Source organism: Capricornis sumatraensis, chromosome 4 (genome assembly GCF_032405125.1).
Source record: "Capricornis sumatraensis isolate serow.1 chromosome 4, serow.2, whole genome shotgun sequence".
Classification (NCBI taxonomy): Eukaryota; Metazoa; Chordata; class Mammalia; order Artiodactyla; family Bovidae; genus Capricornis; species Capricornis sumatraensis.
In genome coordinates, this window is record NC_091072.1 from 151,192,973 (window position 1) to 151,263,401 (window position 70,429).

The window sequence follows — 70,429 nt, forward strand, 5'->3', positions numbered from 1 at the left end:
TCATCCATGACGTCAGGGTTGGGACAAAGGCAGGATGGCAAATAGAGCTGCCAGGAGCTCTGTCTTCAGAAGGTCATGAGCTGGGGAATGTCTGTGCAGCGTGCAGGCTGTGCCACCTTGAGCCCCTGCCACCCCAGCGCTCTGTGCATTGAGGACAACACTGAAAGGCGGGCTGGAACTGGGGACGCCTTGAGAGCCTGTCTCCGGGAAAATGCCAGACAACAGTGGCTGTGTCTTTCTCTGGTTCCTCCCCGTGGACTCCAGGATGCTGAGCCAGGTGAGGGGTCCCCTCCAGCAGAACATCGGGATCCAGCGTGGGTGTCAGTGGTCACGTCTGACATGGCACTACCCTCTCCAAGCCCAGTGATGGCAAGAGGAAGTCCCCCACAGAGGACACTCCCCCCGTATACACTGCAGTTGTAATCAAACAGCAAGCTTCAGGAAGACCACTTCCTACTCAGATAAGATGCTGAGTTCCAACAGGCACGGCATGCTCCAGCCCCAGGAGGGGCTGCCCACGGACAGCACAGTTTCTCGGCAAGGCTGTGGGAGGGGGCAGAGGTGAAGCTGTCCGCTGGGGACACAAGAGCCACCTGGCTTCCGGGCACATCCTACAAGTGTGTCTCCTTCTCCCCAGCCATGAGGCCCTCCTTAAGTGGGGCGGGCCCGCAGTCCCGGCTGCTGCCACCATCCAGACACAGGTGTCTCTTGGGCTGCGGCAGGCTGGGATCAGGGGTGACGAGCTGCCGCAGGCGCTGTGGGGAGAAGAGGGCATCAGTGGTGTTGTGGGTGAGAGAGGCAAAGACAATATGTCCTCCTGTCTGTGTCCCCAGGGCCCAGCTCGGAGCCCGCCCGTGGGCAAGCTCAGTGTAGTGCGACTGAATGAATGAGCACAGATCTCGAGAAGAGAGAGAAGGCAGTAGCGTGGGGACAGCGTAGGAGCCACCTGGTTCCAGTCCTGACATCTGTGCAGCCATAGGCAACCCACTGAACCATCCACACCTCAGCACAGCGCCTGGCACAGGATCAGTGTTCAGTGTCTATTTTGTTATAACTATTCTTATTGCTACTGCTATCAAATACTTGGTAAATGTTATCGTTTTTCTTCCTAGTAGTATTACTACTATTACTATTGTTATTGATGCCATCTCCTTGCCTTGAATGCAGATGTGATGACTGGAATCATGACCACCTTCTTGTGACCATGAGGTGATAAGTATGATGATGAAAGGACGCCATGAGCAGGATGAAAGTGCAGGAACAGAGAAAGCGTCTGGTCCCTAATGGCTTCTTTAGGCAGCTGAAACAAATGCCAGAAGCCCTAACTCTGATCTTCTTCATGTGTAGGAAGACACTAAGCCTGTTTGTTTATTGCAGTTGGGTTTTCTGTGACTTGTAGGTGAGACAGATTCCCACATATGTAGCGTCTTTGTGGGACACCTGCTCTATGTCTTCCAGGAAGGCATGTCCTACCCCCTAAGCAGGGAGCCTTTTGCAAAGGGTTCACACAGGGATAAGAGAAGGAGAGAAGCTGGGAAGCTGTGTGAATGAACCGTGGCTGCTGGTCACCAGTTTCCAGGAGCAGAAATCTGTGCTCTGTGACCTCCTGTGTCTGGCACCTTTGAGGTCTTGTTTATAACTTAGTTTCCTAGTGGTGCTAGTGGTAAAGAACCTGCCTGCTAAAGCAGATAGATGTAAGAGATGCAGGTTCGATCCCTAGGAAGACCCCCTGGAGGAGGAAATGGCAACCCACTCCAGTATTCTTGCCCAGAGAATCCCCATGGACAGAGGAGCCTGGTGGGCTACAGTTCATAGGGTCACAAAGAGTCAGACACAACTGGAGCGACTTAACATGCACACACACCCCTTAACCCTTTGACAGGTGCTCTTGGTCAGCCTGCTCAGATGATCTGGAGGTCAGATTCTGAAGGTCTAGGACACTAGGACTCTTGACCATTTCTGAAAATGAAGCCACGGGTCTTCAAAGACCCTTCTCCTTAAGATTCTCTTAGACAGAAGGGCTCCCTGGCCTCAGAGCTGCCCCAGCCATGATACCCTGCCCATCATTCAACCTCTTCAGTGCCACTTTCCCAGCCCCTACCTTCTTGAAGGAACCCCGGGTCTTCAAGAGGGTGACGATGATGAAGAGAGGGACACAGCCCATGGAGGAACCAGCCAGGAACCAGCCGATGAAGTATCCCCAGGCCGGGTACACATAGACGTTGTTGTATTTGAGAGGTGTGTACTTGCTCAAGGAGAAGAAAAAAGTGGCCTAGAGAGACAGGCGGAGGGCAGACGCAGATGCAGGAGGGGCCGCGAACCCTCCCCTCGGGGACGGAGCACAGTTAGATACACTGGTGCTTCTGGAGGTGGAGCGCAGAAGCCACGGCAGACCATGGGCCAAGGCGTCAGGCACATCGAGAAGGAAGGCAGGGGAGACGGAGATGCTCCAAGCAGACAGGCAGAAGCAGACCAGCAGCTGGAACATCCGGCAGACCGACAGACCGACAGGGTTGCCAAAGGAAGGAATGGGGCAGGAACCAGCCCGGATGGTAGTGCTCCCGACAGGGTTGCCAAAGGAAGGGATGGGGCAGGAACCAGCCCGGGTGGTAGTGCTCCCGACAGGGTTGCCAAAGGAAGGGATGGGGCAGGAACCAGGCCGGATGGTAATGCTCCCGACAGGGTTGCCAAAGGAAGGGATGGGGCAGGAACCAGCCCGGATGGTAGTGCTCCCGACAGGGTTGCCAAAGGAAGGGATGGGGCAGAAACCAGGCCGGATGGTAGTGCTCCCAACAGGGTTGCCAAAGGAAGGGACGGAGCAGGAACCAGGCCGGATGGTAGTGCTCGTGAAACCAAGAGACAGTGAGAAAGGAGGGGCAGGGGAACCAGCACACAAGAGAGGGCACGGACCTGCCCCCCAAGGAGCCCCAGAACTCAGCCCCCTGCCCCTCATCTCCCAGAATCGACTGGAGAGGCAGAAGGGGATACAGGGGGCACTGACGGGCACATACCAGGCAGAGGCCAGGGGTCAGGAAGAGCCAGGAGATCTTCACCAGGGGCCACGGCCGGTAGCCAATCATGTCTTCCACGTTGTCATAGAAACGGTCGGCCCCTGCCCAGGTGGGTGTCGGGAGAGCGTGAGGAAGGGGGCGGGGGCGGGGGTCAGCGGATGGGTTTGGGGAAGGACTCAGCTGCCCCATCCTCCCCACCCCCCGCCGTGTGGGGGAAACTGGATCAGCACATAGGAGTGACACTCAGGGAAGGGGAGGCTGCCCCCAACAGGGACCCCTCACCCCCCAGGGCGTCTCTGGCCTCCCGTCTAGGGATGAGGACCCACGTCCTAACACGCAGGAGGGTGTGAGCCAGAGCGGGCTCAGTGGCCACGCAGATGCTTATTGCATCACAGAGACAGATTCAGCTTCAAGAAAAAGCAGCAGGACAGCAAAGGGCCCGCTGAGCCACGCGGGGCACTGGGCAGGGGCGGTGTATGCATCCCAGACTCCAGGTATTCATAATTATTCTCACTATCCAAGGAACCCAGGGTTGTCCCAAGCCCAGCTCCACCTGCCATAATGAGAAACGCCTGGGTTCCCAGCGATGGATAAACCTCAAGTAAAAAGAACCAGCCAGGGCAGAGACTCCCCTGAGGGGCCAGTGGCTAAGACTCTTGTGCTCCTGGGGCAGGGCACCTGGGTTTTGATCCCTGGTCAGGGAGCTAGATCCCACATGCCACAACTAAGAGTTCTCATGCCACAACTAAGACCCAGAGCAGGCAAATAAATAAATACAAAATAAATATTAAAAAAATTAAGAACCAGGACAGCAGCTCAAAGAGCCACAAAGACCAGAAGGCCAGCGTGCTGGTCCTTACCTGGGGCAGATCCAGCCCTTCCAGGGACCCCAAGGCTCCCCCCACCACTTACCATACACCCAGCCGACACAGATCACCTCAAACACGGAAAGGAAGAGCAGGCATGTGCCGCTGCAGGCGTAGTAATCAAACAGCTGAAACAGGTACATCCCGCCCTGCAGGCAGGGGATGGAGCTGAGGCTTTAACCTTCTCCTGGCGCGGTGGTGGGTGGCAGGGGACACACCCTGCCTCCCCAGATAAGACAGATGCCCACCTTGTGGGGTGCCACCCTGCTTGGCCCAATGAAGCCCTCCCTTGCAGCTAGAGTTTGCCCTGCCTGTTCCTGCCTCCCAGGCCTCACCTGACAACCATCTCTGACCTCAGCGAGGACCCCGGGGACTGTGGTGTAGATCAACTGTGTTGTCTGCCCAGAATCCCACCTTCCGCAAGGTGCTGTGTTGTGGCCATCTCACTGTGAGTTTGTGTGCCCCACTCCCCTGTTTCAGGCCTGAAGAGGAGCCACGGCTAACTCTCAGGAAAAGGGCCCTGTGTCCCCAGGGTTGACCGGTGGCACAAGAGAAGCCCAAAGCTGCCCCAGCCATCTGTTACATCCCAGGAGGAAAATCTGCCCAAGAATGACATCACCAGAGGAAAGAGGGGGACCGTCTCTGATGATGTCTTTGGGGCTGCTGGATCCAACCGTGCCTGAAACCAAACCTCTAGACTTATCCATTCCCTGACTCAGAAAGTTCATTCTCCTGCTTAAGCCAGCTTGTGTTTGGTTTCTGTCACCTGAAACCAAAGGAGAGGACACCAACCCAAGAAGGCTCGACCGTGTGGTCCCCCCAATCCCGCGGGGAGGCTCCGCCCCTGGCGCTCACCTCAGTGACCAGGAAGAGCCCGATCAGGCAGCATGTGACTGCGATGGCGAGGATCAGGAGCTCCCGCCGCCCGCTCCTCCGGAGCTGCCTGGGGAACATGTCCATGGAGGCCGTCACCAGGCACTCCATACAGACAAACTGTGGGCCGGAGGGGGCTGGTGAGAGGGGTCACTGCCCACGCCTGCTCCCTGCCCCCCACGCTGACCCGCAGAGTCAGGGGCACAGGGGTCAGAGCTGGGGTGAGGCCAGCCCACAACTCCACCATAGAGGGTCCCAGCTGGGAGGTGGAGGGGGAGGCTGGGTGGCCTGAGGGCACAGGAGGGATGTTTGGGAGGGCATGTCCATGTCTGCGAAGGGTCAGGCCTGGGGATGGGGGGAGCGGGGGTGGACAAAGGAGGCGGCCCCTCACAGAAGAGGGTCCCTAGGCCAGGGGTACCCGCCTCCCGCCAACCTCAAGGACAGGTCCTGGACGTGGGATGGAGGGGGAGCGACCTTGGGCTGGGGCCAGGGAGCTGGGGAAAGTCCTGGCAGGGAGCACAGAAGCTGGGAAGGGGCTGCGGGGCGGGGCAAACCTGGCTGTCCAGCCCGAGGAAGATAAGCATGATGAAGAAGAGGCAGGACCACAGCTGGGACAGGGGCATCATGGTCACGGCCTTGGGGAAGGCGATGAAGGCCAGGCCGGGGCCTGCCGGGCACACACAGCATCAGGGAGGCCTGTCCGCACACGCGTGTGCACGCGTGTGTCTGCCTGCGTGTGCTGGCTGAGCCCATCCGCTTCTCTAGGGAGCACACTTTCCACCCGTCCGCTCGCCTTTCCCTCTGCCCTCCCCTGGTTTTGGGGTCCTGCTCTGTGCCAAGCACTGCCCCCCAACGCTGAAAGTTTCCTATAATCCGGTTTCTGGGACACCCACCCCGACCCCACCCTCTGTCCCCTGCCCATCCTTCCCTCCAGGTCCCAGACAGCCAGGCAGCACCCACCTGACTCAGCCACTTCAGAGATGGGCACCCCCTGCTCCCGGGACATGAAGCCTAGGATGGAGAAGACCACAAACCCGGCCACGAAGCTGGTGCCGCTGTTGAGGAAGCAGAGCGCGATGCTGTCCCTGCGGGAAACGGGAAGGAAGAGGGAGAAAGAAGCCCAGCATGCAAGGAGATCCAGAGACAGTGAGCGGTGAAGGGCAGGGAGAAAAGGTGGGGGACGGAGACCAAGGCCAGGTATCGGGAGAAGAGCCCAGTCTGGAAAGCAGACCACCGGGTCGGATTTGTGCAGCTTGGGCCCCCACACCCACCCCTCCGTCTCCGATCACAAAGGAGGGAGGCCCCCCTCCACCCCCAGACCCCGCCCCCGCTCACCTGTAGCAGTTGTTGTGGTACTTGTTGTAGCTGCCCAGGGCTGTCAGGCACCCCTGGCAGATGGCAAAGGAGAAGAAGATCTGGGTGCCCGCGTCCATCCACACCTAAGGGAGAGAGACCCCGAGGAAGTAGTGAAAAGTTAGGGGGAGTCTGCAGGGAGCCTGGCGTGCGTGACCACACAGCCCGCCATGAAGAGCGGCCCCTCCGCCTCCCCGCAGAGCACCCCACGTCCACCAGCGTGTCCTCCTCCTCCTCTCCTGGGCGCGCGGCGGGTCTCACGTGTGTGCGTGCTGTCCAGCTCCCGGGCAGCTAGTGTGGACCATGGACTTCTGGAAGCATGGTCCATCCTGGCTGGACGAGGGAGCGGAGGGATGGTGGACGGAGGACACGTTACGCAAGTGGTGAGATGACATTCACAAATGGATGTGATAACACGCAAGATGCTTTCACTGTCGTTTACCTGAAAATGTATTTGCCTCCACATCACAACTATGCGAACACACACACACACCCCCAGCCAGAAAAAAAATGTTGCAAGAAAATGGACTAAAATGCTAACAGAGGTTATAACTGAGTGGTGGGATTAAAAGAGGTGTTTACTACACTTTTTGTAGCTTTCTTTATATTATCTCTCTTTTCTGTGGTGGGCATATTTTGCCTCTACACCAAGGGGAAAGCAATCCGAGGTTTTTAGAAGTCCGGATCTGGTTTGGGGCGGGAGACGCCTAGGATAAGGGTCCCCAGCAAGGTTCCTACCTGGGGGTCCTTGAGCCGAAGCAAATCTGGTTTCAGGTAGTAGATGATGCCCTCGTAGGCTCCGGGCAGGGTGACGCCTCGAACCAACAGGATGACCAGCATCAGGTAGGGAAATGTGGCTGTGAAGTAGACAACCTGCAGGGGGGAGGCCAAGGTCACCCCTCTCCAGCACGAGCCTCCTGCGGAGGGGTGAGCGCAGGAAGCTTGCCACCCCTCCCTCACACGTTCCAGGGGGTCTGGGGCTCCCCAGCACAGGGTGAGACACACATCAGCAGGCCAAATTGGGGCGGGCTTATCTCACCCTGCAGGTTGCTTGCTTATGTATACATGCCTTTGACAGTCATATCAAAAAAGAAAGACTTTCCCAGTGTTGAGCTAAACCCCTTTCCTGGGACGTCCCCTGTACTTAGCATGCCCTTCCCTTCACTACTTTCTCTTTCAGGCCTCCAGGGGGATGCCATGGTGGTGGTAGCGGGGGGCAGTCCCTCTCTGGGAGCCACAAAGAGCGTGCCCAGAGCCCGAGCCCCTGACCTCACCTTGCCCGTGATCTTGACGCCCTTCCAGATGCAGAAGTAGCAGATGATCCAGGTGAGCAGGAGACACAGGGCCAGCTCCCAGCGCACGCCGCCCAGGTGCTGGATGCCGGGGCTGATGCTGAGAACACGTCTCCTGCAGACGGGGCGGGGCGGGGGGGGGAAACCGCCAGGTGAGGCCGAGGAGACAGCAGGCCGCCTCCTCTGTCATCATCAGCTGTCCTGATCCTCAGAGCTGACCCCACGGATCTCAGCATCCAGGCCACCCCACCCCCTGCCCCGCCCCTGCCCCATGGACAGCACGTTCCCATCTGTGGTCTGTAAGCCCTTGGCCATCAGGAGACCAACTCACGCAATGCCACAGGTATGTCTGTCTTTCCGGCTTTCTCTGTTGCTCAGACAGAGACAGAGACAGGGAGAGCGGCACGTGCCTGAGGGGCCCGTGGTGGGGCACAGCTGATGAGCAGGTGGGTGAGCAGATGCCTGGAGCGGAGGGACTGGTGTGCATTGGGGTTGGCAGGTGACGGGTGCTAGGAATGTGTGAGCCAAGGGCTGGAGGGCGTGAGGGTGAGTCAGGGCTGGGCGGGTGCCCTTGGGACAGTATTGGCAGCTACGTGTACGCCGAGGTGAGTGTGTGTGTCGGGTGGTGGGGTAGACTCTGTAAGCGCAAAGATGGACATGTGTGGATGTGGGAGAGGGTGTAAGTGCTCGCGTGGAGGCTGCAGATGTGAGTGTGGATGAGTGTAGAAATTTGCCAATTTGTAAATACTCCCACTTCGGCCAAGTTCAAGCTACCGCCAGGACGTCAGGGCACCCAAAGCTGGAAAGGTGCGTAGAGCTGGTCTCCTGAGCTGCGAGGTGCAGGTGGATGAGTGGGTGCGGGTGGGGGAGGGTGAGCAGACTTGGGTGGGATGGGAGTCACATGGATACTCACATGGAGTCACTCACACAGTCACATGGGAGTCACTCACACCCATGTGAGTCTAGGAGGACACGGGGGTGGAGGGGTTAGCGTGAGGGCGTGGGTGGTAGGTATGCGAGGGTCCCTCATCTCTTGGTGATGGGAGGTGAGTGCCGGAAAGGTGTACACCTGCACCGCACATCCCGGGCCCTGGACACCCAAATTCCCTCCCCTGGCCCCCCCGGAGGCACATCCAGGCCTGCTACCTACTCCCAGAATTCCATAACGGGGGATGTGACGTTCTCAGACGGGCCCGTTGTGCTGGCTGTGGAGTGGTTCAGGAAGTCCATGCAGTGCTCTGTGGGGGACGAGGGGGCATCCGCAGTGGGCCAAGCGGGCAGAGATGCCCTCACATCCTGTCCCCCACCCTCTGGCCGGCTTGCCCCATCATTCCCAGCCCTCGGGAGCCCCCACTTTCCAGCGTCAGGAGTTCCCCCTTGGGAAGCCCAGGGAACCAGCCCCCTCTCCCAACCCCGCCACGTGCGCCGGTCCCGCCGAATCTGACTGCTCCTCTGGAGCCCCTGGTCTGCCTCTGCCCCTCTGGTCTCGGGGGTCTGGCGCACGGTAGGCCCACAGTAAACACTGGCTCAATGGGTGGACGGTGGGAGCAGTTAGCGCCTGGCAGCCAGTTATCACCCACAGTCCCACGGGGCTGTGGGCTGTCAGGGCAGTTGGCTGAGTGACCCACAGGGGGCTGGCCCGCAGAGTGGCCCCAGCAGCCCCCTCAGCTCGGCTTGGGGTGGGTTTGGCTGGGCGCCTGGTCACTGTTGGCCCCTCGCCCAACCCGACAGGTACCTGTGTTCCAGGAGTGGGCGCAGGTGGTCCAGGGCAGCTCGGAGGTGAAGGAGCTGAACAGGTAGAAGAGGGCCCAGGCCAGGATGATGATGTAGTAGACGCTCAGATAGGCCTCGATGACTACAGACGCCAGCCCGATGCCTTGGGGACAGGGCGGGGGGTGGGGGTGGGGAACAGGAAGGTCTGAGGGATCAGAGTTCGCCCGGAACCCATAGGAGCTGTCAGTGGCGCTGGAAGGACACGGGGCCACGGAGACACTGCCAGGCGTACTCCAGGCCTGAGAACCCTTCACTCCTTATTTTTCTAAATAAGAAGAGCAGGTGACACCACAGCACAACACGGCCTTAGGCCTTCTCCCGTCACCACGGTCACTGCACTCACACCATCGGACGCACATGGGGGGCCCAGACGTTTGCTTGGGAGCACATTTTTCCGCGAAGCTGTGAAGACTCAGCTCCAGGGTTCCTCACTTGCAAGCACCCCTCCTAAGACTGCACCTAGTTTCATGCCTGCGTACGATTTTGTATTGTCCTTCCCTGAAGACCGCTTCCCCCAGGTTTTATAAACTTTATAATCGGGTCCTACAAAGCCGGATTATACTTCCTGCTGCCCCTGCAACCCTGAGCAAAGGGTGGATGAGGGAAGCGGGGGTGGGAATGGGGCTCCTAGGGGCCTGCAGAGGAGTGGGGGGAGGACACTCACCCTGGAGGAGGGGGCAGATCTTCCGCCAGGCTGTGACGCTGCCCTGGCTGGTGTACTGGCCCAGCGCCACCTCCAGGAAGAACACCGGGATGCCGCAGGAGAAGAAGAAGATGAAGTAGGGGATGAAGAAGGCTCCTGCAGAGAAAGGGGAGGTGGGCTGAGCCTGCAGCCGCCCCTCAATATCCCTCCCACCCCCCCCCCCAGCCCCCAGAGGCCCAAGGCAGCTTCTTGCTGTTCTGAGCAGGGCGGGTGGGAAGTTTCTGGTCTGCATCCACCCAGGATAGGAAAGACCTTCAAAGGGAAATGAATGAAAAGGTAGGTGGAGATCCTAATAGACATACTATTTACTTTCTCAGTGTGCTTCACAAATCTGATTCAGTTTATTATTTTTGAAACCAAAAACATGTGTTCTGTATAATTTGATATGCTTATTAAATTATCAAGTAGGTTACTTTTTAGAGGAAAACTAACAAACAAAAATATCTTGGAAAAATTACTTTCCTTCTCATTCAGAGGGTTTTTTCCCCTCATATTCGGAGGGTTCTCCCGTCTCTCAGGCTCTGGTCTGAAGTGGGCTCTCTGACGAGGCCACTCTTCTGCTGGGGGGCTATTCTCAGGATGCGGTTTCAGCGTTGGAGGCGCTGACCCGCAGGCCGTGGTGGGAGGCCAGGCCTAAAGACACCCTGGAAATGACAGCCCAGGGTGTCCACCTCCATCATCTCAGAAGTGTGTGCCTGGGTGAACACACTGCATAGTAATGCATAGTCACTGCAGAGTTCATTGCACAGTAATAACACTTGGCACTTGGGCTTCTGTCTGTAAAGCCTGCTTCTAAATGCTTTACCGACATCAAAACCCTCACAAAACAACCTCCCAGGTACTGATGTTATCCCCATTTTACAGATGAGGAAAGTGAAGCACAAACTCAGGTGGTTTGGCCCTGAGCCTGGGCTTATAACCACAGTGTTACAGTGCTTCTCAAGCATGTTGCTGTGTAGAAAAAATAGAAAGTATAATGGGAAGGAAAGAGAAAAGCATGGTATCAGTGAAAAGTGAAAGTGAAAGTCTCTCAGTCATGTCCGACTCTTTGCGACCCCATGGACTATACAGTCCATGGAATTCTTCAGGCCAGAATACTGGAGTGGGTAGCCTTTCCCTTCTCCAGGGGATCTTCCCAAGCCAGGGATCAAACCCAGGTCTCCCGAATGGTAGGCAGATTCTTTACCAGCTGAGCCAAAAGGGGAAGCCCTTGTATCACTATATCCTTCCAATTTTCTTATAAACATATCCACATATATTTCTTTTTTTGCAAAAATAATAACCTACTATGCATGACTTGATAACAATTTAAAAATGTACAGACTTCCCCAGTTGGTCCAGTGGTTAAAATTCTGTGCTCCCAAAGCAGGGGGCCTGGGTTCAATCCCTGGTCGGGGAACTAGATCCCACATGCCACAGCTAAAGATTGGTTTCAGTCAAATAAATAAATATTAAAAAAAGAAAATTAATCATGGATGCTTAAAAAGGAGAGCAGGATACATAGTAACTGTTCAATAAATATTTGTCAACTTAAATATAAATGGTGTTTAGAAGGATTTTCTAAACAATGGCTATTTTTAAACAGGACTGTTCCTTCTTTTTCACCTTTCTGGAATATTTCTCATATTCACATACATCATTTCCACAAAAGAATAATGGTATTTTCAAAAGGCAAAAATGAATCTGGCCACTCACAAACAAACTCATGTAAATGAATTATTCCACTGATGTGAAATATTCCAAGCTGGTAAAGCCGCAGCCACAGGAAGCAGATTTGTGGTTGCTGAGGGCGGGCTGGGAGAGGGCTAGGGAGTGACTTCTGATGGGTACAGGGCTTCTTTTGGGGGTGATGGAAAGATTCTAGAATCAGTTGTAGGGTTGGTTGTACAGTTCTCTGAATACACTAAAACCACACTTAAAAAGGTGACTCTGGCCCCTCCCCATTACACCCTTGCTCATTTTTACCACTGGTGCTAAAACATGTATAATTGCTTCTTTAATTAAAAAAAAATCCTAGACAGGGCTCATGTCTCTTATTTGATCAACATTCCGCAGTGGCCCCTGTCTCACTCAGATCCAGACCTCAGGGTCCAGGCCCATGACCTCTGCTCTCTCCCCCACTCCCCCACCCCATCACTCCCCTCCTCGTCCCTCCTCAGACAGGCCAGCTGCTCTTCACTTGACCTTGGCCCTTGCTGTCCCCTGAGTTTGGAGGATGCTTCACCTGAACTCCACCCTTGGCACTCGCTCCTTCACCTCCTTCAGTTCTCAGCTCAAAGGCCACCTCCTGGACAGACCCTCTCCTGGTCCCCTCGCCTCCCATGCCTCGTCCCTCCCTTCCCTATCCGGTATCTCCCCACCCCGTCCCTCCACCCTGCTCTGCCTCTAGCCCGTCCACGCTTCACCATGCGACAGACTGCGGCGGACGTGTTTGTCTGTAACCTGCTGCCCTTCGCTGCAGCGTAACCCAGAGTGTGTTCTGTTTTGTATCTAGCACAGAGCCTGGCACAGGGTGGCCCACCGTAGGGGCTGAGTGAGGGACTGAGTCCTTCAATGACTGACTTCCCCCTGGAGGGGAGCTAGTTCTGAGGAATCAAGCCCATTTCACGGCGGGGGATGATGAGGCCAGTGGTGGAACTGGAGCTCCACAGCTCTCCCCCACCGCACCCGCCTCAAGTGAACTCACCTCCCCCGTTTTTGTAGCAGAGGTAGGGGAATCTCCAGACGTTGCCCAGCCCGATGATCTCCCCGGCCACGGACAGCACGAACTCCATCTTGTTGTTCCACTGGCCTCGATCCTGCACCTGGTCCTGGGCTTCCTGGTCCGGCCTCGGGCCCTCCTCGGGGGCCCAGGGGACCACCGGAAGCCCCTCCTTGGGAGCTGCCACTTTTCTGTCGTATGCAGCCATGGATGGGCTGGGAGGCTGCAGATGGGCGTGGGCAGGACAGCGGGAGAGGCCAGCCTACAGGGACGAGAGGAATGAGCAGGGCAACCCCAGGGGTACTGTCACCCCTGCTCTCTCCATTCTAACCCTTCAGCGTTGCCGGGAGGTTTTCTAATAATGTTGGACCAGATTTTTTTCTCAAATTCTCAGTGACGTTTGCACCTCAAGTTACCCTTTGCTCTCATGGCTCCAATAATAAATAGGGAGCAGTTTGCTCTTGTTTAAAATGTACATATGTATTTTTTTATGGCTTTTAAAAATTGTATTGGCATAGGGTTGATTTATAAAGTTGTGTTAGTTTCTGCTGTACGCAAAGCGACTCAGTTATACATATACATACACCACTCTTTTTTAGATTCTTTTCCCATATAGCTCATGACAGAGTATCAAAAAGAGTTCCCTGTAATGTACAGAAGGACCTTATGAATGCAAGCATATTTTTTAAAATGGGAACTGCATCTGGATTGATTTATTTATTTTATTAATTTTTACTGGAGTATAGTGGTTTTGGGCTTCCCTGGTAGCTCAGCAGTAAAGAATCCACCTGCCAATGCAGGAGATGTGGGTTCGATCCCTGGGTCAGGTAGATCTCCTGGAGGAGGAAATGGCAACCCACTCCAGTATTCTTGCCTGGGAAATCCTATGAACGGAGGAGCCAGTGGGGTACAGTCCATGGGGTCACGAAAGAGTTGGACACAACTTAACAACTAAACAGCAAATACAGTAGTTTCTTTACAATGGGAGCAGTTTGTTCTTAGTTTGCCCATTTTGCAGATGGGAAAATCCAGGCCTCAGCAGGCGAAGTAATTTGCCTGAGACCACACTGGATGGGGATTAAAGCCCAGGCTCAAGGACTATTATCCCAAGTCTCTTTTGATCCTTGCAGCCAGCTGCCATCCCCGCTGGCCCATCTGCCTTAGGTCCCTAGTGTCCAGTGAGTGGCGCCATTCCAGCCATAAGGGGTCAGAGGCTGCCGGGGGCGATGGGAGGTCAAAGGCTGGTGTGGCCAGGTAACAGCAGGGTCTTCCCTGGGCCAGCTGCATGCTCATCACTGTGCCAGGACGATCAATTGCCTCCGGGTAAACATGGGACCAACTCGCTCTGGGCATCTGATTGGGAGGGCAGGGGAAGGTGGGGCCACCTCATGAGGCCAGATGGGGACAGGGTGGCCTTCAAGGGAGGCCTGGTTCTTCCCCCTCTCTTGGCTGAACCTCCGTCCTGAGAGCTGGCAAGGATCCTGGAGGCGGAGGAGGTCACCAGAGAGATCCTCGCTTGGGTGGTCACCTCCAATCTGAGTGGTCTCCTCAAGGGAGACCCAGAGTGAGTGCCCATCACAGGCAGGTCATTGTTCCTCCTGACTCCCTACCATCTTGAAGGGCAGCCGCTGTCTGCTCTCCTCTGTCCTTCCCGTGGCCCATTTACCGGCTGCCAGGAGATAAATTGATGCCTGCTCTATCTGGAATCCTTGTTTGCCTCCCCTCCCCACACTCTGCCCAAGGCCACCTCTGATTCTGTTTCCAGGAGCTGCCAGGAAGAGGTGCCTAGGCTGCAGAGGGGGGCACTCACCCACGCGCCCCCTCCCCACCCCCACCTCCGAGGGGCGCTGGGGAACCAAAGTGACCAGGAGCTACCAAGGGCTCTGTTCCTCCAAGGCTCCAGAGAAACACAAGGGATTCTTTTTATTAAAAGAAGCGTCTGTTTACTTGTTGGTCCTTTTAACCCAGGCAACAGCCCAAGCCCAAGTCAGCTAGGAGGGCGTGGCAGGGCCATTTGAGGTTATGGAAATTTTTGAAGGTGACTTGGAGGGTGCAGATTGTCGCAGGAGTGGGGAAGCATGTCGGGGGCAGAAATTCAAGTTCTGGGACCTGTGAGGAGGCTTCCCTGGCAAGCTCAGCCCTGAACGGAAGGTGAGGAGAGAGGCACCTGGTGGAATCAAAGACCTCAGCCTCTGGGTTTGGGGGAGAAGGGAAGAAAAAACAAAGAGGCCAACCCCCAGGGCTTTGAGAACCAAGCCTCAGGTGGAAAGAACCGGGTGGTCTGGCCCCGGGGGACACCTGAACAAATGGTGGATGCTGGTACAGAATTGAGGCTGGGCGCCCTGAAGACTGGCCCCTGAATCCTTATCAAACGAATGAAAGGACTTGAAAACACAGACGGAGAAGCATCAGACAGGAACTCCAAGGTCTGGTCCAGACCTGGCTCAGAATAACGACAGAAGCGAACCTTTAGCACTATGCCCAAAACACACACGTGTTTACATGCATTATGAAGTTTCATCTTCATAGAAACCTTTGTGCTAGGAATTACTATTAACTCTATTATATGAATGATGAAATGAAGTTCAGAGAAATTCAGGAACAGGCCCTGACACCCCCAATAACTATTTTTCAATGATTTGAAGAAACTGACCGGTACAGTAAGTGGGGAGCTGTGCCTCCCGTTTGCTTCGTCCTCTTCGGTAAGTCTCACCTCCTCTCTGGGCTTTAAGTCTCCCTGAAAGCGAGAATGATGTCTGCTCAACTGTGATATTGGGAAGGGGGGGATACAAATGAGATCCACAAGAGCCAAGGAGAGATATTGCCTTTGCTTGCCACGCCATAGGATAGCCGAGCTCGGGGCCCGAACACAGGGTCACCAACTGGGCGGCCGGGAGACAAGGCTCACTGTCCCCAGACCAGAGGCAGTTATTTCAGGGCCAAGCTGGCCCCAGCAGCTGGAGATGGGGAGAGTCCCCCCCCCCCCCGCAACCCTGGGAAAGAAGGAAATGAAGGGAAAACTGGAGGAGAGTACAGCATGCGGGGGAAACCTCAGAGCCCAGAGTGGGCACAGGATTTGGGAGAAGAGAACATGTACAAGCTGACCCTGATGTGAAAAGTTTTGCTGTTTTCTTAAAAAAAAAAAAAAATTGAGAGGAGCATGATTTATCGGTTAAGGATGAAATACCAAACAGCAGGACGAAAGCAAGAACACACGAAAGGAAAAGCTGGCCCAGAGCCATGGCAAGGCAAGGGGAAACAGGCTGAAATTGCAGCAAGCAGATTTCGAGTTAGACTCAAGGAAGAACTTTCCAGGCGGATGTTAGACATAAAAACTGTCTGAGCTCTTCCTTTGGAGGGTTACTTTTTAAAAGCCAGAGAGAGACTTCCCTGGTGGTGTAGTGTGGGGTCTTCCCACACTCCCAGTGCAGGGGTCCCAGGTTCAATCTCTGGTCAGGGAACTAGATTCCACATGTCACAAATAAGACCCAGTACAGCCAAATAAGTAAATATTAAAAAAAAATTTTTTTTTAAGCTAAAAAGATAGCACCCTGCCCTCCTCACCCACACTATGCCTTTCCACCTCTGGCCCATTTGCAAGGAATACTTAAACAACAGTGTTACCCTCAGTCTCGATGACTTGCAGAGAACTCCCCCTTCCAAGGGCTCACCCCAGCTCTGTCACCTCGCCGGCTCCTCGCACCACCTGCCCAGGCTGCCGCCGGCTCTGCTCACTGAGGCAGGGAGTGAGGGTGCGACCTGGACCTCACCATTCTTCAGTGCCTCCAGAGGCAAGATACCCACACCCACGGCCGGCTCAGCCCTATCCAGGAAGGAACTCTTCAAGAGGCTGATAAGCCCCACAGTCACCATTTTTAGGGGCTGGGCAGGTAGGTGGAGGCCTGCCCAGTGTCCAGCCGAGGAACAGACACAGGTGAAAACGCTGCTGCCCAACAGGCCCGGCGATGGGGGAGCGGCCCAGGCCCTAGACGCTCAGCCCCGGCTTCAGCCCACACCCACATACCAGCTCCTGTTCTGCACACACACTGGGGCCGCTCCCGTCACGTCCCCTTGCGCTCACATACCTGTGTGCACCACACCACAACCTGACCCCCACCCTCGTCCAGTCCTTCACACCCCGTGGACTGCCTGGCTCAGCCCTCGTGGTTCCCGGGTGCACAAGCCCACAGCGTCCTCCTCCTCTGGGGAGCCTGCCTGGCGGGTAGTCTGATCAGGTCGTGGCCCTTCACCTGCCAGCCTTCCTCCCCACCTGCGGGCACCACCTGCCTGCCTCCCCTTCCTTCTCGAACTGGTGATCACCTCTCTCTCACCCGCTCCCTGGAGCCACCCCCAATCCAAGGACTTTCCTCCTGCTAGGCAGGCTTGTCCCTGAGCGGCTCAGATGCTGCTGATGGTGCAGGGAGCTGGGGGGTTGCCGTGTCCTAAGAGTCCCCAGCACCAGATTTCCCCTCCAGCCTCGCTCATAGCCAGACACATGCTTCCACCCAGTCCTCCTCCTGGGGGTCCACTGAGCCCTCTGTGGCAGCTCTCAGTCCTCCCCATCCCACATCCCACTCACCTCATCCCTTTGTCCAGCTTCCGGGCTCCCGTGTCCCCAGCAGAGTTCCCGGGAAGACGCTAAGAGACCCAGCCTGAAAAGGAACTTGTCCCGCTCCTTCTCCTGTTCCTCCCAGCTCAGAATCCCATCCGACGTGGTCCTGGGACCGCCCCCCCACACACACAGGACAGAAAGTGACTGTGTGAGTGTCTGTGTGTGCCCACGTGCATGTGAGCCAGTATGTTGGAAAAAGAAGGGGCAGAGAAATGCCGCAAGCAGAAAGAGGGACAGAGGCCAAGAGTCTGTGAACCAGGATTACAACACCTAACCTCAGGAAGTCTCCTCTGTCCCCAGCCCCCTCCCCCACTGCCCTCCCTCCCAGCCCGGCTGCTGGCTGAGGCGCTGTCTCAGGACGACCCCCCAGAGACCCACCTCCCTCCCCTCCTTGGCCCTGTCCCTTCCCCTCCCCTCTCACCTCGCCCCTCTGGTGTGGCTTCTGGTCCTCCGGAGGGAAGCGGACGGGATGGACAGGGCTGAGCACAGCCCTCTCTCACTGGGCGGTCGGGTGGGTGCTACCAACCCCCAGGCTGCAGGCTGAGATCTGGGGAGGGCAGGGCAGGGAGGAGGTGAATCACCGCTGGACTTTTCCACCAGTACCTGCCCTCTGCGATTTTGCGGCCAGGCTCTGGACCTTCCCAGCCACAGCCCCTTTCCTTGGGATTTTCCTAGACACAGTGCCCAGAGCATGCCTCGGGAAGCAGCATCCGCAAAGGACATAGGTTTGCAGGCAGACAGCCCTGGGTCTGCCCTCTTCTCTGTCACCTCCTGGTCATGTCAGCCAGGCAGGCATCTGAGCCTCTTTTCTCACCTGATAGCCCCCACTTGCAGAGCTGCCGAGAGGGCTAAAGGGTGTTACTGGTGTCTGGAGCCACTTGCTGGTGTTTGCTGAGGGTCTTCTGGAAGCAGGGGCTGGGGTGCAGGAGTCCCGGGCGGCGACACGATGCTCTGGTGACCTGTGGGCAGTAAGCACAGAGCCGGGACTTGTCTGACCGCCTGGCAGCCACCCGTGGTGAACTGGTGTCTGAGTTAGCATCTGTGTCCCCTCTGTGTGCCCGGGGAGCTGCTCTGGAACAGGGTCCTCATTGATGTTTTTGCGATGGCCTCACAGCAGTGGCACAGGGCTGCCCGTGATCTTTCACTCCGTACAGCCAGGATCTCCTTCTGGACAATGAAGACGTCTCTCTGGCCCCAGGTGGTTGCGGGGGAGGAGAAGTTGTGGGGAGAAGGGAAATTTCCCTCAGCCTGGACTTCCCCTTCGTGTTCTAGAACTTCCCCGCAGGGCCGGGGTGTGAAGCTCGAGTCTCAGTCTGTAGTTTTCCATCAGCACCCTGCTCAGCCTCTCTCGGGCCCCTTTCGGCACTTCCCCCAGGCTCCCCGGACAGAATCCTCACTCCATGTCCCCTGCCCCCAGCAGGGATGGAGTGACTGCGCTGCTTGCCCCGATGCCCGGCTGCTGTCCCCCGTCCCCACAGTGTGTCAGCCTATGGCAGAGGGGCCCCCAAAATCCCTGTGATTGATTACCTGGCTGCAGCTGCTCAGAACCAACGACTCCGCCTCTCCGGGAAGCAGGGAGCACGAGGGAAGAAAGCCAGGCTGGACAGAGGGTGAACTTCCCAGCTCAGGCATTCATTCAGAAATGTTTCTTGGTGCCAAGTGTGTCAGGCATCTCTGCAAGGACCTGGAGATACATGTGTCACCTCCCCTTCATGTCAAAGAGCAGGGCTGCTAGGTTTCACCTGGCTGCCCTGTGTCTCCCACCCTCCCTGACTCAAGCCCACCGAACCCTTCAGCTTCCAGCCCTCGCTGGGCATTTAGAACAATCCGTAAACTCCCAGAGGCACGAGACTCCCATCTTTGCAAAAGGTGAGGATCCCTAAGCTACCTGGAAAGCCTGCCTAAGGCTGGGCTGTCTCCATGCTGGGGAGGGTCGGGGGTGAAGATGGACTAGAGAATCCGGCATCTTACTGCAGTGAAAACCGTTGCATCACCGCAGTCACCTTCTACCCCAAGCCTGCTTTGCGAGGGCCTGAGGTGGAACCTGGTTCCTGAGCACCTAACTCAGGCCAGGTGCTTTACATGACACCCCATTTTGTCCTCACGAGAAACATGAAATCTAGAAATTGTTAGCCCATTTTTCAGAGAGAAAGCTGGGGCAAAGAGAAGCTAATGGAGGTCCCTAGTAAATGAGGGAGCTATGATTTGAAGCTGGGCTCCAGAAACCTGTGCCTGTTTCTCAGTAGCAATGTTGCCCAGACCAGGAAGATCTAGAGGGCAGGGAATCACATCTCATAATTCTGTTTCTCCCTCAAGCATTTGCTATAGTGCTGGATCAGAGTAGGCACTCGGTTGGATGGATGAATTTGTGGATAGATGGATGGATGGATGGGTGGATGGACAGACGGCTGGCTGGCTGGGTGAGTGGATAGACGGATGGGTGGGTGGACAGATGGATGGATGGGTGGATGGAGGACTGGGTGGGTAGGTGGACGAATGGATGGATAGGTGGGAGAGAAGAAGGGATGGAGGGAGGGAGGGAGGGATGGATGCAACTCGAGGGAAATACTGATCTCGGTTTTTCCTCTCCAGAAAGGGTATTGCTCTCTCAGAACCAGGGGATAGATTAGGGCCTGGAGAACTCAGGTCTTGCTTTTCTTAGACAAAACTGCTGGTGCTAAGCAGGACCCTCAGGCCATGGATGTAGGGTTCTTTTAGCTCTGCTTCTCCCTTGCCTCCTAGCAAAAATGCTTAGGTAATAAATGTGTAGCCTTCTTCCTGGGGCCCCTTGCAACCTGATACACAGGGGTGGGGAAGTAGGGGGGCAGCAAAGATGTCTCTGAGCTCTTTCTGGGCTTTTCTGTTTCACTGACAACTCAATGCAGGGGTGGGGGTGGAGTCATGGAAAACAGGAAGGATTTGCCTGAAATATGTCCCCAAGGCAGCTTCCCCTACCTTCTCCACTGGACTCTAACAACACAATGAGGTAAATATTATTATTCTCATTTTATAGAGGAGAAAATTAAGGATCGGAGCCATGAACTTGCCCAAGGTCACATCGCTAGTAAGACCCACGCCAGGCCTGCCAGCCTCCAGACTGTGGTGTGTCCTGGTCTGTGCACATTCATCTGCGGAGAGTGAGGGGCTGTGTGTGTGCACACGTGTGGGTCCTAGACCTGTTGTATGTGTGAGCACGGTCTGAGGACCCATGAAGCCTGGGACTCCGTGTCCCCTGGTAGCTCCCCGATCTCAGGGTGGCCAGCCCTAACTCTCTGGGTACTACTGCCTCTCCTCTCTCCTTCCAGCTTGCCCTGAGGCTCTCTGCCCGCCTCACAGAAACCTTGATACAGAGGCGCTGATCTGCCCATTTTACAGATGAGCAAATTGGGTGAATAGAAGCTAAATGATGTGTTCTAAGGTATTCTTCTCCAACAGGTGAGGTCTCTAGACAAAGGGCTCTTCTTCCTCTGGGAACTGCAGGATCTGAATCTCTCAATCAGGGCTCGAGCAGAGGGGACAGAAAGTGGCCCCACCCCAGCCATCCCTTTGAGAGGCTGAAGTCACGTCCAGGTATGGCTATTCCCTTTCCCTGACCTGAGCCCTGACTCTTAGGACAGCTCCCCCCTCCATCCATCCCCCACTAGTCTAATGACCTCAGGGGTGGGCTCACATGCCCGTGACCTCATCCAGACACCACAAACCTGTGTGTGGCTGAGGCGCCCAGTATCATCTGGGTCTGCAAAAAATGAAGACCTGAATTCCACCAAGAACACAGCAGGTGTGAGGCAGGAGAAGACCAGAACCCACATCTGTGGATCTTGTGCCAGTGAGTTATTTTCCAACTCCATCCACCATCAGCGAAGCTCCCAACTCAGGGTCAGATCACCACGACTGAACTGCCTGCCTCCCTCCCTGGGTCTTCCCAGACCCCTGTCCTGGGATCCTCGGGGTCCCTCCCACACCCACTTATTCTTTCGCAGAGACTGCTTTTCTTTCATAGCGGTTGTCTTCCTTTGTCCTTAAAGAGATGTCTGTTTTTGCTCCTCACGTGTCCTGAGCACAGCACCCCATAGTTTGTGTCCTGGAAATGTCCTCAGCTGGGCAAAGACTCCACGTGTATATCTGGAGACCCACAAGTTCCTCTAGCAAACTATTTCTCCCATCTTAGGACTGGGTTGGGCCGGGCACACTGGGGTGTGGGGTGGGGGCAGCAGCCACTGTCCACGAACGAGCTGCCGTCACTGATTTTAGTAAACCCTCCCAACAATAACAAAGAATAAAACCTGAGGGCTTCAGTGCATTTTCCCACTAGTAGGCTCACTAAAGGGAGAAGGGGATGGTGCCCAACTCCAGTCCTCTTGCCTGGCAAATCCCACGGACGGAGGAGCCTGGTAGGCTGCAGCCCATGGGGTCACGAAGAGTCGGACATGACTGAGCGACTTCACTTTCACTTTTCACTTTCATACATTGGAGAAGGAAATGGCAACCCACTCCAGTGTTCTTGCCTGGAGAATCCCAGGGATGGGGGAGCCTGGTGGGCTGCCGTCTGTGGGGTTGCACAGAGTCGGACACGACTGAAGTGACTTAGCAGCAGCAGCAGCAGCAGGTTAATTAAAAAGCTAAGAAAATCACTCAGGAAACTCTGTGCACTTGGCTGCATCGCTAAGAATCCTTGGAGGCCCCCAGGACAGGCTCCTGCTCCACTCACCTGCCAAGCGCCAGGTTGCAGAGCACACCTGTGGGCGCTGCAGGGCCAAAGTCAGGCCCGCTGACCCCGAGGTCGCACAGGCTCTGCCTCCCACCTGGCTCCTCTCTGGACGCCTCTGAGCGCTCAGGCCCGGCAGCCGGCGGAGGTCCCCTAGACCCACCTCGAGGCCGCGTCCTGGTTACCAAGTTCGCATCCATCCTTCTGCGAGAGGAGAGGCGGGGCGGCACCGAGGAGGTGGCGCCCTCTGCTGGCCGAGACGGGTAGTGGCCTGCTACGCCGGAGCTTCGAGGACTATGCGTCCGTGTCTAGAACCCGCCGCACGATGCCCAGTGCGGTGTGCAATTTGGGCAGGCAAGACTCGGCGGGCGGAAAGAAGCCCAGCCACTCTCATCCTCCTTCTTATTCCAGAGTGAAGGAGGGGGGAAGGGACCTGGGAGAGCGGACGGATGGGGAGAGGGGACGGATGGGGGTGTGGACAGAGGGGAGACAGCCCCTCTGGCCAAGGGCCTGGGGACAGAGGACCTTGGCTGGGCCCCACCCCCGTCTCCTACAGCAGCCCCTCTGCTCCTGGTCCACAAGGAGAGACCCCACTCAATGTGGGAAGGAGAAACAGCAGACGGGGTGGGTGAGGAGGGGGGGAGGGCAGCAAGGGTAGGGGGCAGAAACCAGACGGACCCGCTAGCAGGTGGTGGGAAGAAAGTGGATTTAATGGAATGAAGGGAAGCCAAACAGAGCTCTCGCCCCTCCCCCAGACTCCCCAGGCCCCTCTCAAAGGGGTTGCCCTTGATCCTGGCCCTTCTCACCCGTCCAGCCACCCCTGGAGCAGGGAAGTTGGCACCCAGCTCAGAACCAGGTTCTAAAATGTCCCCTATTATCTTGTCTAGTCTCTGCCTGCCCCGCCCCCACCCCTTCCCAAGCAGGGGCGGGGAGCCTGGAGAAACACAGAGGCCTGCTTCTGTCTGCTCCTTCCGTAATCGTGCCCACAGCCAGGCTCACTGGACCACCCAGGGCCTGGCCTCTAGCGGTGAGGCTCCAGCTCGGTGAGGATGAGAAGGGATGTCCTGGGTGTGGCCGGGGCGGAGGGTCCTTCTCGGTGCCCCTGGGGAAGGTCCTCGGCTGGGCACAGGAGCTGGCGAACTCTCTGTGAGCAGAGTGGGGTCTGTCGTGAGCTGGAGACAGGGGATGAGGGGGCAGCAGCCCTCTTCGCTGCTGTGTGCGTGCCCTCCCGGTAACCACAGCGGCGTCTTGGTGGCCTCCTGTCTCTTTCTGAGACAGGTAGCACTCCGTCTGTCCCTTCCCAATGCCCACGTCAGGACCCCTGGCCCTCCTGTGCACCACCCTCTACCTAGGCAGGCTGCCACCTGTCAGCAAGAACGAGCCACCAGCTCGTCCTCTCCCCTTTCTCCCCTCCATCTCCCTACCTCTCTGAATGAGCCTTTGAGGGTGCTGAGTTTGTAGCAGCTCCAGGCAGGAATGCAGACCATGGAGGAGAGGGCCAGGAGCCAGCCGAGGGCATCGCCCCACCACGGGTATTTGTACTTCTTGTTGTAGGTCAGCGGGGTGTACTTGATCAGGGAGAAGAGGAAGGTGGCCTGAGGGTGAGAGTGGGAGAGACGGGGCTGGGGGAGCATGGGTCCCCAACCCAGCTGGGCCAGTCTACCTCCAGCCTCCATCCACAGACTGCTCAAAATCCATACCCCTGGGGAGGTATTTCCAAGGTGCCTACTCTGTCTCTGCAGGGTCCCCGCGCCCCTGGGCATCTCTACGCGTGGTTGGCCCTCAGGTGGGACTTGGTGCCCAGCTGTGAACACCTGGAACGCAGGAGTGGAGCCTCCATCCCCTGGCCTGTCATCAGCACAGTGGGTGTTCAGGGGCACTGCTGACCCAGGAAAAGCCAAAGCAGCGGTCCTTGGGAGCTCAGGCCCAGACTCCAAGCCAGGCTGCCTGGGCTTGAGCCCCAACTCTTGGCCACCTTCCGGCTCCAGTGAACTGCTTAACCTCCGGGGCTTCAGTTTCACCTGAGAAGCGAATGCAGCGGTAATTCTTAACTTCATGGGGTTCTTGTGAGGACTGATTAAATGTGTGATGCACTCTGTGCCCAGGAGGAAGCTAAATGTTCTAGAACTGCTATTGTCATCACTGGACTTTATCAGTGAGTATCATCTCAGCAGCCCGAGGCATCTGCCCCACGTTAGACTCACATTGTGGAGTAGGTTGAGCCAGCTTCCCTGGCCCTCAGTTTATACTTCTGTGAAATGGGAAGAAGCTATCTGGCTCGCATTTTGCAGAACCCAACAGGAGGATGAATGAAACCTCTAAAGGATTTTCAGTCCCCACGGAGAAGTCCCTTCTAGGGTAAGGGCCCATTACCCTCCTGGACCACCGCCTCTCTCCCTTCATCTGGTTTCTCCTCCGGAGCTTGTCTTACTGTGCACACAGCCGGTGTGAGGAAGAGCCAACAGTATTTGATGAGAGGCCACGGCCTATACCCAATCATGTCCTCGATATTGTCATAGAAGCGCCCGGCTCCTGCCATGAAGGAGAGGAGGGAGGGGGAGAAAGGACCGTCTAGCATCTGAAGCATCGGGACAAGGGACCACAGTGACCAGGAAGGGCAAGGACCGGTCAGGAAAAGACGCGGTGGATGTCTTCTCTGATTGCCCTGGGAGCTGACTCTTGCCTGGAATTCACAGACATAAACAGCAGCAGGCAGAACTCGGCTTGGGCCAAGGCAGGGATTTTCTGAAGATCGAGGTTGTTAAAGGCTGAAAAGCTCTGGATAAGACATGATATGGTCCCCCAGGGTGGGCCGGGGGCAGCCATCATTAGGAGGGTGCACAAGACCACCTCTTGGGGGCCATGTCGGATTCTTGAGATTTTTTTTTTAGTTTGGGCCAGGGAAAAGTGGTTGTGAGCAGTGGTGTCTCCTTTGTCTGAGAGCCCTGGGCAGAGGTGAGTGCCAGGGTCAGGACCAAGGGGAGAGTCACTCACCGTAGGCCCACGCCACGCAGAAGGACTCGAAGATGGCCACGAACAGCAAGCACATGCCGCTGGCCGCATAGTGGTCAAAGAGCTGGAAGACGTACACGCCGCCCTGCCCGGGAGGGGGAGAGATGGAGCCTTACGGAGGAGACGGGCACCCTCGGGGCGTGGAGAGGAGGTGAGGAGGATCACAGGAGAGCCTGGCTGGTAAGCTGTAAGGCTCTAGGCAGACATGTGACGAGGATAGGGGCTTCTCACTGTTTCGGGAAAGAGAGCTGAAACAGCCATTGTTAGCTCAGCCCTGAGAACAAGCAGGGGGTGACACAGAGTCCACGATAGTGTGCGTTTTTGGCAGAAGGTCAAGATAGGGGCCGTCCTGGGTACCTTCAGGCTACGAGTTCCATCTCCTGCCTTCTCCCCTGAGATGTCACCCGGAATGTCACCCACCCCAGGGCTCCCCTTACTGCCTTTGAAGTCTGTCCCTGGAACTTGGGTCAGCTGCCTGGGAATTCATGGGGTCTTGCTGGATGCAGTTTTTCCCAGTCCAACTGTCCTAGACACTTTTGATTTTCCCATCCAGTCTTTCTATACTTCTCAGCATCTGGGGAGCCAAGGCATCCCTCAGCCATGACCAGAGCTAGATGTTCAGTGCTTCCCAGGCTGGGAAAAGACCAGACCCCAGGCCCTGAAGCCCAGACGGCAGAGACCTGGCATCACAGCAGCTGCTTCCCCTGCTGGGAGGACAGTGACCCCCACCCTTGGCTTCTCCTCCTCCCCAGGACCCACCTGCAAGCCCCCACTCCCTCACCTCTGTGAGCATGACCAGCCCGACGAGGAATGAGGTGACAGACACCCCCAGAATGAGGACCTCCCTCCGGTTCTTCTTGCGGAACACACGGGGGTACATGTCCACCAACGCCGTCACCAGGCTTTCCACGCACACGAACTGGACGAGAGGGCGAGGAGTTGGAGGGCAAGCGCCCCCCCACGAGAAGCTCCGTCAAACAGCTCTGGCTCATCGCTCCCAGGGGCAGCCCTGCCTGCCTCCTGACAGTCCAGAGCGGCCCCTGCATGGTTGGGGTTGGACCTACCCTCCAAAGCTCCCCTTGGTCCCTGGAAGGGCATCGCCGCCTGACACACGCCCAGCCCCCAGCTGTTTTAAGGGCCTTCAGGGCATCAGGTTCAGTGTTGGGGAACAAGCCCGCTGCTCCCCACCCCCAACCCACGCACACCACTGCCTCTCAGGCTCTGAGTGGCCATCTCTCTTGATACCTGGCTGTCCAGTCCCAGGAGGACGACCATGAAGAAGAAGCAGCAGGCCCAGAGGGGCGAGAAGGGCAGCATCACCACAGCCCGGGGGTAGGCGATGAAGGCCAGGCCAGGGCCTGTGCAGGGAGAGAGGGACACGCGGTGCCACCCCCAGGCGGGTGTCCCGGTGTGGGACACAGGACAGCGGGAGCCCTGAAGCTAGCCACCCCCACCACTGTCCTGGCCCAGAAGAAGACACCCAGACCCCGACCTGATCCCTGCTCTTCAAGGTACCGCCCGCTGTTTTCTCGGGGCAGGAGGAGAACGTAAAGGCTGGTGCATTTTAAAGGGTTTTGAAAAATAGGAAGGGGTCTATTTCACCCACATTTCTGTAAGTTTTACCGCCAAATCCTCAGCGCTCACTCTCCAGATCTATTGCTTCAAACCAGAGGTTTCATACTTAAAAAGAGCTCACAGATGTTAGTGGAGCTGGTTGTCCCAGTGTAAAAGGGAGAGTGGGGGAGGTGAAGGACATGGAGCCTTCGTGCGACCGTAAGGCAATACTAGATTGAGTCTGGCACTGCTGGCCACCTCTGCACCTCTGCACTGCCTTTTCTCTTGACCAAAAACAAGCGAGCTGTCACTGGGTGTCATGTTACCGTGCCCCCCCGCCCCGCCCCATCCTCTCAAACACTTCATGTTGCCCTCAGCTGGCTCAGATGGCAAGAACAGAGTCACATGCCAGCACCCGTTCATCCATAGGGAGCTGCCTTTGAAAGGAAGGGCACATCTACGGCCATAACACTCTGACCGCGCCCGATTTTGTCTAAAAGGAAGAGCAAGACCGGGGGCCGGGACGACGGTCAGCTCCTAGCCTGCTTCCCATGCTGCCAGGGCCCGCCCCCGCCCCACCACTCTCCATCATGTGTCACCGCAAACGCTCAGCACCTCGCCTAGCACAGGGCAGCGCTTTGTAACAGAGAAACGCGATCGTTCTTAATAAGAACCCATGATGTCAGTTATCTGGTGCCCGGCACCTTGTGTGATGGGGGAGCTTGTGAGCCCCATGATCAAAATCATCTTGTTACAGGTGCAAGCAGGTGGTCCATGGGCCTAGAGGGTGTACAAGGCAAATGCTGGCCACTTACCCAGATAGGGGACCATCTGTGATTTTATTTAAAAGCAACAGCAGTGTTGCATGGGTGGGGGTGGCGGTGAGGGTCAGGCACTTAAAGGAGGAAAGCCGTGTGCCGGTAATTAACTTACCTCTGAAACACACTTTAAAGGGTACAAGACAGGGCAGAATGCAGGACTGTATGCCGCACCTTAGCAACTGGTTGTTACAAGATGTAACAAGCAGAAACAGTAATATGTATGTGTGTGTGAATGTGTACGTATAGACATATGTGTATTCTTTTTCTCTTAAAAGACTAAACCATTTCTGGAGGGAAACCATGAGCCTGATGACACTGGTTGCCTCCACGGTGAGGAACTGGAGGCGGGTGTGGAAGGAAGATGTTCTCTGCACACCTGTTTGCCCTTTGAAGCTGGAATTGCTGCTTAAGCCCACCCCACATCTTTCCAGGATGCAGCCACTGAAAGGTCACCCAGAGTGTAGGGGACAGCAGAAACGCCTGTAAATCCCAGTGGGCTGGCGAAGGTTCAGACAAAGCTCACGGAGTCGCCTGTCTCGGGCCCCCCAACCCCGAAAACACCACCCACCTGACTCGGCCACCTCAGAGATGGGCACCCCTTGCTCTTGGGACATGAAGCCCAGGATGGAGAAGATGGCAAACCCGGCCACGAAGCTGGTGCCGCTGTTGAGGAAGCAGAGCGCGATGCTGTCCCTGTGGGCAGGGCGGGGCAGGGAACAGACGGTCAGCGGGGCTCCCAGCCCCTCTGGCCAGGACCAGGGAACCCAAGGGACACCGCTTGCCCAGCACAGGCGGAGTACACCTAAGGGGCTGGTCCTGAGCCCCGATTCCATGGGCTCAGACTTGGACTGACCCACAGTCATCCTGGAAGAGTGAGGCCCCAAGCGAGTAACAGGGTCTGAACCTCACCCACGGACACACAGCCTCCCTCTCCCACCCCTCTGCCTCCTGGGACACCACCCTCGTGACTCAGCCCAGCCCACACGTTAATGGAGGGGAGAGGGGCACCCAGGCTACAGATGTTCCTTATTCACCTAAGTTTCGATTTTGAAATGCATGATGTGATTTTGTTTAGCTAATACTAAACTGGCTTAAATTCTCTGACATAACCCAGGTGGGCCCGCAGGAGCCATGGGGAGGGACCAGAGCAGGCGGGCCTGGGCTGCTTTGTGTGACTCACTCCCGGGCAGATCTGCTTGCCTACCGGTGCCCACTGCCCTCTACATGAGCCCAGGGCTGGGTTTCCCAGCCAACCTCAATTATCCCGTCCTCCAGGGAGCAATTGCTTGCCCGTGCTGCCCCCGGCTCCTCTCACCACCTGGCAGCCCTGGCAGATTGATTGGAGAGTGGGGTGAAGGCAGGTGGGGTGTAGGGATCGCCCCTGACCTGGCACACCTGGAGGGGCAGGTGCCCAGGCCCCGCACCTGCTCACCTGTAGCAGTTGTTGTGATACTTGTTGTAGCTGCCCAGGGCCGTCAGGCACCCTAGGCAGATGGCGAAGGAGAAGAAGATCTGGGTGCCTGCGTCCATCCACACCTGCACAGAGAAAAGGCAAGAAAGCTGCCCCTCCGAGGTGCCCACAGGCCCACGGCCGAGCCAGGCTGGAGATACTGAGCCCTGCCCTCACCCGGGGCAGAGAGCCCCCAGACCGTGCTGTCCCAATGGGCTCGACTTCCTGGGCCTCTAGATGGGGTGTCTTGGGCACCACTGGGATGGCATGGGCATCAGGACTAAAGGACCCACGATGGAGGCTGGTGGGCAGGTGCCATAGAGCCAAGTGAGGCCTGGGAACTTTCCTGGTGTCCAGTGGTTAAGATTCCCTGCTCGCAATGAAGGGGGGCGCCTGGGTTCAATCCCTGCTCAGGGAACTAGATCCCACATGCCGCAAAAAAAAAAAACAAAAAAACTTCATGTTGAAACTAAGGCCCGGGGCAGTCAGATACAAAACCAAAAAGAAACAAGCTGAAACAGCAAGTGAGGCTGGGCCCCGTGCTGCTGTAATGGAAACAAAGCCTGGGGCTCAGCCCCCACTTTCTCCCACCCCAGACTCCGGATGATGTGCCCAGTTTGGAAGGAACCCAGGACAGTCTTTCTGGGGATGTGGGTCCTCAACGTCCGAGTCTTCACGGCCGTGTGTCCCACATGCCTCAAAACCCTCTGAAAACAGGAGGGATCCTCCGCTCGCAAAACATCCAGAGGGTGAAGAGATGTCATCTCGAAGGGGCTGTGTGCTCCTGGGGGAAGACGGCGCTCAGTAAACACAGGGCACAGCTGTCCCTCTTATTATCTCAGCTGCCGGCCCGGCCTGTGCACGCTGTGATTTAGATTTCACAGCTAGAATAACATCCCAAAGAGAAAGAAGATCAAGGCAAACGGGGCTCGGCAAGGCCGCGGATCCACAGGAGGTGGGGGTCCTAGGGCCACAGACCCTCCCCAGGCACCTCCTGCCTTCAGGGGACGTGAGCACCGAGCTGCGGCCACGGACATCGCCAGGCTGGTGGCGGGGTCCCCACTTCTGGTCTCACCCTCCACAGTAGCCCCCAAACAGGTCCCTGCTGTCCTTCCACTAAAATCAGGCTCCCGTGCCCACGGGCACCAAAGCCTCAGCTGCTCGTGTCCACAGCCCCTCAGCCCCTGCCCACCCCGCCTGCCTCCCTAACCACCGCAACCACCCTCAACCTCCCTTGCTCCTGCTCTCACTCCCCAAAAATGCCCCCTTTCCTTGGTGCTCTGACAGGTCCAAGGGACCCCATGCCAGCTGACTGCCTCAGAACACACATTCCTCAACCAGCATCCCAGCTGAGACCCTGAACTAGGCGAGCAGAACCCAGAATCCTGTGTGGTTTCAGAGCCTCCTGGGGAACCCCAGTGTATAGCCCAGAAGTGGGGATCCCGCCCTTCCAGCCTCTGAGAACTGGAGTCCACCCCGGCTCTCTGGCCTCCTGCTCTCTTTCCACTTGTGCAGGGCTGGAGACAGGAAAGAGGGTGAAGAGATGGGGGCGGTGCCTGACCATCTGTGCCTCCTGCCCATCAGGACTCCAAGGGTATTTGGGAGGCAGGAGCTGCCACTTGGGGCAGGGGGTCCTCAGCAAGAAGCACAGAGGAAGACCCCCAAGGGGGCAGGGCCAGAAAAGAGCTAGCAGGCAATGTCGACCACCTCAGGGAAACTTCCTTAAACCTCAGGGGAAATGATGATGGGGAGAGGGGAGGGGGGCCTCGGGATTTATTTCGGAAGCTGGAGAAGGAAAGGGCAGGCATGAGAGAAGCCGAGCGGGGGGTACCAGGGTGGGCACTACAAAACTCAGTGGACACCCCAGGTGGAGGTCATGCCTCAGGGAGTCTGGTGCCTCCTTTGCAGTGTCTCAAACCCTTTCCTCTTCTGAAACTGCCCCAGAGACTGAGAGGAGCGTCCTCCAGGAAACCCAGTGGTCTCTGGTCTGAAGGCCACTCGTCCGCTCCCTTCATTATCGCAGCCTAAGGGGTGGGTCAGTGAGGCAAGAGGCTCTGAGCTTGAAAAGAAAGGATAAGGGGGGACTTCCCTGGTGGTCCGGTGGTTAAGAATCTACCTGGCAATGTGGGGGGATACAGGTTCGATTCCCAGTTCTCACATGCTTTGGAGCAACTAAGCCTGTGGGCCACAACTGAAGAGTCTGTGCTGCAAAGAAAGAGCCCAGGTGATGCAGTAGAAAGAAACCCCATGTGCTACAACTAAGACTTGCTCTGTGCACTCTGTCACTCAGTCATGTCCGACTCTTTGCGACCCCACGGACTGTAGTCCACCAGGCTCCTCTATCCATGGGATTCTCCAGGCAAGAATACTGGAGTGGGTTGCCATTTCCTCCTCCAGGAACTCAGACCTGACAAAGCCAAAATAAAATATTAAATAAATAAAAAGAAAGAATCCGGGAGGTCTCTCCAGGCAGGTCATCCAGGACCTGGCCCAGCCTCGGGCCCTGGAGGTCCACTCCCACACCTGGCGGGGCCCACGGTCCACATGGGAAACTCTCTGTTTCCTCGGAGACATTCCCACGGTTGCCCACGGGCAGATCCCAATGTTAGGAAGTATTTCGAACTTGGGCTTGGGAAGAAGAAATAAAGGAAAACTGTGACTCGGCTGTTCACCTCGCCCTCGGGGGACACACGCAGATCGAGCTGGGAGGAGAGGTTGATGAGAACAGAGGAAAAGGAAGCAGAAGGCCTGAGGGTTCAGAGTGCAGGGGTCAGCCCCGCAACTGTGACACAGGCCCCTGGCTAGTGAGTTGGCTTGCAGCTGCTCTGGGCTGGCCTGCTGGGGTAGGGGAGACGCAGGCTGGGGGCGGAGTGGGGAAGGGCCGGAGGACAGCAGAGCAAGCCATTCTGTTCCCGCTGCAGCCCAGCTGCCACCTGCCTGGTGCAGGAGCCCTGGTTTCCAGAACAAAGCTTCATGAGCTTGGCTGGCACAGAAGACTGCCTGACAAAACAGGTGTGAAAAAAACTTGGCCACGTGTGGGTTAAAAAGAGGTCTTGGAGTAGGGGACAGGGGAAGAGAGAAATTTCTAGAAGATCCAGGAAAGATGTTTTTCAACCCAGAGTCCAACCCCAAGAACTATTATATTTACTATTTTCAGAAAGGCAATTACGGAACAGAAAAAGCCTGGGCTTTGGAGTCAAACTGAGTTCATTTCCTAACTCTGTTCCTTACTTGCTGTGTGACCTTAGGCGGGTCACTTAACCTCTCTGAACCTCACTAGCCTCATCATGAAAATGGTAATAATAAGTGAAATAAAAAGGGGGTATATTAACAGATAAAATGTGTAAAATAACAAATAAAAATAAAATAGTGTATGTCAAATGCCTAATACATAAAAAAACACTAGTTCCCTATCCCACCTCAGGGCTTCCCTGGTAGCTCAGCTGGTAGAGAATTCGTTTGCAATGCAGTAGACCCTGGTTCAATCCCAGGGTCGGGAAGTTCCCTGGAGAAGGGATGGGCTACCCACTCCAGTATTCTTGGGCTTCCCTGGTGGCTCAGATGGTAAAGAATCCACCTGCAATGCAAGACACCTGGGTTCAGTCCCTGGGTTGGAAGATTTCCCTGGAGAAGGGCATGGCAACCCACTGCAGTATTCTTGCCTGGAGAATCCCCATGGACAGAGGAGCCTGGAGGGTCACAAAGAATTAGACACGACTGCGTGACTAAGCACAGCACAGCACAGTGGGCTATTTGCTGTTGTTGTCATTTTAAAGAAGCAACTTGCCTTCCAGGTTCCCTAGGTCTCAATGTGCAATATCAAATAAAAAGCCTCGTTCTAATTAATGGCTCCAACCTCCCCCCGAAATAAACCCTCCCGAGAATAGCTTAATACAGAGATTTAAGATGTCCAACAAGGGTTCTCTGGACACCTTGTCCCCAGACCCTGTCCTTACCGATCTACCAGAGTGCAATGGACAGACCAAAAGGGTCAGGGTGGGTGAGGGAAATAAACAGAGCCTGACCAGCACACGCACCAGCGGGGCCCCCACGGCTGCTCCCCAGTGGACAGAGTCGGTGCTGGGGAGCCCGGGAGAGGCGGCAGCCCACCCACCGCACAGCAGCCTGGCAGACAGAGAAACCCAGTCGTGTCTCTGCCTGGCTTCTGCTCCCAGACTGAGCTTGACAGACAGAGACTCTCTGGTCTTTGTGCTGCAGGAATTTTGCGCCTTTCTCAAGTGCCAGCCAAATGCAGGTTGGAACCATCACACTTCCTGGGGAACGCCAACTGGATTTGATTAGCACTCTGGCCGGGATATCCCGCCCTGCAGAAGGCCAGGACCAGCAGCTAACATGGCTGCTCGCGAGCTCAGGACCAAGCCTGGCTCTGGAAACCATGGCCTCGGAGGACTCTGAGGGCATCGGCTCCCTGCATGGCCTGAAGCTCTGCCCGGGGTTGGAAGGACAGTGTCCTGGAGAGGAGACTGAAAGAGGTCTTCATCCCTGCAGTAGCCAGATGCAGAATTATGGCCTTTTAACCCTCAGAGCTGCATGCTTTCTGGTCCTCCTTCATATTTGCCGCCAGCTGTTATATGTGGTGCTGGAGAAGACGCTCAAGAGTCCCTCGGACAGCAAGGAGATAGAACCAGTCAATCCTAAAGGAAATGAGTCCTGAATACTCATTGCAAGGACTGAGCTGAAGTTGAAACTCCAATACTTTGGCCACCTGACGCGAAGAACTGACTCATTGGAAAAGACCCTGATGCTGAGAAAGATTGAAGGCAGAAGGAGAAGGGGACAACAGAGGAAAGGATGGTTGGATGGCATCACTGACTCAACAGACACGAGTTTGAACAAACTCTGGGAGATGTTGAAGGACAGGGGAGCCTGGTGTGCTGCAGTCCATGGGGTCGCAAAGAGTCAGACACACAGACATGACTGAGCAACTTAATAACAATAACAACTAACAACGGTGGGGATACTTCACTGGTTGATGGTGAGGATGAGCTAAAATAGTACACATGAACCTCTTAACGAAGCCAGGGCTGTGGCAGGCGCTCAGCAGTTGTCAGCTACGCACAGCTGGTCAGCACGAACATGGCATTGATCAGAAAAGCCACCAGTCAGTACCAGAGATTCTGGACCCTGTCTCCCTTTCTTCTTTCATTCCATCTGCCCGTCTCCCTGTCTGTCACCCCTCCTTCTTCCTGCCTGACCCCCAAGCAAAGACACCTTGTGGCTCAGCCACCAGTCCACGCCGTGCTCCAGAACGACAGCAGCTCCTCCCGCATGAAGGATCCACGCCAGCCCCACACCTGGCTCCTCTCCCCCCAGGCCTTGCCCAGCTCTGCTGCTCCACCGCCTCCAGCTTGCTGCCTGGTCCCACTGCAGGGTCCCCTGTGGGTCTCAGCCTGCTGTTACTTCCATGTGAGCCTGGGCCCCGTCTACTCATCCATGCTGCGAGGAGTGTGCACAGATGACGTCTGGGGTTTTCTAGCTTCGGCAGCTGCCATTCTACAGTTTGGCTCCCTAGTCTGACTGCACCCTCGGGCCCAGGTGGAGATGAGGCAGCTGCGTCTGTCTCGATCTGTCTCAGAAACGAGTGCGGGAGGGCACGCTCACATTCCACCAGAGGCCGTGAAGGAACCCCAGGGCCGAGGCTGGGGCAGTGTCTGGGCTCAAATGGTCTGGCTGGGCTGGGGCAGTGTCTGGGCTCGAATGGTCTGGCTGGGCTGGGGCAGTGTCTGGGCTCGAATGGTCTGGCTGCTTCTGGGGGCCACAGCGACCCCAGGACCCAGGGTGGAAGAGCTTGTAGTCCATCCAGTAGGGGGAGGCAGGCTGGAGAACAGTCACCCCAACTTCTGCACAAGGAACAAGGGGAGCCACTGCCTCCGTGGGGATGTCCCCGCCTCAAAGGGAGCTGGGGGAGGGGCTGTTCCCTCCTCTCCTGGCCTCCTTGCCCCTCGGCAAGACAATGCCCCTGCCTTTACTATTAAAATGTTTGAAAAGCTGTCTGGTTGCTGGTCTGCCCTGAGCTGGGCGACACTTTCAGGGACATGGCCCCTCCCCACCAAGCAAAGGAGGCTCCTGGGAGGTGACCTTTGCTGGGGGGATGGGGGCAGGGGGTAGCCCGGTGTGTAGGGCTCTGGGTTTCCCTCGCCCATGGCCTCTTCCACCTCCGCACCTCCTGGCTTTGCATGCATGCACATCCTGAGTCGCTCAGTCCTGTCTGACTCTTTGTGACCCCATGCACTGTAGCCCGCCAGGCTCCTCTGTCCATGGGACTCTCCAGGCAAGGATGCTGGAGCAGTTTGCTGTGCCCTCCTTCAGAAGATCTTCCCGACCTGGGGATGTAATCCTAGTCTCCTGCATTGACAGGCGGGTTCTTTACCACTAGCGCCACCTGGGAGGCCCTTCAAAACGGTGGGCAAACAGGAGGCGGGAAGCCGGCAGAGGCTTCTCACAGCAGGCCTTGCTGTCCAAATCCCCGGTCAGCAAGCACCCGCTCCTGGAGGGTGGACCTGAAGGAAGAGCCGGGAGGGACAGGGAGGCGGGGTGCAGCCCTCCAGACAGCAGGCAGGATACTCAACACCAGCCAGCTGGCTCCAGGCGGGGCCGGGGACACGGCCAGGGGTGGGCCGTGTGGGCAGAGAGCGGGAAGCAGAGGGCTGGCGGAGGGTCAGGGGAGAGAGGCTGCCCAGTGTGAAAGGAGGTGCCAAGCGGGGGTGGGAGGTGAGGCAGGGCAGAGCCTGGAGAAGGGCTTTTAGGACCTTTAGCCCCCGAGGGACACCCCCTGGGCTCCCTGGCAGCTGTGAAACTAGCAGGGGAGCACACACAGCTGCCAGCAGACGTGTGGAAATATCCCCCACCGCGGACGCTGGAGATGGAGCAGAGATGCCCATACAGAACACAGGGGCAGCCCTCGTCGTCGGCGGTTTCTTACCTGGGGGTCCCAGAGACGCGTGAGGTTTGGGTACAGGTAGAACTGAATTCCTTGGGCTGCCCCAGGCAGCGTCACCCCTCGAATGAGCAGGACCACCAGCATGAGGTAAGGGAAGGTGGCCGTGAAGTACACCACCTGGGCCAAGGCGATGGAAAGACGCGGAAGCCGTGAGGGGGTGGGAGGGCCTGGGGGAGCTGCGACCCCACGGGAGAGGCCACGGAGCCCGCCTGCTCCCCCTCCCGCTCACCCCTCATCCTGCAGCTGTTCAGTCCCGTCTGCCCTCTGCCTCTGGCCACAACCTCCTGCCTCCCTCCCTCCAGCTCCCCCCGCACAATCCCCGGCAAATATTTGTTGAGTGACTGAATGAACTTAGGCATGCCCCCAACAGGGGCTTAGAACTGTGGCCAGGGTCACTGGGGACGACAGCTATGTCACACGTGACCCTGTCCTCGCCGAGCTTACGAGCTTAGCACGACTGCGCGGCCCAATTAGGAGGGCAGCCTGGTCAGAGGCCTCGGGGGCCAGAGTCCGGGATAACTCGAGCTGCCCTGTATGACACACTCCAGGCAGGGCGTCTCCCTCGGGCCTCAGGTGGCTGAGAACTGTGTCAAGATGAACAGCCCCGAAGCACTGCTGTATGAAGCAGGGTGCCATGAACTGTGTGCAGTGGGCAATGTGCCACACACGAGGTGTGTTCCGAGATCCTGCCTCCCTCCCCGGCTCTGCCTCTCCTTTTCCTCTCTGTGTCCCCCTCCCCCTCTCTGTCTCCCCCTCCCTCCCTCTGTCTCCCCCTCCCCCTCTCTGTCTACCCCTCCCTCTCTCTATGTCCCCCTCCCCCTCTCTGTCTCCCCCTCCCTCCCTCTGTCTCCCCCTCCCCCTCTCTGTCTACCCCTCCCCCTCTCTGTCTCCCCCTCCCTCCCTCTGTCTCCCCCTCCCCCTCTCTGTCTACCCCTCCCTCTCTCTGTCTCCCCCTCCCTCTCTCTATGTCCCCCTCCCCCTCTCTGTCTACCCATCCCTCTTTCTGTCCCCCCTCCCCCTCTCTGTCTCCCCCTCCCCTCCATGTCTCCCCCTCCCCCTCTCTGTCTACCCCTCCCTCTCTCTGTCTCCCCCTCCCTCTCTCTATGTCCCCCTCCCCCTCTCTGTCTACCCATCCCTCTTTCTGTCCCCCCTCCCCCTCTCTGTCTCCCCCTCCCCTCCATGTCTCCCCCTCCCCCTCTCTGTCTCCCCCTCCCTCCCTCTGTCTCCCCCTCCCCCTCTCTGTCTACCCCTCCCTCTCTCTGTCTCCCCCTCCCTCTCTCTATGTCCCCCTCCCCCTCTCTGTCTCCCCCTCCCTCCCTCTGTCTCCCCCTCCCCCTCTCTGTCTCCCCCTCCCTCCCTCTGTCTCCCCCTCCCCCTCTCTGTCTCCCCCTCCCCTCCATGTCTCCCCCTCCCCCTCTCTGTCTCTCCCCTCCCTCTCTGTGTCCCCTTCCCTCTCTCTGTGTCCTCCTCCCTCTCTCTGTCTCCCCTTCCCTCTCTGTCTTTCTTCCATTTCACTTCCCCAAATAGAAGGACATGTGACTGAGCCCAGGAGAGGCATAGAATCAAGCAAGCGAGCGCCAAGCAATCTTTGGGGGGTCATTCCCTCCCATCCCCGACTAGGTACAACTTGAGGAACCCCTGGGTGGCTGAGCCCGACAGCAAGGGCAGAGGGTCCCGGGAGGGGAGGGGCCCGGGGCTCTCTGACACAGACCTTGCCCGTGGACTTGACGCCCTTCCAGATGCAGAAGTAGCAGACGACCCAGGCAAGCAGGAGGCACAGGGCCAGCTCCCAGCGCAGGGCCCCCAGGTGCTGGATGCCCTCTGAGATCTTCAGGACCCGCCGCCTGGGGAAAGGGGTGAGCTGCCGGCCTCAGCTCCCTAGGCAGCAGAGCTGAGCCTCTCGCTCTGATCTGAAAAAGGCTCACCGGCTCCTTTACTCTGGACTGTGAGGCTCACCTTTGCCCAGAGATGGGGATAGACAGACAGGGAGGCAAAGACAAACTTTCCCCGGGTAAGCTTATTCTGCCAGGCCGAGGCAACTGAACCCAGAGAAGGGGACGCAAACATATTCTCTCTGCTGGACTGTGAAGATGCTTTGATATTAGGAATCACGTCTTAGGTGAATGTCAGTATTTGGGGGGAGGAGCAGTAGAGGTAACTGACAAGGAGCTAAGGAGGAGGGTGGACACTCATGGGGGTGGCCCTGGGGGAAGAGAGGCAGGCCGGGCCTGAGGACAGTCCGGCATTAACCACAGATACAGGCAAAAGGAAAAAGCCACTTGGATGGTGGGGCCACCAAAGGAGGAAGCAGAAGTTTGTCCCTTGCCGTCTGTAGAGTCACCACTGTTTGAACTCACCCCCGTGCCCTGGACAATCCATCCACACTGGGTGAAGGGTGAAAAGGCCTCACTTACTCCCAGAACTCGATGACGGGAGAGGTGGCGTTCTCAGCGGTCGCATTCAGAGAGCCGTTGGTCCTCTGGAACTCCACGCAGCGCTCTGTGGGCGGCCAGGGGTCAGGGAAGCAAGAGAAAGATCACTGGCCAGTGTGACCTGAGAGTGGGGGAACTTTAGGAGACTGGAAAGGAAGGTGTCTGGGCTGAAGTTATCTAAACAAAACAGTCTCACAATGAGACACGAAAGACATAATAACCTCATCAAACCCATGGCACCCTTTCCCACTTCTCCACGGCAGATGGGGTAGGGGGTGGGATGGGAGGGTGGGTCGCGGCTGCACGTTCTAATTAAAGCAAGACCAGGCAGCATCAGCAAAGATGCTTTGCACACTGCTTCAAATAGACAAATATTTCTGGGCTGCCGTCCTGGATGGGCTCACGACCTTTGAGGAACAATCAGGAGGCCATCCAGGGAAGTGGTGCAGTCGTGGCTAAGAGCAGGGGTACAGGTCAGGAGGCTCTGGCTTGAATCCCACTCTCTACCCATCCCCACTCCCTGCCCCCGACACCCCAGGTTATTTACTGAGAGGCTCTCTAAGCCTCAGTCCTTTCCGCTCTAAATGTACATGAGAAGAGCCGTGTGCAGGGCTGATAAGGGGATTAAATGAAAATGAGACTCCAGGGCGCTCCATAAATAGTGGCTCTCAATTACCCCTCTATGCCTTCAAACTTTCACAAAGTGTTCACACCCTTCTATGCGTTTTATCAGGACAACAATCCTGCGAAATACTAAGATAGAGACCATTTTCCCCACCAAGCGCGAGAAAGCGAATCTTCTGAGATGACTTGTCATCACCCATCTGTGAGGAAGTGAGGGCTGGGGTCCTGCTCAGCAAAGTGTGTTAAGTTCCACCTGCAGAGGGTCTGGGAGCTGAGGACTGCCCTGGGGGTCCAGTGGTTAAGAATCCACCTTCCAGTGCAGGGGACTCCCCTGGGTGGGGAACTGGTCCCTGGTCAGGCTTCCCTGGTAACTCAGCTCCTAAAGAATCCACCTGCAATGCAGGAGATCCTGGTTTGATTCCTGGATCAGGAAGATTCCCTGGAAAGGGATAGGCTACCCACTCCAGTATTCTTAGGCTTTCCTGGTGGCTCAGCTGGTAAAGAATCTGCCTGCAACGCAGGAGACCTGGATTCCATCCCTGGGTTGGGAAGATTCCCCTGGAGGAGGGCATGGCAACCTACTCCAGTATTCTTGCCTAGAGAATCCCCATGGAAAGAGGAGCCTGACAGGCTACAGTCCATGGGGTCGCAAAGAGTTGGACATGACTGAGCGACTAAGCACAGCACAGGAAACTAAGATCCCACATGCCTAGGAGCAACTAAGCCTGTGGGCCACAGCTAGAGAGCCCATGAGCAGCAACAAAGACCTAACAGCCAACTATTCAAAAAAAAAAAAAAAAAAAAGGTGGAGGGGGGAGGGAGGGAGAGAGGGAGGGGAAATAAAGAGAGGAGAAGAAAAAACACAATAAAGAAAACATCCGAACAGAACAGATTTTTTAAAACTTGATTCATTCCACAAATACGTTTTGAGAGCTCAGGATATAGCACACAGCACTAAGCGCAAACCAAACCAACAGAGAAAAAGCCGGGTGAATGCCAGGGCCCGGGGCCGGGACAGGCACTAGCAGACACGTTGAGCAGAACCTAGTGGGTCAATGACCCTCAGGGAGGGACATCAGGATTGCAGAGAGGCACGGAGGTGGTGGCAGAGAGGAACAAAGGAAGGAAGGCCCGGAGAGACAGCACACAGTTTGGGAGCAACGGGGGCCTCGTGGCTGCCGGGTCAGAGAGTAACCAAGGATGTTCATCACCCCAGGCGGTTCTTCTAGACAGCACTACTCTAGGTAACTTTTAATTTTATCTTTAACTTAATGTTTACTTTCTATTCATTAGACTCAGGAGTTCTATGGCCTTATGGGGTCCTGTCTTAAAATGGAACCACAAGAGACTTGCTATTATAAATGATTGAGATACTGTATAAAATGGCGTATCCCCTGGTTCAGTCCAGATGAACTGGGAGTTGAAAAGGCCTATTTTTAGGCCTTAATACATATTTATATATGTATTATATACAATATATACATATATACAATATATGTATTGTGTACAATATATACATATATCAAACTAACCATGCCTTAGATCACATAAAGGGCTAAACTGCACAAAAAGAAGTCAGTTCTGTCTTCATAATACATGCATTTATAATGTGTTTGATGGAACCCATGAATTTTTTACAAAGTCTGCAGGGCTTTTCTGGTGGCTCAGCGGATCGTGGGTTTGATCCCCGAGTCGGGATGATCCTGCGTGCTGAAGAACAACTAAGCCTGTGTGTCACGACTACAGAGCCTGTGCTCTGCAAACCGGAAGCCGAAACTACCCAGCCCAGGTGCTGCAGCTACCAAAGCCTGTGTGCCTAGAGCCCGTGCTCCCAGCAAGAGAAGCCACCGCAGTGAGAAACCCAGGCACCAGAACTAGAGGGTAGCCACAGCTCACCATGAGAGAAAAGCGCTCGCAGCAGCAAAGACCCAGCACAAGCAAACAATAAATAAGTAAAATTGCTTTTTAAAAAAAGGCCTGTGACATTTTCCCTGTGATGCTGGTGGATTCTCGCTCTTATCTTTGGTGTAAGACCTCCGTGATGTCCTTGGAAGACTTCTAGAGCATCCCAAGTAAGGGGCGGGGCGGGGGGCCCAGGTCCCAGGGTACAGGGACGATCCCTCTCCCGGGTCACCGCGGCCAAGCAGGAGGGGGTGACCTCACCCGTGTTCCAGTCGTGGCGGCAGCTCCCCCAGGGCAGGTCGACGGTAAAGCTGCTGAAGAGGTAGAAGAGGGCCCAGGCCAGGACGATGATGTAGTAGGTGTTGAGGAGGGTGACGATCATCTGGGAGGCGTAGCCGATGCCTGGAGGGGGCGGGGAGGGCAGACTGCGCTGGGGCACCGGGCAGGTGTCTCACTCTCCTGCCCACCCCTGCTCGGGAGGGGGTCTGTGCTCCACTGGGAGGGTCCTAAGACGTGGGATTCGGGACCCGGGCTTCCTGCTCTCCTCCCTAGCCCTGCTGCCCTGCCCTGCTTCCCGTGAACTCGCATCAGTCTCGGTGCTGAAACTTCACTGGTTCTAATTCCAAGTTATTTTATGCACGTGTAAGTCTAACTCCGAGATTCCAACAGCTTATGTTCCCTGGAATTCATCTGATCTATTTCTGAAATATAAAAACGTGCTAAGAGCAGGACGAGACAGTTCACCGGGGAGCAAGTGCACGTAGTGAATGAACGTCCTCAAAATGCCCTCATGCTCCCTCATCCTAGGTGTGCACACTGAAACGAGGAGGGGGTAACATTCTGCATCCATAACACACCGAACATTTCTACAGATGCTGTCACTTGGTGAGTTCCAAACTTGTCCACATATTAGGTGAATTACCTGGAGATATTTTTAAAATTCCAAAGCCCAGTCTAGATGCCAGACCAATTTAATCACAACCTCTGGGGGTGGGGTACAGGCCTCAAGATGTTTTGAAGGTCCTGGGGTATTTCCAATGTTCCAACAAGTTTGGGAACTAGGGTCATAACTCAGAGCTGTTAAAGATATGGGAGAAAGTCCTTACTCAAGTTCAGTGACTGTACGTCAGTATAACACTTTCATAAGCCAGATCAAGAGACATCAACTTGGTTGTCCATTTGATCCTGTGATTCTGAACTTGGGAATTTATCCCAAAGAAATAATTTCAAAAAGAGGGGGGCTATTTCTACCAAGGTACATGATAGCAGGGTATAACAATTTTATAAGTGATCAAAAATAAGCATAAATTTTGATATATGCATCTGATGAAAGTTTATGCAACTCAATGATTGCTGTGTAGAAAATGGAAAATAACACTAACTAAAACAGAAACACAAATAAGTAAGAAAAAATTCTTAAAAATAAAAACAAAAAAAGAAAAATGAAGAAAAAACTGTTTATTTCAAACTAATAGATACATAAATTTTAATATAGAGAAAGAAATAGTGAAATAAATCTCTCCAAACTACAAACAACCCAAATGTTCTTCAATGGGTGAATGGTTAAATAAATCGTAGTACATTCATCCATGCCATGGAATACGGCTCAGTAATAAAAAGGAATGAACCACCGATACCAGGAGCTTCCCAGGTGGCGCTAGTGGTAAAGAACCCGCCTGCCAATGCAGGAGATGTAAGAGACTCGGGTTTGACCCTTGGGTCGGGAAGAGCCCCTGGAGGAGGGCACAGCAACCCACTCCAGTATTCTTGCCTGGAGAATCCCATGGACTGAGGAGCCTGGAGGGGCTAGTCCATGGGGTCACAGAGTCGGAAACAAGTGAAGTGACTTAGCACACACACACACACACACACATGCATGCACTCACGCGCGCGTGAGCGTTGATACCAGAGCAATCTGGGTTTATCTCCAGGGCATGATGCTGAGTGAAACGGTGGATCTCAAAAGTCACACACTGCATGACTCCATTTATACAGCGCTACCCAATGACAGAATCACAGAGATAGAGAACAGATGGATGGTTGTCAGAGGTTAGGGATGAGGGCAGGGAGGGGGTGAAAGCGACTGTAAAGGGGCAGTGGAGTGGAGGCCTTTGTAGTCATGGAACAGTGGTGGTAGTCACACACATCCACACAAGTGATATAATTACACACAATTACACATACATACCCTCACACAAGCGAGTGCATGGAAACAGGTGAAACCTGAACAAAGTCTGTGGTTGGTAGCAATGTCCATTTCCAGGTTTTGACATTGTTCCATAGCTATATATAATTTTTACCATGAAGGAAAACTGGCTGATGGGTACACATGACACTCCTGGGCTACTTTTGCAACTTTCTGTGAACATACAATTATTTCAAAATAGAAATGTAAAGAAAATCCTAAAGGGAGAGGAATATTAAAACACCCTAAATAACTACTATGTCAAGATAGTAGAATTATTTATTTATTTATTTTGGCGGTGCCTTGAGGCTTGTGGTATCTTAGTTCCCCAACCAGGGATTGAACCCAGGCCCCCAGCAGTGGAAGTGTGGAGTCTACTTAATCACTGGACCACCAAGAAAGTCGAAAGATAGTAGAATTATTAATGGATTTTTTTTCTCATTAAAATTCTTTTTAGAGATTTCCTTGACTGTCCGGTGGTTAGGACTCTGTACTCTCACTGCCAAGAGCCTGGGCTCAATCCCTGGTTGGGGAACTAAAACGCCACAAGCTGCATGGCACAGCCAAAAAAAAAAAATCCCCAAACTAAAAACGAATTAAAAAACAAACAAAAAAATCTCTTTTTAAATGCTTTCCATTGAATAAATATGTTTTTAAAAACACAAAATTATTTGTATGTATTGCAAAATACATACAGGTACAGCTAAAATAGCTTTGCACTCTACTTGTTAGCTAAAGCCTTTGTGCCACCCTCAACCCCGTCTTCTCCTCCATCCTCTGCTGGGCTGAGTGACTAGTTCTGTCTTGGGCCCACAAGTGGAGTTCTTCAGTTACTCAGTTGTGTCCGACTGTGACCCCATGAACAGCAGTATGCAAGGCTTCCCTGTCCTTCACTCTCTCCCTGAGCTTGCTCAAACTCATGCCCACTGAGCCACAAGTGGAAGGTTTACCATAAAGACCCAGGAGCTTATCTCCATTAGCACTGCCGCTGAACCCCCCCCCCCAGTTATTCCAAATGCAGTTTATAACCTGGTGCAGAGACTCTGGTGTCAGGCACGACGACTCACCCTCAAAGATGGGGCAGATCTTCCTCCAGGCTGTGATGCCCCCCTGACTGGTGTACTGGCCCAGCGCCGTCTCCAGGAGGAAGACAGGAATGCCGCAGGTAAAGAGGAAGATGAGGTAGGGGATGAAGAAGGCACCTGCAGGTGGGAAACAGGCTGTGTGTTCCTTGGCAGTAGCCTTCTTGTGGTCCAAGTCCAGCTCCTCCCACCACCGCTGCTTCCAAGGCGGGGGTCGGGGGGGTGCTGTGAAAGCCTGGGAACACTGGTCTAGATGTCTGGAACCAGGCAGAGGTCAACTGTCACCAAGTTACTTAGGACTGGCCAGTCCCTTTCTTCACTCTGAAATTTCCGTCTATACTTACCAAGGTGTACTTCCCATCAACTTCAGCTATCGCCTAAAAAACACTTAACCTGTGGCCATCGAAGGAGCTCCTGGAATCCCAGAAACCACGAGCATTCACAGAGCCCACAGTCCAGCATGTGTCAAAGAAATGATTGCTCTCGATGTCAGAGAGGGATTTTTAGCAGACTGCAGTCAAACTTCCTTTTAGTAATCCTTTCTGTTTTCACAGTCATTGGCTGAGACAAGTCTACTGACTCCAGAAACGCTGGCATTTTCTCCACCCTAGACCTCTATCTGCTGGCATCAGGGCAGGGAGTTCATAGGACAGAGTCCCAGGGAGCAGAGATGTGCACAGAGAGGGACTTCCCCAGTGGTCCAGCGGTCAAGAATCAGCCTGCCAATGCAGGGGACTCAGGTTCAATCCCTCATCGGGGAACTATTATCTCTCATGCCTTGGGGGCAGCTAAGCACACCATGACTAGAGGGCCTGAGCACTACAGTGAAGACTCATCACAGACAAAAAAGAAAAAAAAATGTGCATAGAGAGACCCAAATATCTGCAGAGGGTCCCCTACTAGCTTGCAGCTGAGTACTGGTCAATAGATATGTGTGAGGAAATCACCCAGGGAAGGGAAACTATCTCTCAAAAGGATTGAATCCAGTGGTGCTTATGCAGGGGACATTCCAAACGTTTAAGAAGAAATAATCCCAGTTTTATAGAAACTCTTCCAGAGAATGTAAAAGGAATTCTTTCCAACTGATTCTACAAAGCTAGCATTACCCTGATAAGAAAAGCAGGCAAAGACAAGAAAAGAAAACTATAGGTCAAATTTGATGAACATAGATGCAAAATTCTAAAAAATTTTTAGCAAATCAGATTCAACAACATGCATTAATAAAAAGATAATACATTACATAGTGGGGTTTACCCCAGGAATACAACAACCTTGAAGGCTGGGAAAAGGAGACCTCAAGCACAATAAGTTAAAAAAAATAATGAAAAGGCAGAGAAACACTACACAAATGAAGGAACAAACTAGAAACACAGAACTCCACATAAATGGAGAGGAAATGGGCAAACTACCTGAAAAGAATTCAGAATAATGACAGCAAAGATGATCAAAAACCTTGAAAACAAAATGGAGAAAATGCAAGAATCAATCAACGAAGACCTAGAAGAATTGAAGAATAAACATACAAACAACACAATTACTGAAATTAAAAATACTCTGGAAGGAATCAATAGCAGAATATCTGAAGCAGAAGAATGACTCAGTGAACTGGAAGATAAAATGGTGGCAATAACTTCTGAAGAGTAGAATAAAGTCAAAAGAATGAAAAGAACGGAGGATAGTCTCAGACACCTCTGGGACAATATCAAACACACCAACATTCAAATTATAAGGGTCTCAGAAGAAGAAGAAGAGAAAAAGAAAGGACATGAGAAAATTTTTGAAGAGATTATAGTTGAAAGTTTTCCCAACATGGAAAAGGAAATAGTCAATGAAGTCCAAGAGGCACAAAGAGTCCCATACAGGATAAACCCAAGGAGAAACATGCCAAGGCACATACTAATCAAACTAACAAAGACTAAACTCAAAGAAAGAATGTTAAAAGCAGCAAGGAAGAGGCAACAAGCAACATACAAGGAAACCCCAAATGCTTAACAGCTGATCTTTCAGCAGAAACTCTGTAGGCCAGAAAGGAATGGCAGGATATATTTAAAGTACTGAAAGGGAAAAATCTACAACCAAGATTACTGTACCTGGCAAGGATCTCATTCAAAATTGATGGAGAAACAGAAAGCTTTTCAGACAAGCAATAATTAAGAGGATTCAGTACCATCAAACCAGCTTTACAACAAATATTAAAAGAACTTATATAGTCAAGAAATACAACAGAAGAAAAAAATCTACAAAATCAACACCAAACAATTAAGAAAATGGCAATAGGAACATATATATCAATAATTACTTTAAATGTAAATGGATTAATGCTCCAACCAAAAGACACAGACTGGCTGAATGGATAAAAAAAAAAAGGCCCATATATATGCTGTCTACAAGAAACCCACTTCAGACCTAAAGACACATATAGACTGAAAGTAAGAGGATGGAAAAATATATTCCATGCAAATGGGATGCAAAAGAAAGCTGGAGTAGCAATCCTCATATCAGACAAAATAGACCTTAACATAACGAAGATTACAAGAGATAAGGAAGGACACTACATAATGACCCAGGGATCAATCCAAGAGGAAGACATAACAATTGTAAATACCTATGCACCCAGCATAGGAGCACCTCTATACATAAGACAAACAGTAACAGACATAAAAGGAGAAATTGACAGTACCACAATAATAGTAGGAGACTGACACCCCACTCACACCAAAGGACAGATCATCAAAACAGAAAATTAATAAGGAAACACAAGTCTTAAATGATACATTAGATGAAATGGATCTCATTGATATCTTCAGGACATTCCATCCAAATGCAGAGGAATACACCTCCTTCTCAAGTGCATGTGGAACATTCTCCAGGATAGATCACATCTTGGGTCACAAATCAAACCTCGGTAAATTTAAGAAAATTGAAATCATATCAAGCATCTTCTCTGACCACAACACTATGAGACTAGATATCAATTAGAAGAAAAAACTGTAAGAAACACAAACACATGGAGGTCAAACATGTGTTGGTTTCTAAATAACCAACAGGTTACTGAAGAAATCAAAAGGGAAATCAAAACATTTCTAGAAACAAAGGACAATGAAAACACGACAACTCAAAACCTATGGGATGCAACAAAAGCAGTTCTAAGAGGAAAGATTATAGCAATACAATCCTACCTCAAGAAACAATAAAAACATCAAACAGACAACCTAACTTCACACCTAAAACATCTGGAAAAAGAAAAACAAAAAACAAAACAAAATTAGTAGAAGGAAAGAAATCATAAAGATCCAAGCAGAAATAATTGAAAAATAAATGAAAGAAACAATAATAAAAATTAATAAAACTAAAATCCGGTTCTTTGAGAAGATAAACAAAATTGACAAACCTCTAGCCAGACTCATCAAGAAAAAAGGAAGAATCAAATCAACAACATTAGAAATGAAAAAGGAGGGGTCACAACAGACAATGCAGAAATACAGAGTAGTATTAGAGACTATTGTGAACAACTATATGGCAGTAAAATGGGTAACCTGGGAGAAATGGAGAGATTCTTCGAAAAGTTCACCCTTCCAAGACTGAACCAGGAAGAAATAGAAATTATGAACAACACAACTACAAACACTAAAATTGAAGCTATGATCAAAAATCTCCCCCCAAAATCAAAAGCCCAGGACCAAATGGCTTCACAGGAGAATTCTATCAAACATTTAGAGAAAAGCTAATGCCCATCCTCCTAAAATGCTTTCAAAAAATTGCAGAAGAAGGAACACTTCCAAATTCATTCTATGAGTCCACCATCACCCTGATACCAAAACCAGACAAAGACAACACACAAAAAGAAAACTACAGGCTAATATCACTGATGAACATAGATGCAAAATCTGCAACAAAATTTTAGCAAACAGAATTCAGCAACACATCAAAAAGCTCATACACTATGATCAAGTTGGGTTTATTCCAGGGACGCAAGGATTCTTCAATATACACAAATCAATCAATGTGATATACCATATTAACAAATTGAAAGATAAAAATCATATGATAATCTCAATAGATGCAGAAAAAGCCATTGACAAAATTCAGCACCCATTTATGATTAAAACTTTTCAAAAAAAATGGGCACAGAAGGAACCTACCTCAACATAGTAATGGCCGTATATGATAAGCCTACAGAAAACATTGTTCTCAGTGGTGAAAAACTGAAAGTATCTCCCCTAAGATCAGGAACAAGACAGGGGTGTCCACTTTCATCACTATTATTCAACATAGTTCTGGAAGTCATAGCTACAGCCATCAGAGAAGAAAAAGAAATAAAATGAATCCAGATTGGAAAAGAAGTAAAGCTCCCACTGTTTGCAGATGACATGATACTGTACATAGAAAACCCTAAAGATAGTATCTAAAAATTAGAGCTAATCAGTGAATTTAGCAAAGTTGCAGGATACAAAATCAATACACAGAAATCACTTACTTGCATTTCTATATACTGACAGTGAAAAATCAGAAAGAGAAATTAAGGAATCAATCCCATTCACCACTGCAACAAAAATAATTAAATATCTAAGAGTAAACTTACCTAAGGAGACAAAAGAACTGTACACAGAAAATTATAAGACACTGGTGAAAGAAATCAAAGCTGAAATAAGCAGATGGGGAGATAGTCCATGTTCCTGGGTAGGATATTCCATGTTCCTTAAATATTGTGAAAATGACTACACTACCAAATGCAATCTACAGATTCAATGCGATCCCTATCAAATTACCAATAGCATTTTTCATAGAACTAGAACAACAAATTTCACAATTCATATGGAAAAACAAAAGACCCTGAATAGCTAAAGCAGTCTTGAAGAATGGAAGTGGAGTAATAAATTTTCCTTTCTTCAGACTATACTACAAAGCTACAGTCATCAACACAGTATGGTACTGGCACAGAAACAGAAATATAGACCAATGGAACAAGATAGAAAACCCAGAAATAAACCCATGCACCTATGGGTACCTTATTTTTGACAAAGGAGGCAAGAATATACAATAGGGCAAAGACAGCCTCTTCAATAAATGGTGCTGAAAAACTGGACAGCTACATGTGAAAGAATGAAATTAGAACACTTTCTAACACCATACACAAAGATAAACTCAAAATGGATTAAAGACCTAAATGTAAGACCAGAAACTATAAAACTCTTAGAGGACAACATAGGCAGAACACTCGATGACATAAATCAAAGCAAGATCCTCTATGACCCACCTCCTAGAGTAACGGAAATAAAAACAAAAGTAAACAAGTAGGATCTGATTAAACTTAAAAGCTTTTGCGCAGCAAAGGAAGCTATAAGCAAGGTGAAAAGACAGCCCTCAGAATGGGAGAAAATAATAACAAATGAAACAACTGACAAAGGATTAATTTCCAAAATATACAAGCAGCTCATACAACTCAATGCCAGAAAAACAAACAACCCAATCAAAAAGTGGGGGAAAGACCTAAACAGACATTTCTCTGAAGAAGAGATACAGATGGCTAACAAACACATGAAAAGATTCTCAACATAGCTCATTACTAGAGAAATGCAAATCAAAACCACAATCAGATATCACCTCACACCAACCAGAAAGGCCATCATCAAAAAGTCTACAAACAATAAATGCTGGAGAGGGTGTGGAGAAAAGGGAATGCTCTTGCAGTGTTGGTGGGAATGTAAATTGATACAGCCTGTTGGTTAAGAGAATTAGAGAAGGCGAGGTTCAGAAAAAGAACGAGACAGGCACTTTACAGGAACAGATGACCTTTAATGAGGTGAGAAGGGGCAGCAGTCAGATTAGCGAGCTGCTGCACTAACCTAAGAAATGAGTAAGTATATACAGGCATGTATGTGCAAAGTTACTGTCTTAAGGGGGTCTGTTCTTCCCCAAGGTTGTTCTGAGTAGTCATCTCTTCAACGGCTGGGGAAAGGAATTTTGGAGATTGGCCAGAGGCTGGACTGGCTGGGAGCTGGTTGTAATCAACCTAATGTCCATTTTTATTTCCGGTGAGAAAGTTCTTTGTTTTGCATAGAATGGTGGGAAGGATCTGGAGGGGGGTTTTAACTCCAGGCTACCTCGAGCCATGCAACTTTCCTTCACAGCCACTATGGAAGACAGTATAGAAATTCCTTAAAAGCTAGGAATAAAACCACCATATGACCCAGCAATCCCACTCCTAGGCATATACCCCAAGGAAACCAAAATTGAAAAAGACACACACATCCCATTGTTCACTGCAGCACCATTTACAATAGCTAGAACATGAAAGCAACCTAGATGTCCATCAACAGATAAAGGGATATAGAAGCTGTGGTATATACACACAATGGAGTATTACTCAGCCATAAAAAGGACCACATTTGAGTCAGTTCTGATGAGGTGGATGAACCTAGAACCTATTATACAGAGTGAAGTGAGTCAGAAAGAGAAAGATAAATATTGTATTCTAATGCATATAAATGGAATCTAGAAAAATGGTACTGAGGAATTTATTTCCAGGGCAGCAGTGGAGAAACAGACATAGAGAAGAGGCCCATGGACATGCAGAGAGGGGAGGAGAGAGTGAGAGGCATGAAAAGAGTGACATGGAAACTTACGTGACCGTATGTAAAATAGATAGCCAATGGGAACTTGCTGTATGGCTCAGGAAACTCAAACAGGGGCTCTGTATCAACCTAGTGGGGTGGGATAGGGAGGCAGATGGGAGGGCGGTTCAAAAGGGAGGGGATATATGTATACCTATGGCTGATTCATGATGAGGTTTGACAGAAAACAACAAAATTCTGTAAAGCAATTATTCTTCAATGAAAAAAATAAATTTAAAAAAATGTGCTAAGAAGATGAATCTTATATTGTGTTCTTATCACAAAAAATTAAAAAAGGACAAAAGGAAACTTCTGGAGGTGATGGATATGTTTATGACATTGACTGTGGGAATGGTTTCACAGGTATGTGTTTACCTCAAAACTCGAGTTGATAAGTTAAATGTGTACAGCTTTTTGTAAGTCAGTCATAACTCAATAAAGTGTAATTAAAAAGAAAAGAAGGACTTCCCTGTGATCCAGTGGCTAAGATGGTAAGAAAACAAACAACCCTTTGTTTTTCGAATGGTCAGAAGATTTGAACAGGTTTTCACCAAAAAAAAAGAAAAAGAAAAAAATATGTGAGTTGCAAATAAGCACATAAAAAGATGTTCAATATCATTAGTCATTATAAATTTAAATAATGAAGTAATGCTACACACCAACTAAAAATTTAGAAGACAGAGCAGGAATTTCCCTGGTGGTTCAGTGATTAAGACTCCATGCTCCCAACGTAAGGACTGCAGTTCCATCTCTGATCAGGAAACTAAGATCCCACAAGCCTCGCGTGTGCGTGGAGCAGCCAAAAAAAGTAAAAGAAAAAAAAGACTAAGTATTGGTGAAGATGTGGAAAAGCTGGCACCCACATACACCATTGGCAGGAATGTAAAATGGCACAACTGTTTTGGAAAAGCATTTGGCAATTACTTAAAAAGTAAAGGTGCATTACCATATAATCCTGTCACTCCACACTTAAGTGTTTACTCAAGGGAGGTGAAAGCATATGTTTATACAAAGACTTGTATACAAATGTTCTTAGCAGATTCGTCTGTAATACCTAAAACCTGGAAAGAACCCAAATGTCCATAAACAGGAGAAGAGATAAATGGCAGTTCACCCATCTAACGAAACGGTGACCTAGTCACTAAGTCGTGTTCGACTCTTGCGACCCCATGGACTGTAGCCTGCCAGGCTCCTCTGTCTGTGGGATTCTCCAGGCAAGAATATGGAATGGGTAGCCATTCCCTTCTCCAGGGAATTTTCCTGACCCAGGAACTGAACCCAGGTCTCCTGCATTGCAGGTGAATTCTTTACTGACTGAGCTACAATACTATCCAGCAATAACAAGAGAGGAACTACTGAGAAACGAAAAAGATGGATGAATCTCAAAGTAATTATGCTAAGTCAAAGAAGCCAAATCATGATTCCATTTATAGATAAGTCTAAGAAACGCAAACTAGTGTACAGGGACAGCATGGATAAAGAAAATGCTATACGTATAGTTGGGTATTATTCAGCCATAAGCCAGAAGGAAATTCCATGCTTTGCTACCATGGATGGACCTTGAGGGTATCATGCTAAGTGACATAAGTTATACAGAGAAAGTAAAGTAAATATATTGTGTGTTCTCACTTATATGTGGGGTCTCAAAATAGTCAGATTCATCAAGGCAGAGAGTAGAATAGTGGTTGCCAGAGGCTCGGGGTGGGAGACATGGGGAGATACTCAAAGGGTACACAGTTCATTATAAGATGAACATTTCCTGGGGCTAGAACTGTACAGTGTGGTGACTACAGTGAATGATACTTTTTCATATACTAGAAAGTTCTTAAGAGTGTGTATCTTAAAAGCTATCACCACCAAGAAAAGGTAATGATATGAAGGAGTGGTATTCTTAACTAACCCTATTGTGGTAATGATTTTGCAATATATACTTGTATCAAATCGTACTGTTGTATGCCTTAAACTTACATATATTATGTATCAGAAATAAATCAGTAAAGCTGGAAATAGTTACATCTTTCAAAAACAGAGACCTCCCTGGTGGTCCACTGATTAAGACTTCACTTTCTAAAGCAGGAGATGCAGGTTCAATTCCTAATTAGAGAGTTAAGATTCCACATGCCTCTCAGCCCCCAAAAACCAAAACATAAAAAAAACCCACAAGCGATATTGTAACAAATTCAATAAAGACTTTAAAAATGGTCTACATCAAAAATCTTTAAAAAACAAAACAGGTTTGTGGTTGCATTGAGATGGGGTTGCAGAGGTTGAGGGTGGGAGAAACGGTTAGGAAGCAATTTGAGGGAGTGACAATCTTTTTTTTTTTTTTTTCTTTTAGTTTATATTTTGGCCATGCCATGAAGCATGTGGGATCTTAGTTCCCCAGCCAAGGATGAAACTTGTGCCCCCTGCAATGGAAGCTTGGAGTCCTAACCACTGGATCACCTGCAAGTCCCCGTTAATTATCTTGATAGTGGTGATGGTCTCAAAGGTGTGTACCTATGGCAAATCTTATGTAGCTGTACATTTCAAATGTGTATGATTTATTGTAAGCCAATTATACCATACTAAAATTGCTAAAACAAAAGTTGGTGGTGAGGAATCAACTCCTCCAGTTCTCTGCCTTCCAAGTCTCTTGGCGTGTAGTCCACGCATGATTCAAGCACTGAGGGAGACGCTTGGTGACTATAAGGGCAAAGAAAGATCATAAACAACTCAGGCAAGTAAGTACACAAATCAGTCCAAGACTCGCTGGGCAGGAGGAGGGAATTAGGAGAGAGAATCCAGTAGCTGAAATGAACTATCACTACTGAGAGTTAGAAACATCAAATAAAGAGAGCAAAGAGAGAGTAGGGGGCCAGGAGAGGAGTCTCCAAGCCCCTCCTTGCATCTCTATGCCACCTGCTGTTTCCCAATAAACCAAGCCAATGTTTAACTGCACCAGGTCTTGTGGTCAGTCTGTTCCCCTCCTCCTCTGCCTCCCTGAGTACCTCGGCAGCTGGCCAGCTGGCCGTAAGGGACGAAGTCCACACCCACCAGGCAGTCACTGGCCCCAAACTGGGGAGGGAGTTAGAGAAGGGATGGAGCCCAAGAGGGACCCGTGTGCCCACCAGGGAGTCCTGGAGACACTGCCCGTTTCCTCACCCGAGCCATACCCACCACCCCTGCAAGACATATCCAGTCCTGGAGAAGGAGAATGGAGTCACGGTTACCTGCTCCCCCAAAGCCCCCACTCAGTCTCCTCCCTCAATTTTCAAATGTCCTGGCATCATCCCCCATGGGATGCCAGAGACCACACACCCATCCCGGAAAAGAACCATTCTGCTAGTCATCCTTCTCAGTAAGAGCGTATTCTGTGGTGTCACCTGTCATGTTCCAGGTGACAATTTAAAAAAAAAATTTCTTATTTACTTGGCGACTTGGTCTTAGTTGCAGCTTGTGGGATCTATTTCCCTGACCAGGAATCAAACTCAGGCCCCCTGCATTGGGAGCTTGGAGTCTTAGCTCCTGAACCACCAGGGAAGTCCCTCCAGGTGACATTTTTTTTTTTTTAAGACAAACCGTTAAATGTTCCACATGAGTAACACAGCGGTGAGGATTCATGAATTATCACACACTGTAATCAGCACTACTGAACCAATACTTGGCACTGAGTCACTAACTAAAAATGGCAACCAGTCATCACATACTAATAACATGACTATGACTCTTGCATGAAGACACGCGCTCCTTGTCTCTGTTTGCTCCTTAGTATCTACGGACATCCTCAGGGCACAATGGGGCTGTCTAACGCCCGTGACAAAGGCGTCCTATGCGCTCCCTCTCCCTGATGTCTAGAGCTGGGGTTTGCTTGGCTGTGCCACCGCCCCGCAGCCGTCCCTCTGAGATCCTGGTTTCTGAGTGGCCCAGCGGTAGCACATTTTGCTGTGGTCTCACTCGGGGTCTCCAGCCCCGGGCATCCTGGGTGTTGGGAATCTCAGAATGCTGGTAGCCCAGGGTCCAGGGAGCAGGAGAGGTTCCAGCTGAAGGCCCGGGTTCTGCAGCAACCAGGATCTGGGTATCCAGGTAGAGTCAGCAGTTATGTGAGAAAGAAGGACAGCAAAGAGACCTCAAGATTCTTAGCCTCGGCACGGGTCTGCTTCCGGCCTGAAGCCTCTGCCATCAGTTCTTAGCACCACAGATATAGAGATCATGTTCAAGTGTAAGACTGGCTGCTCTGCTCAAACTCCTGCCCTGACTCCCCAGCCCTGGAGTGAAAGCCGAACCCCACAGTGGTTGACAAGCCCTGCAGGACCCACCCCCTATAGTGACTCCCCTCCTCTGACTCCCCAGACACACCAGCCAGCCGCCTTCTCTGAGGCCATTAAAACCTTTTGTTTCCTCTGCCCCAGGATGCACTCCCCACCTCCAATATCCCCAAGACCGGGTCTCACCCCTGACCCCAGAAGCTGTCACTCAAGTGTTCCCAGTGTGGCCGCCCCACCCTGCTCCAGTGATGCTCGGCGACTTCTGATACGCTGTGTCATTTTCTTGTTTGCTATGTTTACTGTCTGTCTTGCCCCCACCCACACCCAGAATGAAAGCCCCACAAAAACAGGGAGGCGGTCTGTTCTGTTTCCATTTTATCACCACAACTCAGAGTAGTTCCTGACAGGTAGTGCGTTCTCAGTGTGTAACCACCGTTGGGTGACTTACATTGGTTGGCCTGATTCTAGAAAGTCATAGGGGCCAGGAGGTGAGGGCAAGTGCTCAGGGTGGACTGGCCACAATGCCTGGGCAAGGAGCACAGTTACCTAGAAGCACCCCTTCTTTCCCAGTCTTCTGTTGGATGCTGATTATATATATATATTATTTTAAGTTCTTTTTTTTTTTTTTTTTTTGGATGTGGACCATTTTTTAAGTGTTTATTGCATTTGTTACAATATTGCTTCTGTTCTGTGTTTTGGTTTCTTGACCATGAGGCATGTGGGATCTTGGGTCCCCAGCCAGGGACTGAATCCGCATCCTCTGCATTGAAAGCCCAAGTCCCAACCACCAGACTCGGTTTCTTCACACCGCTTTCTCAGCGTCTCTGGTTTTAGCTACTGTGTTTCACTGTCGACCTGTCCTCCATCATATTCTTAGCTCAGCCTTTCCTCTGCCCTGGGACTCACTTCTAATCGGATCTACCAAACATCCAAGCTGGAAGGAATCAAAGACAGCACTTGCATTTTTAGTTTGGAACTGATGCTATGCTTTGGGGACGTCTTCCTCACTGAGCTCCCCAAGCAACAAACATTAGCAACGATAAGGTCCTCCCTCCAAGCACAAAAGCAGCTATTTGCAGCTGTGAAGTTGGAGAAAGCACCCAGCAGAGGCAGGCTGATAGCACATGTGACCTTGAGGGGTTCACACCACGACCCCAGCATCCTCAGAACCTGCTCAGAACCATCCTCGAATCCCCTGGGAGTCCCAGCCCTGATCTGAGGGCCACGGGTTTAAATAAAAACACTGAACTGGGAGGAGGGGATGAAACCTACCTAGGAGGCATCTGTCCTCCCCCCTCCGACCCTATCTCATGTGGGCAGTGAAGGGCCCTGTCACAAGGAGGTGTCTGGTCCCTTCCAGACCAAGGTGACGAGACAAAGTGTGGGGTCTATGCTCTGAGGGGCTGAGGAGGGGTGAAGAGCACAGAAAGGGTGAGCCTCTGGGAACACCAGAAACCAGAAGAGCTGGCCTGTCTGGGTCCCTGCACAGACCCGGGGGGTCCCGGGCAGGTCCCCATCACGCTGGTAGAGGCGCCACCCATATGTCCACCCGCTGGCCCTGCGTGACTCAGGGCCTTCAGAGCAAAGCTGGGCATCAGCCTCCAGCCCCAGAGCCCCTCAGCGCACTTCCTCCAGCTGCCGTTGTCCGTCAAGGAAAGAGAAGAGGAAGCCTGAGGCCTGGTGCCCCACTGGAGAAGAAGGGGTGGGAGGAAGGGCGATGGCGTCAGGATTTTGCAGATGGTCCCAGGACCCCAAAACAGCTCCTGGGGACCAGCGTGCTAGAGGGAGGGCCCTGCCCAGGGAGGAGGCAGCCAAGTCCTACCTCCACACCCCGACTCCTTCAGTGAAGAATCAGGGACTGTGGTCATGATCCCAGCCTGTGTTTCCTTTTCTGAGACACAGCCACACACCCCCAGGCCACACAGACCTAAACGGGCCCCCGAAGCAGAGTTTAGGCGCAAACCTACTGGGGGACGCCTCCCGTAGACAGGGTGACCCTGTGCTCCTGCTCTGGCCCCCGCTCCCCCTTCCTCAGCGCAGTGGTCCCCACAGACCCCAGAATCCCTCCCCCATCTGTTCGTGCCAGTCCTGCTAATTCCCAGGCCGACCTCGCGGTCCCATTCCAGAGCGGCTTGCAGAAAGCAGCTCACCTCCTAATCTTGCCGTGTGAGGAGCTAAGCTGGTCACTGGGTCCAGACACAGAGCCCCCAGGCCTGGCCTAGCTCCCCACCCCCTCTCCTCCCCAGACTAGCCGAATCTGACCACCCTAAGGCCCAAGAGTCTGAACAAGCTGTCGGAGGGTCCAGGGCTAGGTGGGGACCTCCTGCCTTCCCTAGAGATGCCAGCCGACCTAGCAAAGTCCTGCAGCTTCAGACTGCCGGCCAGAGAGTCTGGGGGAAGGAGAACACACTGGCCCACTCCCACTTGCTCTGGGAAAAATAGAAATTAACCTCCGGTCCCTGGGCCAGTGCCCAGCTGCCACCATCCTGAGAGTATGAATGGGCTCAGGGCCTCTCTATATTCTCCTCCCTCCTGACCTCCCACCCCTACTCTGTGCTGTGGGCTTTCTCTCCCCAAAAACACTTCAACTGGGTTCACGCACGGGGAGGCTCCCACGCCCCCACCAAGGGTGAGTGTTGCATTAGGGTGCCCTAAAGACCTCATGGCCCACACAGTCCTACCCCTTCAGTCTTTCCCTGTGATCTATCTCAGCATTTCCCTTCCTCCAGCCCAGACTGCAACCCCATCCTGCCCCCAAAACCAGACCTGGGAGCCCAGTCCCGCTAAGCTTTACCCACCGACGAGGAGACCTTCCAAACCCACTGCTCTTCCCAGAGGCCTTCAGCACCTGGGAAATCCCTCAGGGGCTCCCCAGAGACCTGGCAAGGGCGGGGGTGCCTAAAAGAGAGTCCATGGTGGGAAAGTGACCTGCATTGCTAAGGGGGCAGTGGGATCACTGCAGGGCCTGAGAGGCAGGAAGGATCCAGAAAGGAACTGGAGTCCATGCTCCCCCACCCCATGCAAATATTTCAGTGGGAAAATTATAAAAGAAGAGTCACTGGGATCAAAGGTGACACGTGGTTGGGGGGGCGGACGGGGCGGGACGGGCTGGGGACAGGCAGCCCTGGTTGCAGAGTCTCGAGGCCACGGGACAGCTGGGTGCCAACATCGCCCTCAGCACAGCCATGGATTCTGAGGCCCTTTGCCCACAACCTCCAGTCCTGACAACCACCTTGAGGGGCAGGAAGAACCGTCTGTGTTCTCAGTGCCCACCTGAGGTCCAAGGGCTTGCTCCAGGTCACAGGGAGTGAGTAGCAGAGCCAAAACCCAAACCCCCATCCATCTGGTCCCAGCCCACACGTGTGTTTCTCTGCTGCCACCATGGGCACCCAGGACGTCACCCCCGTCTAGGTGCTTCTCCTGCAGGGTCCTGAGTGGCTTCTAAGGGTTTTCCCAACTCCAGCATCCTCTGCACCTACGGAGCTCCCCAGAGAGCAGTAGGTGCAGGAGATGGAGACAGCCTTGCGGGCGTGAAGGGTGCGGTGCCTCTCACCTCCCCTGTTTTTGTAACAGAGGCAGGAAACCTCCATCCACTGCCCAGGCAGGAGGCACCCACCTCAAGTGAACTCACCTCCCCCGTTTTTGTAGCAGAGGTAGGGGAACCTCCAGACGTTACCCAGCCCGATGATCTCCCCTGCCACGGACAGCACGAACTCCATCTTGTTGCTCCACTGCCCTCGCTGCAGGGCACCATCCTCCGCCGCCTTTTCCACGCCTGGGCACACTGGTTTGGTCTCTCCATTACTGGTGGTGCCCGAGACTCTGCTATCCATTCCCCCTGGAAGACAAGCAGGGCACTGTGCTACTGCTGGGGGCCGGGGGTGGGGGGCGGTGCCTGGAAGGAAAGCTTCCCCCTTCCCTTCCACCAAATTCCCAAAGGAAAAGTGCCGGGGAGGAGAGTGACTCCTGCTGCTGTGTGCAGACCCGCACCCCCCTTGGCATGTCTGGTTGGTAAAGGCTGAGCGTATATGTTCTCTTTCTGCTCCAGGAAGAAGGCACTGACTCCGAGGCACAGACTCTGCACCCCTAGAAGGTGCCTCGGGTGGGGGCTTGTGGACATGGGGAGCCCACCTGCCCCAGGCTGTCTGAGTTCTCTCTGCAACCCTCCAACCAGCCTCATCTGCATAAGCATGTACCTCAGTCTCTCTATTCCGTGTTCAAGGACAGTTGAAGGGATGGCATTTGTATGTATCCTTAAGCCACTGATTCTCCTTTGGGGAATTTACCCTACGGAGATAACTGTGACTCTGTATAAACATTCAACACTGAGGATGTTCATGCTTAAAACAATGAAAAATTAGAAAGCACATAAATGTTCAAATATGGTAACTAGGTTAATAAATTATGGCTCAGACAATGGACTACTATATAATCATTAAAAACTGTGCTGCAGAAGAAACAAAGAGGTGTTCACAAAACGTGAAGTGCAAACAGTTACAAAATAGACCACATGCCATGATGATGCTGGGAAAAATACCTTATAAAGTATTTGCATGCATGAAAATTAGGATAATCACCAAGATGTTTCTCTCTCAGCAGATGGGTTTTAGAGATATTTTCCTTATCTATATTTTCTACATTTTCGTCAAAAACATGTTTTATTTTATAAGAGGAGTGTGAAAGTCAGCTTTTTTAGATCCTTGCAAGAAGACGAGAAAGGTTGAGTAGAACCAGGGACTCTGAGTAAGATGAGCTGACCTTCCCAGGTCAGCCCTGCATCTCTCTCTGAGAGCAACATAAGAGGAAGACGACCCGTGGGCTCCTTTTCTTTTCTGGTGACGGCAGCGCAGGACTCCATTACCGCAGAGACGACAACATAAGATGAACACAGAGCTGCAGGCTACACCCTGCCTGCCCCTATTCTAGACTCGCACTGGGTTGAGGATGAGATTGGACATGGTCATGTTCAGAGAACAACTACTGTAGACCAGGTGCTTTACTTGCCTTTATGTTACTCAGTCCACGCAGCCCCAGGATGTGACAAGGTTCCCTGTGCTTTGTAAGCAGGGAGCTGCCCATCAGAGAGGTTGGATGACATGTGTGCAGCCATGTAGCACAGCCAGGACCTGACCCCACGACGTCCTGCTTGTTCAGCTACCTCCCTTGCTTACAATGGCTGGTGGGTTTAGCAGCGAGTCTAATGTAAGTATCTCTGATTGTATACAGCGGTCCCTTCTCTGCAGAAGTGAATACATGTGCTTCTTTCTACGCAACGCCCACCCCCCCCCCCCGAAAAGTTCCTGGGAACAGAACTTTCTCACAAGAGCCCCATCTGGTCACAGAGCCTCCCGCAGCTCTGTCTCCCCAGTGGGGCTGCCCCGGGGGATCCAGAAAACCAGAGGGAGGTCAGGAATGTGCTGCTTATTTGATAAATGAAGGAATGGGCTCCAGAGACTGTGGGTTAAGAAGGAGAAACCCAAGCCGTTGGTCCCCAGAAGCTTCCCCAGTCCTTCTGAGAAGGTTGCCTCTTGTCTTGTGCAGGTTCTGGGCCCAATGGGAGTCTTCCAATGATTAAACACTACCCTCCTCACTTCTCTATCCCCCGCAGACCCCAGGAGAACAGAAGCCTACCCTAGGTCTCTTAGCCACGTTGATTAGCAGAGGCAGCATCGTGCGATTGAAGGGCAAGTCTGGATTCAAACCATAGCTCTGCATCAGAGACCATCCGAGTCCCAGGAAATGAATTCATCACTCTGAGCCTCGGTTTGCTTGTCTATAAAATGTCTCTTCACTCCATCTCCTGATTCCAGCTTTACTCTCCAAATGTAACTACTAACAACAGTGCAGTGAATATTTCTTCAGACTTTTCTATATACAGATGTGTGTGTGTGTTTGTGTGTGTGTGAGTATGTATTTGGGAAGTTTTTCTAACTGTCCAAAGTTTTATAATCTACACATCTTAATTCTAAATCACTGCCCATTTCAAGTCCTAAGCTGTGAAAGGGTAAGATAAATATGTGTTTAAGTTAATCTACACTTGACCAAAGAAACATCTACTCTTGATGGATTTATATAGGGGCATGACAGAATACACTTAGCCATGAGGATTAAATGAAGAGATGTATATATACATACATCTATTTCATAGACATATATGTATATATATTTCATATATGTGTATATATATTCATATATATGTACATATATATACATGTATATATGTACATATATACACACACACATATATATATGAAAGCACTTCATAGCATAACAGGCACTTGAATTTTTATTTTCTTTCAATCTTGTTTTATGTTCTTTCAACTTTCAATCTTGTCTCAGAGCAGAGAGCCTTTATTTTCTTAGAAATAAACCCAAATGTCTTCCCCTTTCATCTGGGGTCCTCTTTCTCCAAGTTACACTGGTCCTTGAATCATCAGCCACCAAAGTTTCAGAAAGTCAAGAAAATAGCTAGTCTTTGCGTATCACACATAAATGTCATATTTTCTAGGAGAGGATCCCAAAACTGTAAGTCTTATGGATCCTATCCACCTGAAGTCTGACACCCAGAGAAAATGAGAAGAAAACAGCACCAACCTTAGTGTAGTTGCTGCCAGAGGTCCGGTCAGAGGGGAGAAGAGTTATCTGGGGGAAGGGGAGGTGATGGCTATTTAAAGTGTGGTTCCCACTCCTCTGGCACTTGTAATTCTAAACTTGGCCCAGCCCACATTCCGCCCTTGTCCCCTCCCCTCAGCTCAAAGGCTCACCCTCGCTCACCCTCGAGTGTGAGCTGGTAGGCAGCACTCTCCCCCTGGGTGACCTCAGGTCTCTGGTGAGGGATCCCGCCTTCTCTCTCTCTCTCATTCTCGACACAAGGGCTGCCATAAATCCACCAAGAGTAGGTGTTTCGTTGGTCAGGTGCTGTGTAGATTAACTTAAATGCATATTTATCTTACCCTTTCACAACTTAGGACTTAGAATGGACAGTGATTTAGAATAAAGATGTGTAGATGATAGAACTTTGGACAGTTAGAAATACTTCCCAAACACACACACACACGCTTATCTGCATACAGAAAAGTCTGAAGAAATATTTTCTGCACAGTTGTTAGTAGTTACATCTGGAGAGTAGAGTTGGGATCAGGAGATATGAAGAGGCACTTTTCACTTCTGCTTTTTAAGGTTTAGTATTGCTTGAATTTCTAAACAGTGTGCTAGAATTGATTTCTTTAAATAATTGTCTAAGCCATCACAGAAAAGGATGTGCCAAGGTTCACAGCAAAGCAAAGCCCTGCCTGGCTCATGGTGCAGGAGCGGACTGATGGGGAGGAGACAGCAGAGGGTGGAGTTGGGAGCCCCAGCCCCACCAGGGACCAGGGAGACAAGCCGAGTGTGCCCGGGGCTGCTCTGGCTCCCAGCTCCGAGGCCAAGGTAGTCCAGGGTCTGGGTCCCGCTTCTGACCCTTCCCAGGCTGCTGTGGGGAGCAAGGTGTCCAAACTCTAAAAGTCCTGTTTTCTTATCTAGATAAAGAGGAGCATGCAGTGGATCTGGAGGTAGTTATACCAAGTGAAGTAAGTCAGACAGAAAGACAGACACAATTTGATATCACTAATCTGCAGAATCTGAAATATGATACAAATGAACTTATCCAGGGTAAAGAATCTGCCTGCAGTGCAATTGACACAGGAGATGCAGGTTTGATCTCTGGGTGGGGAAGATCCCCTGGAGAAGGAAATGGCAACCCACTCCAATATTCTTGCCTGGGAAATCCCACGGACAGAGGAGCCTGGTGGGCTGTAGTCCTAAGGGTTGCAAAGAACTGGACACGAGTGAGCATGAGACAAACAGAAGACAGACAGGGACACCCCCAGATGTGGAATGCCTAAGACTCTGCACTCCCAGTGCAGGGGGCCCGGGTGTGACCTATGGTCAGGGAACTAGATCCCACATGCCGCAACTAAAGATCCCACATGCCGCAACTAATATCCAGTGCAGCTGAATAAATAAATAAATAAGAATATTTTTTACAAAGACCAAAAGAATCCCACAAATGGACTTATCTACAAAACAGAAACAAGCTCACAGATGCAGAAAATAAACTTAAGTTACCAAAAGGGAAAGGGGAGGGGGAGGGATAAACTAAGAGATTGGGATTAGCAGATACCCATGTAAAGTAGATAACAAGATCCTACAGCACAGGGAACTCTATTCAGTACATTGTAATATCCTATAATGAAAAAGAATCTGAAAAAGAATATGTATATATGTATACCTATGTATATCTGAATGAAACTAACTCAATGAAACTAAGCCATGCCCGCGGGGCAATCCAAGATGGGTGGGTCATGGTGGAGAGGTCTGACAGATTGTGGTCCACTGGAGAAGGGAATGGCAAACCACTTCAGTATTCTTGCCTTGAGAACCCCATGAACAGTATGAAAAGGCAAAATGATAGGATACTGAAAGAGGTACTCCCCAGGTCAGTAGGTGCCCACTAGACTACTGGAGGTCAGTGGAGAAACAACTCCAGAAAGAATGAAGGGATGGAGCCAAAGCAAAAACATACCCAGCTGTGGATGTGACTGGTGATAGAAGCAAGGTCTGATGCTGTAAAGAGCTATATTGCATAGGAACCTGGAATGTCAGGTCCATGAATCAAGGCAAATTGAAAGTGGTCAAACAGGAGATGGCAAGAGTGAACGTCCACATTCTAGGAATCAGCAAACTAAAATGGACTGGAATGGGTGAATTTAACTCAGATGACCATTATATCTACTACTGCGGGCAGGAATCCCTTAGAAGAAATGGAGTAGCCATCATGGTCAACAGAAGAGTCTGAAATGCAGTACTTGGATGCAATCTCAAAAACGATAGAATGATCTCTGTTCGTTTCCAAGGCAAACCATTCAATATCATAGTAATCCAAGTCTATGCCCCAACTAGTAACGCTGAAGAAGCTGAAGTTGAATGGTTCTATGAAGACCTACAAGACCTTTTAGAACTAACACCCCAAAAAGATGTCCTTTTCATTATAGGGGACTGGAATGCAAAAGTAGGAAGTCAAGAAACACCTGGAGTAACAGGCAAATTTGGCCTTGGAATACAGAATGAAGCAGGGCAAAGGCTAAAAGAGTTTTGCCAAGAAAATGCACTGGTCATAGCAAACACCCTCTTCCAACAACACAAGAGAAGACTCTACACATGGACATCACCAGATGGTCAACACCAAAATCAAACTGATTATATTCTCTGCAGCAAAAAATGGAGAAGCTGTATACAGTCAACAAAAACATGACCAGGAGCTGACTGTGGCTCAGATCATGAACTCCTTACCAAATTCAGACTGAAATTGAATAAAACAGGGAAAACCGCTAGACCATTCAGGTATGACCTAAATCAAATCCCTTATGATTATACAGTGGAAGTGAGAAATAGATTTAAGGGCCTAGATCTGATAGATAGAGTGCCTGATGAACTACGGACTGAGGTTCATGGCATTGTACAGGAGACAAGGATCAAGACCATTCCCATGGAAAAGAAATGCAAAAAAAGCAAAATGGCTGTCTGGGGAGGCCTTACAAATAGCTGTGAAAAGAAGAGAGGCGAAAAGCAAAGGAGAAAAGGAAAGATATAAGCATCTGAATGCAGAGTTCCAAAGAATAGCAAGAAGAGATAAGAAAGCCTTCTTCAACGATCAATGCAAAGAAATAAAGGAAAACAACAGAATGGGAAAGACTACAGATCTCTTCAAGAAAATTAGAGATAACAAGGGAACATTTCATGCAAAGATGGGCTCGATAAAGGACATAAATGGTATGGACCTAACAGAAGCAGAAGATATTAAGAAGAGGTGGCAAGAATACACAGAAGAACTGTACAAAAAGGATCTTCACGACCTGGATAATCATGATGGTGTGATCACTCATCTAGAGCCAGACATCCTAGAGTGTGAAATCAAGTGGACCTTGGAAAGCATCACTATGAACAAAGCTAGTGGAGGTGATGGAATTCCAGTTGAGCTGTTTCAAATCCTGAAAGATGATGCTGTCCAAGTGCTGCACTCAATATGCCAGCAAATTTGGAAAATTCAGCAGTGGCCACAGGACTGGAAAAGGTCAGTTTTTATTCCAATCCCAAAGAAAGGCAATGCCAAGGAATGCTCAAACTACCGCACAATTGGACTCATCTCACATGCTAGTAAAGTAATGCTCAAAATTCTCCAAGCCAGGCTTCAGCAATACGTGAACTGTGAACTTCCTGATGTTCAAGCTGGTTTTAGAAAAGGCAGAGGAACCAGAAATCAAATTGCCAACATCTGCTGGATCATCAAAAAAGCAAGAGAGTTCCAGAAAAACATCTATTTCTGCTTTATTGATTATGCCAAAGCCTTTGACTGTGTGGATCACAATAAACTATGGAAAATTCTGAAAGAGATGGGAATACCAGACCACCTGACCTGCCTCTTGAGGAATCTGTATGCAGGTCAGGAAGCAACAGTTAGAACTGGACACGGAACAACAGACTGGTTCCAAATAGGAAAAGGAGTACGTCAAGGCTGTATATTGTCACCCTGGTTATTTAACTTATATGCAGAGTACATCATGAGAAATGCTGGACTGGAAGAAACACAAGCTGGAATCAAGATTGCCGGGAGAAATATCAATAAGCTCAGATATGCAGATGACACCACCCTTATGGCAGAAAGTGAAGAGGAGCTAAAAAGCCTCTTGATGAAAGTGAAAGAGGAGAGTGAAAAAGTTGGCTTAAAGCTCAACATTCACAAAACGAAGATCATGGCATCCAGTCCTATCACTTCATGGGAAATAGATGGAGAAACAGTGGAAACAGTGTCAGACTTTATTTTTTGGGGCTCCAAAATTACTGCAGATGGTGATTGCAGCCATGAAATTAAAAGACGCTTACTCCTTGGAAGAAAAGTTATGAGCAACCTAGACAGCGTATTCAAGAGCAGAGACATTACTCTGCCGACTAAGGTCCGTCTAGTCAAGGTTATGGTTTTTCCTGTGGTCGTGTATGGATGTGAGAGTTGGACTGTGAAGAAGGCTGAGCACTGAAGAATTGATGCTTTTGAACAGTGGTGTTGGAGAAGACTCTTGAGAGTCCCTTGGACTGCAAGGAGATCCAACCAGTCCATTCTGAAGGAGATCAACCTCGGGATTTCTTTGGAAGGAATGATGCTAAAGCTGAAACTCCAGTACTTTGGCCACCTCATGCGAAGAGTTGACTCATTGGAAAAGACTTTGATGTTGGGAGGGATTAGGGGCAGGAGGAGAAGGGGATGACCGAGGACAAGATGGCTGGATGGCATCGCTGACTCGATGGACGTGAGTCTGAGTGAACTCCAGGAGATGGTGATGGACAGGGAGGCCTGGCATGCTGCGATTCATGGGGTCGCAAAGAGTCGGACACGACTGAGCGACTGAAGTGAACTGAATTGAACTGATGTATAACTGAATCACTTTGCTGTACACTTTAAACACTGTAGAGCAACTATACTTCAATAAAAATACATTTTTTTTTAAAGAGGAGAATATTCGTTACCTTGCAAGGTTGTGGGAGGTTCTAGGAGATCTGAGTACATGTAAAGGGCCTATAACACACAGCCAGCCCTTATTTACCCTTAAGGAAGTGTTCAAGGTCAGCAGGGACATGCCCTAAGGAGATGGGGCTGAAAGACCCCTGAGCAAAGTCAACTCCTGCTGGACAGAAGGGATAAATCAGGGGGTGTGAGGGACGCAAGGGGTGGGATTGTGCAGCCATGCTGGAAATGAGCGTAAATCAGAGATGATGAGGTAGTGCCTATTCCTCTTATCCCCCAGCCGCCTCGAGGCCTTGGAAGCGCATCACAAAAACTCCAGTGAGCCTCTCAGAGATGACTATTCTTATGTTTCTCCTGCCTCTTTCCTCTCCCAGCCTATCCGTCCATCTGACTCAAGTGTGTAAGCAGTAGCCACAAGGTCCTCCCAGGGAGGCCGCAAGCTCATGCAAAAAGACCTGTCTTCACGAATTCCCATCCAGTAAGTCCCCTAACAAATGACCAAGCCTCCAGAACAGAGTGAAACAAAGCACACTCTGGAGGAGCACCCTGGAGGCCTGGGTCTCCATCAAACTGACTCTGGTCTTTTTAAACACCAACATGCCGTGAGCTAGTTTCCCCCCAAATTTTTTTGTTTTTTTTTTGGTCTCTCCTTGAAATGAAAGAAGAGCAAATCAGTTTTAAAAGGAGCATGATTTGTTTCAGAAAGAACATTTCTGAGCAGCGTCGGTTTCAACACTGGAATGGGTTGGCAAAGGAAGAGATGGGTTCTTCTCCTCTGTGAATTAATGGGCATAGTCATGTTTAACTGCAGAGGGGAGGGAACTTTTTGATTCCTGTTGACCTTTTTGATCTCTTTTCAAAGATCAAACTGAAAGGGAAGAAAGGAGCAAGCAGAATCAATGAAAAAAAAATCATGGTTTGCTAAAACTGGAACAATTTGAGCAAGAAAATGAAAAATGATGGTACTGGATTATAACCCAAAGAATAAAATATAGTTATGATTTCATACTAACAGAAATAAATAGTCCACTAAACAAACAAATGGGGAAGGAAGGCCAGCTTTTCCAGACAGTGGAATTCCAATGATTAAATCCAGAAGGAAAGAGAGAAATAGAAAATCAGCTTTACACAGTGAGATAATTTTTGTAGACAAGTGAAAATTGCTCAGTCATGTCTGACTCTTTGTGACCCCATGGACTATATGGTCCATGGACAGGCCAGAATACTGAAGTGGGTAGCCTTTCCCTTCTCCAGGGGATCTTCCCAACCCAGGGATCGAACCCAGGTGTCCTAATTGCAGGCAGATTCTTTACCAGCTGAGCCACATGGGACACCCAAGAATACTGGAGTGGGTAGCCTATCCCTTCTCCAGAGGATCTTCCCAACCCAGGAATCGAACTGGGGTCTTCTGCATTGCAGGCAGATTCTTTACCAACTGAGCTATCAGGGAAGTTTGTAGACAAGATCCCCCAGTAAATTAGTGGGAGCTACCAAGGTAATATAAGACATCAATATTCACATCCTGAACTGCGTGAGACAGTTACTAAGAAGGACACAATAGTTCTGTGGTTTTCTTGCCAAAATTGTTCTTCACTCATAAGAAAATGTAAGACAAATCCAAAGTGAGGGACATTGGGCCAAATAAATGGCCACTCACTTTTCAAAAGTATCCTGGACAGGGGATTAAGGGGAGATAACGATTCAGTGCAGCGTGGGTGATGGGTGGGGTCCTGGGTGGGATGAGGACAGAAGAGGGACGTTGATGTAAAAAGGCCTTGAGTTTAGTTCAATCATGTTCTACCAACGGTAACTTCCTGAGAAACGACACCATGGTTATGTGATTTGTGAACATGAGGGGAAGCCAGGTGATGGGCTTATGCAGACTCTGTATTATTTTTGCAACATTTCTATGAGTCTGAAATTAATTTAAAATGAAACTTTTAAAAAAGATTATGATTTGCTCTCTCCCCCCATCCTGGTTTCTCCAAACAAGAGAAAAATAGACATGCTATGTCAGCACTGGCCAGCCAGCGCCCACCAGGAGCACATGTGTGGTTCACTGGTCATGGTGGGAGGGAGATCACCCCCCACAATTGTCTGTGAGGGGCTGTGGGGGCCCCTTGGTGTGTGTCCAGCATCATGATATTCATGGGAACAGAAAACACAAAGGTTTTTCCCCTTAAGGAGACACAAACTCCCGTATCGGAAGCAGTTAGAGAACAACACAGGCAGGACTACGGGCTGAATCATATCACAGAAGGTCAACCGAGAGGGAGGGCAGCTGAGAGCTGTGTGGAGGCAGTGGGGTGGGAGTGCGGTCTTGAGGGGCCAGGCGGGCAGGGGGCACAGAGAGGAAGGCCCGTGAGACCGCAGCAAGCAAGATGTCTTTAGGAGACGCGGACAAAGTTTTACTAGAGAGAGAACTGGGGTAGGTAGGGCCAGATCATCAGCCGCAATGTGAGAAAAAGGTGAAAGTGTTAGTCACTCTGTCGTGTCTGACTCTTTGCGTCCCCATGGACTGTAGCCCGCCAGGCTCCTCTGTCCATGGGATTCTCCGGGCAAGAATACTGGAGTGGGTAGCCATTCCCTTCTCCAGGGGATCTTCCCGACCAATTCAGGGATGGAACTCGGGTCTCCTGCGTTGCAGGCAGACTCTTGACCATCTGAGCCACCAGGGAAGCTCCAATGTAAGGATCCCCAGGCATGATGCAGCTCTGGGCGCTTTCAGGGCAAAGGGAAAGTGTCAGACGTGCAGTGCTTTTCGTGGAGGGCCTGCCGACGGGAAGACCCCTAACACAGGAGCACAGTGTCCTCCCCTGGAAAGTGACGCCTGCGCTGACTGCCGCGGAATCACCTGTTGAGCCGTATCATTACAGAGGGGCTGTCGCTGTTTGTTGTTTAGTCGCTCAGTCATGTCTGACTCTTTGCGACCCCTGGACTGCAGCCCTACAGGCTTCCCTGTCCATGGGATTTCCCCAGCAAGAATCCTGGAGTGGGTGGCCATGCCCTCCTCCAGAGCTTACTGGCTACCTATGTTCAATACATCTTTTTTTTTTTTTAATTTTTATTTTTACTTTATTTTACTTACAATACTGTATTGGTTTTGCCATACATTGACATGAATCCGCCACAGGTGTACATGGGTTCCCAATCCTGAACCCCCCTCCCACCTCCCACCCCATATCATCTCTCTGGATCATTCCCGTGCACCAGCCCCAAGCATCCTGTATCCTGTATTGAACATAGACTGGCGATTCGTTTCTTACATGATAGTATACATGTTTCAATGCCATTCTCCCACATCATCCCACCCTCTCCCTCAGAGTCCAAAAGTCCATTCTATACATCTGTGTCTCTTTTGCTGTCTCGAATAAAGGGTTATCATTACCATCTTTCTAAATTCCATATATATGTGTTAGTATACTGTATTGGTGTTTTTCTTTCTGGCTTACTTCACTCTGTATAATCGGCTCCAGTTTCATCCATCTCATTAGAACTGATTCAAATGTATTCTTTTTAATGGCTGAGTAATACTCCATTGTTAGCATACATATAAACTTACAGTCTGGGCCCAGCCTAAGGAACTCCAACCTTGAAACCTGACTGTAACTCAGGCTCTGTCCTAAACATCCACAGAGCTGAGAGTCTGTTATCTGCTGACATCATTTCCAGGGAGGAAGGTCAGATCACACAGCATCACTGACTCGATGGACACAAAATTGAGCAAGCTCTGGGAGATGGTGCTAGATAGGGAAGCCTGGGGTGCTGCGCTTCATAGGGTCGTAAAAAGTCAGACATGACTTAGGGACCGAAAAATAACAACAAACGGGTCCTCTCCTAAATCATACAACCCTTAGCACTTAAGATTTACCTTCACCCATAGCGTATGTCCTCGGCCATGGGATGGCCACGGAAACCACCCGGGAAATGTTAAAAAGTCACCAAGGCCCAACTCCCAACCCGAAGATTCAGCTGAATTGTCCTGGGATATCTTGGACACTGAGGGTTTTTAGAGCTCCCCCGGAGTAACTCTCCTGGGCAGCCAAAGTCAGAAACCTCTGTAGCCTAAACCCTCAGGCTGCTGTTACCTTATTGCTTG

At 51.6% G+C, this 70,429-nt stretch overlaps 2 protein-coding genes across 3 annotated transcripts; both read right to left on the bottom strand.

Annotated features, from left to right (window-relative positions):
- Positions 1-245: 245 nt before the first annotated feature.
- On the bottom strand, positions 246-22,089 carry SLC6A12 (solute carrier family 6 member 12). The gene is made up of 16 exons (XM_068971532.1): positions 21,893-22,089; positions 17,999-18,143; positions 12,558-12,834; positions 9,833-9,967; positions 9,131-9,271; positions 8,546-8,633; positions 7,378-7,510; positions 6,842-6,976; positions 6,086-6,189; positions 5,711-5,835; positions 5,305-5,417; positions 4,733-4,870; positions 3,924-4,026; positions 3,012-3,112; positions 2,102-2,272; positions 246-755 (listed from the first exon to the last, which is right to left on the bottom strand). The coding sequence occupies exons 1-16, from the start codon at positions 22,087-22,089 to the stop codon at positions 612-614; spliced, it is 2,250 nt and encodes a 749-aa protein (XP_068827633.1). The 3' UTR covers positions 246-611.
- A 609-nt stretch (positions 22,090-22,698) lies between these two features.
- SLC6A13 (solute carrier family 6 member 13) lies at positions 22,699-58,606 on the bottom strand. Of its 2 annotated transcripts, XM_068969847.1 has the most exons (14): positions 58,405-58,606; positions 43,898-44,032; positions 40,907-41,047; positions 38,102-38,186; positions 37,399-37,531; positions 35,670-35,804; positions 28,709-28,812; positions 27,845-27,969; positions 26,147-26,259; positions 25,683-25,820; positions 24,884-24,986; positions 24,321-24,421; positions 23,314-23,484; positions 22,699-23,033 (listed from the first exon to the last, which is right to left on the bottom strand). In XM_068969847.1, the coding sequence occupies exons 1-14, from the start codon at positions 58,604-58,606 to the stop codon at positions 22,911-22,913; spliced, it is 1,809 nt and encodes a 602-aa protein (XP_068825948.1). In that variant the 3' UTR covers positions 22,699-22,910. The 2 variants fall into 2 exon arrangements, with proteins under 2 accessions (XP_068825948.1, XP_068825949.1); XM_068969848.1 differs by lacking the exons at positions 40,907-41,047; positions 43,898-44,032.
- Between the last annotated feature and the right edge of the window lie 11,823 nt (positions 58,607-70,429).

Coding starts and splice junctions, on each gene's coding strand:
- SLC6A12 (XM_068971532.1), bottom strand. CDS start 22,089: ATGGATGCGAACTTGGTAACCAGGACGCGGCCTCGAGGTGGGTCTAGG. Junction 4,027..4,732: donor GGCTCTTCCTGGTCACTGAG/GTGAGCGCCAGG, acceptor CCCTGCCTGCAG/GGCGGGATGTACCTGTTTCA. Junction 2,273..3,011: donor TGACCCCTGGCCTCTGCCTG/GTATGTGCCCGT, acceptor CTGTCTCTCTAG/GCCACTTTTTTCTTCTCCTT.
- SLC6A13 (XM_068969847.1), bottom strand. CDS start 58,606: ATGGATAGCAGAGTCTCGGGCACCACCAGTAATGGAGAGACCAAACCA. Junction 35,805..37,398: donor GCGTCAAGTCCACGGGCAAG/GTCTGTGTCAGA, acceptor GCCTTGGCCCAG/GTGGTGTACTTCACGGCCAC. Junction 23,034..23,313: donor TCAAAGGCTCATTCAGAGAG/GTAGGGAGATGG, acceptor CTCTGCTCACAG/AGAGTTCGCCAGCTCCTGTG.